Source organism: Herpailurus yagouaroundi, unplaced genomic scaffold (assembly GCF_014898765.1).
Source record: "Herpailurus yagouaroundi ecotype Mexico unplaced genomic scaffold, PumYag 188, whole genome shotgun sequence".
Taxonomy (NCBI): domain Eukaryota; kingdom Metazoa; phylum Chordata; class Mammalia; order Carnivora; family Felidae; genus Herpailurus; species Herpailurus yagouaroundi.
Genome location: NW_024412419.1, coordinates 39,523,293 through 39,594,368, shown reverse-complemented (window position 1 = coordinate 39,594,368; position 71,076 = coordinate 39,523,293). Strand labels below are relative to the sequence as shown.

Sequence of the window (71,076 nt, the reverse complement as noted above, 5' to 3'; positions counted from 1 at the left end):
TGCCCTGGTGTGCATGTAGCAAATATGTCTTGGACAGAGCACAGCTTCATACAAAACAATGAACTACTCCTGATTATCCCAGGAGTCCTGGCTAATCTACATTTAAGACTACATTTTCTCTAATGTGTTCATCCTGCTATTTCTTACCAATTTTAGAAGTTGTCAATTAACCTGTTTCCTCCCCACTCCATGGAGAATTTGACTGCCTCACACTACTATCGCACATTTCCTCTGCAGCCATTTCAGACTAAGAGATAGAAGTTGTGTGTCAGGAAGAAAGCAATCATGCCAGCTCTGGAGCACTCACCATTAACGTAATTTGAGAGATAAATAAACTTTTATTGTGTTTAAAAGAACATAAAACCCCCAAACTGCATTTTGTTTTGTTTTTTCTTTTTCTAATTTCACAAAAAAACATTAACTACTAAGCTCTTTAAAAGGGCTGTGCCTAATTCATCAGTATATCCTTGGGACTGAGCAGAGTACCTGATACATACCAGGAGCTCAAAAAGTGTTTTCTGAATAATACAACAATGGCTATTAGCTAGATTTTTCTGTCATTTGATCCAAATCTCTGCTTACTATCATGAAAACAAAGGAAAACATTTTTAGGTAATGCTATGTAAATGGGTTACTGATTCAATAAGGAGTCAAAAATGTCCTTCATTCTAAAACCAAGTTCATTTAATTTCTTGAAAAGAAGCAAATAAGCTGGAATTGATTTTTGTGGTTTTGTTTTTACTAATCCTGCAGGAATATGATTACTTAAACATTTTTTTTAACTGTCAAAAATACTTGAGAAACCAAAAAACTTTGAGAAACCTCACTGAATGAATTAGAGTGTCCTGGAAAATGTTATGACAACTTCACCATAAATTCTCTATATATGTCCTTTCATAGAAGTCTGGTTATGTGGTATTTCTTTGGGGTTTTGTGAGTGAGTTTAATTTCTCAATTTCCTATTTGTAATCTGACACTTTCTACATATTCTCTGCTTGCCAATATTTAATCCTTACTGACATCTGTTCTTTAGCAAGCCCATACAAAGGAGCTCCTCTCAGTGTTACAGCTATAGGTGAAAATGGTTTAGCAGATGTTCTTCAAATCAGTTTGAATGGTCCTATCAGGATCTTGACAGTGACTAGGATTTTAGTAACTGGAAGCACAATAATTCTTTCATACATTTAAGGTAAATCTCCTAACCAAGTCTTTTAAGGGAAAAAAAAAATGCTGGGTCAGTAACAAGCAACATTTTTCCCCCTCTTGTTTATGTACTGTCTTACCTGGCAATTATTTAAGGCTTTTACAAATATCTCAAGTAAAAATATATGACTTCTACTAGTGTTTTAAATAGTATAATATGCCACATATTTACCATTTGTTAGGTAGCAGTTAACTGAACAGTTAATGAAGGATATTTACCCAAAATAATGTCACAAGAGGTAATTTTTAGGTAGCGAATTATATTTTGTTTTTCATATCCTCATGAATAGTCTCAATCTTAACTCAGAGATTTCATCACTCTTTGAATGCCACCTGACGGCCATTATAGGTTGAGGTTTCGTGTTTTATGAACTGCTCTTCCAGTACACAGCCAGCCCATGGAAATATCAATACCGAACTGTAAAGCCAGTTAACAATTTTAAGGACCTCAGAGTTTGGTTGGTGCGGAGGTCCTCAACCTCGACACTACTGACATTTTGGGTAGGAGAATCCTTTGTTGGGGTGGGTGTGGGGCTGCCCTGTGCATTTTATTTCTATCAAATAGATGCCAGGTAGCACCTGTGCTCACCCCGTCCTTCCTTGCCCAGTGGTGGAAACCAAAAATGTCTGCCAAGTGTCCTCTGGGGTAGGGGTGCAAAATAACCCCTGGCTGAGAACCACTCAATTGGGCTAATCCCATTCCCCCTCCCCACAGATGACAAAACTCAAAACGGAAGTTTGGGACTTCGAAAGTTTGAAAAAAAAGTTTGGGACTTACTCAAGTCATACAACTAGTGGACAAACTAGCACTAGAACCTAGTACTAGTCAAGATTCCTATTCCAGTATTCTCATTATACCAACTTGAAGTCATATAGAAAGGTTACTGCTAGCACTGTGTGAAGTGACATTGTACAAAGTCTTAAGAAATTGCACATATTTAAAGTCATCACACACACGAAAAACAAAAAATGCCATCTTGGCAAAAAACTTGTTTTTCTATGAGAAACTGTTTCCAAATCTTCCTGTGATCTGGCTGAGAGCCAAACTGAATTGTATAAACTATAAACCGTATAAAAATTATAAACTGTATTACAAATTACATAATCTATAAACTGCTCAGGCTTACTTGTTGGTGAGAGGCAGTAAGTCTGGTATGAAAACAATCCAGAGTTTATTTTTGACCTCAGAACAATGATAACTAACCTAGGCTGACTCAAGACGTTAAATCTAGTCTTCCGAAGGTTGCCTTCATTCAGAGATTTACTAGAACATCATTTGGTTGCAATGACTTCCTCATTCCATTTTTAGTGCATGGAATTTATATAAAGTGCTTATAAAAATGTTTTAAGAAACATATACTTTTTTTTTTTACTTTGCCATTCCACCAAAGTGAAATACGTAAAAGATTATGGAATAGCACAGAAAAATAGAATATATCACGAAAAAGGGTAAAAACAAAATTATTTTCATGAGGTTATTATATTGATGCCTCTCCAGAAAAAAGGAATCTAAATTATTCTACAATATTTTGGCTTCCACTGTCTTTTCCCTCTGGGGACAAAAAGCAACATAAGTCAACACCATAAGTACTAAAAATGATGAGACTGAAGATGGTGAAATGTTTTACTGAGACCTGCAACGCGATCAAGCTCCACCATCTAAAATCCTTTCCTAAACTGCCTCACAGTCTTACCTCATAGTTTGGGACAAATAGGGTGTTCACAGGCATATAGTACTTGTAGGAACTTAAACATCTGTTAGATCGAGATGATGAAGAAATAGCTTTTTGTGTTAGGGGAAATGTGTTGGTGAGAACTGTGAAAACTTGGGCAGAAACACTCCTTCCAAACTCCTGCAGGGAGACTTGACCAAATTTTAACTTGGCCTCTAGCAGCTTAAGGCTGAATCCCAGCGATGACCCAGCCCCCTTTGGAGCTCCTGCAAGAAAAACCTCAGGGCTGTCAAAAAGAAATCTGCTGTTTTTAGAGCCAACACCTGATAACAGGTCCCCATCTCTCTTTTTAAGAGTACTTACTGAATTTGGGTTGTGAATCCTTCCTGTCTCTGAGAAGGATGTGTCCCTCCTACAACTCAGGAGTGTCCTTCTCAAAGACCTGAAAGCCATTCCATTGAAGTGTAATCATCGGGAAGGAGACGCCTAGGTCTCCCAGTGGCTGTGGGAGCATAGAATCCTAAGGTCCCTCCCTACTTGCCAGCAGCCAGACACAGCTGGCCTAACAACATCCCCTTTGTAATTCCTCACTTCCTGGACTCTTCTGGAACCCCCACCTCTCCTCCAGTCCCTCATTTTCCCTTTGAAACTCCCAGTCACCTCTGCGCAAATGCAAATGGAGCTCAGCTCTTTCCCCTACGGTCGGGAGTGTCTGGATAAATTCCGTTTTTCACCGCTCTCACTACTGTCCACTTTGCTACCTTTGACACTGATCTGTAGATCCCTGTTGAACTCAGACCACTATCAAAATAGGCCTATAAATCTCAGAAGTTTGCTTTATAGGGTGTTATCCTCAAAAAGCCCCGGAAAACTCTCCAAAGGGACCTCTCAACGCCCTCATCCCTCCGCTCTTCCCCCAGGGCCCCGACAGTTTTAAGCTCCGGAGCTACTTCCTGCGGTGGGCAGAGTCCTAACTCCACTTCGGCCCAAGTGTCTACTTCCCCGGATGTTCAAGTTCACCCCGCCGAGGTTTCCTCGCTTCCACGCCTCAGGCCGTTTCTCTCCTTATCCTCGGAGCTGCCTCATCCATCCTCCTTCCCTTTCCCTGCCACTCCAGTCAAGACTTCTCCCTGGACATCTCTCTGCCCCCTCAATCCTCAGCTTCCTGAGCTTGCTGGGGTGTCCCTCTCCCCTCCACGCTCCACCGGGGGGCCGTGGCGCCCCTTTCCCCGGGCGGCGGGTGGTGAGGAGGGCGGACGGACTCCGGCCCCGACCCGGTCGGCCATGGCGCACGCTAGGGGCGCGCCCAGCCTTCACTGGGCCGCGGAGGGAGCTGAGGGGCTGAAGACCGGGCCGCCCCCGCCGCCGGGGCGGGAACTCACCTTCTCTGAGGCAGGGGCGGGCGTCTACAACTACTGTCCCCCTCCCCGCCAACGCCGCCGGCCGGGGGATAGGCCGGGGTGGAGGTGGCGGAGAGGCAGGGACAGGCGCTGCCGCCACCGCCGCCTCCGCCGCCGAGCAGGCGGGGTGAGAGGAGGAGGCGGAGACCAGGCTTCCTGAGGGGAAGTCTCCGCCACCACCGGCGGCTTACTGGACGGCGCCAACGCCATGGCGGCAGGGCGCGCTACTGCGCTTGCGCGGGTGCCTCCCTTCCAGGGAGGCCCTTTAGCCCCGCCCCCTTTAGCCCGGCCCCTTTCGCTGGGGTTTTTTTGGGGCGGGGTGTGTCTCGGCTCTAACTGTGGCTGTGTCCCCTCCGTCTCGTGTACTTTCCCCGGGGACTTGCCCCTCGTTGTCGGAGGGAAGGGAGAGCGCGTGGGGCCGCTCGCCTGGGGTGAGTGAATCTAAAACCGACTAAGAAAGAAAAAGTCTGGGAACCTCCGGATTCTTCCTCCAAAGTATCTGAGAAATACGTCATCTCCTTTATCTGTTTGTCTTTCCTTTGTTAGGGCCTTTATTGCACAGAGTTAGAGTAAGCAGAAGCCTTGGTCCTGATACGTTGTCATCACTGGTCCGTAAATGACATTTGTCGCCCTCCGTCAATATATGCCTATATGCGCGCACTCACACGCACAGCCAAACTCACCTCATCTCATTCCCCATCTCCCAGAGAAATCACTACCCTCCTTTGTAGTTTCTTTTCATATCTATATCTTTATTCCATACGTATGCGGCCAAAAACAGTTTGGATGATTCTTGAATTTCATAAGATTTGTATCTTTCTCTATGCAGTATTCTGGAACTTGTTTTCACTCAACATTTTGAGGTTCATCCAAGCTGTTGCCTTTAGGTGTTTGTTTCACCGCTGCACAGTATTCCACCCATTTTCCTGTTGAGGGGCATGCCTCCTGGTGCAGGGTGCCAAAGTTTCTCTTGAATGGATTCTCCCTCCCTGTCACACTGCCATTGCCTAATTTCAGGTGCCCATCATCTCCTGGCAAGAGATGCCTAACTTATCCTTCCGACTTCACCAGCCCAGTGTCCTCTCCATACTACTGCCAAAGCCTTCGGTGTAGAAGTCATTTTGGCTCTCCGTTGTCTGTTGGAGAAAGTCAAACAGGAGTACTACTGGGCTTCTGTGCACCCTGATCTCTGTCTTTCTACTGCTCACCTCCCCACCCTGCTTTCACTTTATGATTTAGCAATGTTAAACCTTTACTGATTCCTATAAATACCAAATTACTGCATAACTCAGTTTATTGTATATGCTGCTCCCTCTTCTGGAATGCCTTCTCCCTACTTCCTAATGAACTCCTCCTCCCTTCAGAAGTAAATTCTGTCCTGAATGCAGCATTTCTCATTCCTATTCATTTCTTAATACTTTTGCTACATATGTATGTGTCCCCAAGGAACATGAAATATTGCTTTGCATGATTTAAAACTTTACATAAATGTTATTATACATACTGTTTATTCCCTTGCAACTTTTTTCACTTATTATATTTTGATATTGAGGTATGCTGAGATGTGAGGTTCTAATTCATTTACCTTCACAGCTTTAGAGCATTCTGTTGCATGAAAACACCATGAACTAGCCATTTGACAGACATTGAGCCTGTTGTTCATTTTTGCTTTTATAGACAGTGCTGCTCTAATGTACTTGTGCAGTCTCCCTGTGCATACATATGAGAGTTTCTCTGGGGTTTATACTTATGAGATGCTGCTGCTTTTTAAATAGAGGCTTTGATAATACCCACTTCGAAGGGTATTATGAAAAACATACGACGTAATGTTAATAAAACACAATTTCAGACATTCATACATTTATGTTAGAAAACTTGCAAACGTATATGAAACAGTGGGTCACAAGGGCAATAGTCTGGTGCTAGAATGGTGAACAGAAGTATAATATGTGTGCTCCTGTAGCTCCAAGGTACCCAACTTATTGTAGGTGTCTGTATGTCTGCCATTTCTTTACCTCCACACCTCTGCTTGTGCTGATGTGTCCTTGGGGCTGAAATGGTCTCCTCCAGTTCTGGTTGTCTCACTCCCTTCTTATCTTTGTTGGCTACTTCTCTGAAGCCTTTCCTGACTCCTCAGGCTGCCCTGGATATCCTTTCCCCTCCCTTCCTGTATCTCTCTCACCATCTTTACATGCTCTTCCATAATCCTTTCTAAATGGTCAGTATCTTAAAGACAGGGTCTGCATGTTACTCGTCTTTTATCCAGGCACTGAGCACAGTGCTGATAAACGTGCTGATAACTACACAGGAGTGGACTTAGGAATTCTTGGGAAGAAAGCAATTTGCAGCCAAAGATTTCTTGGAGCCAAAAGAAGAGAGATGGAAGCAAGCATGCTCTTTTGTTAGGAACACAGAGACCGGAGAATTTGAAGGGGTTTTTTGGAGGCTTTTTTTTTTTTTTTTTTAATTTTAGAGAGAGAGGGAGGGAGATAGTGGGGGAGAGGGGCAAAGGGAGAGGGGTAGAGGGAGAGAGAGAATCTTAAGCAGGCTGCACACTCAGCATGGAGCCCAATGTGAGGCTTGATCCCATGACCCTGGAATCATGACCTGAGTCAAAATCAAGAGTCAGATGCTCCACCAACCAAGCCACCCAAGTGCCGCGGGGGTTTGAAGTTTTGCCAATGATGTAGTTATATAGGATATAATGGACTGTTAAGGAGGAGACCTGCCCCTGTCATTCTGGAATGTGAGAGCTAGATGTAGGCAAGAACTTTTTCTTTGAATCTGTCACTCCTAGGGATTATAAAATGAATGAATGAATCAGCCAGTGAATTCACTTGAAGGCAGTGAGCAGCCCCTTGCTTATTTAACATTGCCAGGCTTTAAACTGTTATTAGTTTAAAGCAGGCGTTGGCAAACATTGTCTGTAAAAGGCCAGATCGTAAGTATTTTCAGCTTTGTGGGCCATATGGTCTTTGTTGCAAGTATTCAACTCTGCTGTTACAGTGTGAAAGCAACCATAGAAAATATGTAAACAGAATAGTATAGCTGTTTTTTTTTTTTTAAAGTGGGCTCTGTGCTCAATGTGGAGCTCAAACTCACTACCCCGAGATCAAGAGTCCCATGGTCCACCAATTGAGCCAGACAGGCACCCCTAGAATAGCTGTTCTTTAATAAATTTTATTTATGGTCACTGAAACTTAACTTTCATATAATTTTCATGTATCACAACGTATTCTTTTGACTTTTCCCCCCAACTATTAAGGAAGGTACAAGCCATGCTTAGTTCACAGTTTTAAAAAAAAACTTGTTGACCCCAGGTGGAAATGAACCTTACTTCCAGGTACAAAGGGGGTGAAATCCAGTGATAAAGGACTGTTCTTTTACTAAACAAATCTTGTAGTTCTCTTGATTTACCACTAGATGGCGGTCCCTTGTAGGTGTGTGGCCCAGCCAGTGAGTCTTTCCAATAGAAGGGATGATTGAAGTTTTTCCAAGTATAGTAGATCAGCCACTGCTTTGTTAACGCAGGCATACAAACTGTCCCAGGCTTTCAAAAACCATTCTTCTGGGTTTCATTTATGTCTCCACCTTCACACTTATTTGTACAAATCCCTTCCATTGCAGCATATCAAACTGAAGGGAACGCAATCGCTCTCAAGTCCTCTGAGATTATTTGCTCGAAGGCTCAGGAGGACAATAATTGAATACAGGTTATGGCTGAAGATTTGGGAGCTGCAACTTGCATCTGGGAACAGATATTACCTGAGATACAGATTAATAAGTGGAGCTTATATTGAGACGATACTTGAAGCCCAAGTGTTGATACTTAAAACTCCAAAAGCAGCCCCCATTCTTGGCCTCTTCATGTCACCTTTTTCTATCCTTAAGGTGCCCAACTGGGGACCCAACATAGCCCTGGCTTAGCATCTTCTGCAACAATTTTCTCACACCTTTCTTAGGGTATGGGAGTATTTGGTAGCCATAGTGACGTTCTTGGCATATATGTGTGGCCTGAGGCGCAAGGGAAGTTCAGCCGAAATAGAGGTGCATAGAACCATTGTGGTTATTCCTGTCATCCTCTTGTCTGAAATCTCCCAGCTTAGATCTCTCTTCCAGACTAGGAGTCCCCTGGCTTGAGCTGTCCCATTTGTCTCCCTTTCTCACCACCCTTCTTTGTCCAGACACACGAAAGAAAGAGACTGGATGGCTATTAAAATTGTTAACAATCGGAAAAGTTTCCATCTTCCTGGAGCAGAAAAGGGCTTGACAGAAATATGACTCTGAAGATCCTTGAAGCTCAAGTCTGTGACCCTAGCCACCACACCACACTGTCACATGGTTATGTCCACTCTGCCCCCTAGTTGGATCTTTCAGCAAACATGGAATAAATCTGTTTCTTCCACACCTCGATATACGATGTTGAAGAGAGCTCTTAGGTTCTTCCTGAGTCTTTTCAGCTGAGCATCTCCAGTAGAGCAGTAAGATATCCTTCCAAAACTCTAGATGGATTTTTCCTGGTCATGAAGACAAGCAGTTCTCATGAAGGCCGTTCCACTACCTAGGGGCCATTTTAGAAATGTCACGGGGCAACTCTTGGTTGTGCAGTGGTGCTGGCATGTTGTGCGCAGGACCAGGGTCACAAAGAAGGTTTTGGGTCCCAGCGGAAAACAAAACGGGAGGGGGGCAGATGGGAAAAAACTAGTATAGAGGATTTATGTTGATAAGCAGTATAGCAGGGACATGTACCAGGACATGTCCTTGTCACCAGCCTAATAACGGGAGCCAACATCCCCTGTCCCATTGATCCTGGCCACAGATGCAGGATAGCTTGGGAAGAAAGGAACAGTCATACATTGAAGATTCTTTGCCTGTCCTGCACAGCCTCAAACATACAGATGTACATTTTAGGTATATGAAACTTTGTTTATAATTATCAGAGTCTGGAATTCTGTTTTATATATAATCACAGAATCATTTTTAATATATCCTAAATTTCCCAAGGCAACCTCTTGTTAACTGAAGGATTATGCTTTCTTTCATTCAGAACTTGAGTAAGTAAGAGTCATTCACCATTTCAGAAAATCACGTCACAGACAACCGTGCCCTGTGTGATATTTGTGTCCCCAGAATCAATCTACGTTTTCGGCTCTCGCTCTCACAGCGATTCTACTGGAAGGTACAAACATATGACCGCTGTATCATGTTTTCTAGTGTAGTTGTGCCCAAGCATATGCATAGTGAGTTCATTGACATATTTAATTTAGCATGATTATATATTATTTTATTATAGGCTAACTTTCACTTTATCTCTCCCTTATTAGGTTAGGTAAATGTTTTAGTCCGTACGGGCTATAATAACAAAATACCACAGACTGGGTAGCTTATAAACAATAGAAATTTATGCCTTACAGTTTTGGAAGCTGGAAGTTAGAGATCAGGGCATCAGCATGGTTGGGTGAGGATTCTCTTCTAGATCGTTCACAGTCTTCATATAACAGAAAGACCTAGGGACCTCTCTGGAGCCTCTTCTTCATGAAGGCTCCACATTCATAACTTTTAAGCACCTCCTAAAGGCCATACCTGCTAATACCATTCATTACCTTAGAGGGTGAGGACTTCCATATTTTGAAATTTGGGCTGGGGGCTGAGGAGAGTGAGATACACAAACATTCAGACTACAACATATAGTAATTTATATTTTTTAGGTATAAGAGCTGGTAAATTATGTATGCCATTTCATTTCAGAGTAGCAAAAGGGATGTTATAAAATATTTACTAGAATGAAAAACTATAATATTTTATAGATTTGTTTCCTGGTTTTGCCATAGCAAATTACTTAGTGATTTAACATAAATTTACTATCTTACCATTTGGTGGTCAAAAGCCAGAAACTGGGTTCACTGGGCTTAAATCAAGATGTCACCATGGCTGTTTTCCCTCTGGGCGTCCAAGGGGGTGAAGCTGCTCCCTTGCCTTTGCCAATTTCTAGAGACCACCTGCATTTCTTGTCTCATGACCCATCCCTCCATCTTCAAAGCCAGCAATATAGTATCTTCAAATGTCTCTCTGACTCTGACCCTCTGCCATCGTCCTATAAGGATTCTTGTGATTCCATTGGGCCCTACTGGACAATCCAGGATAATCTCCCCCTCTCAAGATCCTTAACTTAATCACACTTGCAAAGTTTCTTTTGTCGTGTAAGGTAACATATTCCCAGGTCTGGGGAGCAGGGCCTGGACATCTTTGTGGGGGGTGGGCCTTTATTCTATTGACCACACTTTATTTTTTTTTTAATTTTTCAAGGTTTTTTTAAAAATGCTTATTTATTTATTTTGAGAGAGAGAGAGAGAGAGAGAGAGAGAGAGAGGATCCCAAGCAGGCTCCATGCTCAGCATGGAGCCCCACGCGGGGCTTGAACTCATGACCTGAGTTGAAGTCAAGAGTCAGGTGCTTAACTGACTGAGCCACCCAGGTGCCCCCTATTGACCACGCTTTAATATAATACTTGTTCTGATAAGGTCAAGACCCACAGATATAACTAAAGCATTGGGCTTGATGTTCCCTCTCTTTCTGTCTTGGAGCAGCAAGATTTCTTTCTTGACCTTGGCTTGGGCTGACCTGTTCCAGGGGTATAGTGTTTAGAGAACAGTCTACTCCCTTCCTGAGGGGAGCTCCGAGTTGCCAGGCAATGGGGGTCCAGGTATTCATTTGAAGTCAACCTGGATTGAAGAGCTCTTTTTCAATTTTTTTTTTTTTTTTTTTTTTTTTTTTTTTTACCACTGGGAGCATGTGATGTTTATTCTTTGGGGCATCCAGCCTTGTTTTATTTATTTATTATTTATTTATTTATTTATTTATTATTAAAAAAATTATTTTTATTTTATTTCTTTTTATTGAAGTATCATTGACATACAATGTTAGTATTAGTTTCAGGCGTACAACATAGTGATTTGACAACTCTGTACGTTACGCTGTGGTCACAAGTGTCACTACCGTCTGTTACCATACAAGGCTATTACAGACCATTACTATATTCCCTATGCTGTACCTTTCATCCCTGTGACTCATTCATTCCATACTGGAAGACTGTGTCTCCCTCTCCCCTTTTGCCCATGCCCCCACCCCTCTTTCCTCTGGCAGCCACTAGTTTGTATTTGTGAGTTTGTTTCCGCTTTGTTGGTTTTGTTTTTTAGATTCCACATATAAGTGAAATCACCTGGTATTTGTCTTTTCAACCTTGGGAAGAGCTGTCTGGCAATCAAAAAGAGTGGCATTTAGAGGCACCTGGCTGGCTCAGTCTGTAGAGTTTGTGACTCTTGATCTAGGGGTTGTGAGTTCGAGCCCTACGTTGGGTGTAGAGTTTACTTTAAAAAAAAAAAAAAGAAGAGTGGCATTTAGGTCAATGGACACTTTAGAATTTTCCCTCCAATGTCCTTATTCCTGGGAAAGAAGAAAGACAGAGCATGTTGGTGTTCTCCTGGCAACAGACACGGTTTAAGGGAGATTTGATAAAAAGACAGAAATGAGGGTTTTCATTTTCAAGGCCTATCTCCTCTCCTAGCCTGCATCCAGCACCCCTGTATCATCAGGGGGCTCCCAGACCTCTGAGCCCTGCGTGGGGGTGCTGTGGGAGTCCCAGGTAATACTGGAGAAGAGGGATGTCACTTGGAGCCTAAATAGTACTGTTCTGTATGTGCGAAGGGGGTCAGTTGGGCATCTGCTGTATTCTGCAAGCAATCCACCTATGGGGGAGGGGAGAGGGGGACAAGGGGCCCATCTCACTTGAGAAAGTATGAGCCTGACAGCTGAAGGTTCCCAGAGCAGCAAGCATCACCTCTTCTCTTGGACCATTTCAGCTGTCTGCTTGGGATTGACAGAGGCATCTGGCTGCTAAAAATACCCCACTGACCAAGTGTTCCCTATTCCAACTGAAGCTGAGCACAACCGCCATCCAGGACTGAGCTGCTTCTTGCAAAGGAATTTTGCAAAAATTTTCAGGTCCAATTCGAGAGGTGCACCAGCCCGTGGTCATTTCTGCTTTGCCAGCTTTGCTGGTGATGAACGTGACCCTTCTCGGATCACCGTTCTCTTGCCTGCCCCATTCCCACCTCCAGGAAGCGTGGGAGAGGGGGAGGTGAGGGCCCCATTGCTGAGAGGGGGTAGGGAAGGGGAGGTGCTTGTCCATTTATAGGCTTGCTCTTTGGGATGCTGAAGGTGCTGAAATAGCAATGACAGGGGACTTGGCTCCGTGTTAAATATCTGCCGAGCTGCCTGAAAGACTCTGAAATGACAATAGGGAGAATGGAGAACGTGGAGGTCTTCACTTCTGAGGGCAAAGGCAGGGGTCTGAAGGCCACTAAGGAGTTCTGGGCTGCGGATGTCATCTTCGCCGAGCGGGCTTATTCCGCAGTGGTTTTTGACAGGTATGAAATGTGGGGTGTTGCCTTCTTTTCTCTGTTGGTTTGGCCGGTGCCAAACTCTAAAACACTTTGCTCTCAAAATCTTCAGGGAAAGGGATAGAAGCCATTTGATCATTTTTAGCAAAATGGCACTTCTGACAGCTGTTTTCTGGAATAACTTTTTCTGCAAAGAGTCATCACTAATGTGATTTGCTCTGGTCCCTAGGAGGGTTGTAAAGGTGAGCCAGGGCGCTGGGGTACTTTCTCACAATACCATTGAACTTGGCTGAGTGGGTGTGCTGGAGCCCACTGGAGAGGTGGGTGTGGTACTATAGGAAACATCTTTCTTTCTTTTCTTTCTTTCTTTCTTTCTTTCTTTCTTTCTTTCTTTTGTCCGTTCTTTCTTTCTTTTTTTTTTTTTTAAGTTTATTTATTTACTTAGAAGGGGAGAGGCAGAGAGAGAGGGAGAGAAAGGATCCCAAGCAGTCTCCATACTACCAGCACAGAGCCTGATGCAGGGCTCGAACACATGACCTGTGAGATAGACCAGAGCTGAAACCAAGAGTCAGATGCTCAACCGACTGAGCCACCCAGGCGCCCCATAGGAAACATTTTCTTACAAAAGGCTCCATGTTTTTAGCTTCTTGAGTATAATAAATATATTACAGCGTAAAGTAATTGCTGAGACTTTTAAAAAGTAATTGTAAACATTACAATCCATTTACATTTGGAACATTAGAATATCACCATGAAACCGAAATCCCTTTTTACCGTTCCTACTCCCAATCCCAATCTCCTGTCTTTCCTCGGAGGTAATACTTATTATGATTTTAATGTGCTTCCTTCTAGAATGTTCTTGTACCAGTACATACGTATATCTTCATTTATCAAGAATGTAGCACTGTAGTTTGTCTTTTTCTTTTTTTTAATAGAAGCGGTATCATACTTCAGATGTCATTCTAGAACTTGCTGTCTTCACTGAACATGTTTTTGATATCTACCCTCATGGGAACTATAAGTCTACAGATAATTCTTTTAAATCCTCAAAGATCTGTTTCTTTTACCCCCATGTAGATCTATCCGTGTTGATCCATATGCTATGTGGATCACCAATTACAACTGCTGTGGATATTCTACCCAATAAATATATGAAAACTTATTTATCCACTTCCCTAATGAGAGACATTCAGTGGTTTCTAGCTTTTCACAAAAACAAACATTTCTGCAAATAAAATCCTAGACCATGTCCACTTGCACACATGTGTGATTATTCTCAAGGATATATGGCTAGAAGGGGAATTGTTCCACAGTGTGCTGTTTCTATTTTAATAGGCCTCCAAAGTGGCTCTGTTAAATTTACATTCCCATTTCCCCACAACCATGTCTATACTTGACCAAACTTTTAAATTAGTATTAAATCTTTATTTCAAAACAAAACAAAACAAAACCTGCCTAGTGATTAAACTATGACAATGTTCCCTCCACCTAAAGCTGGGTGACCTGCCTGACATTGATGTGATCTGAATCAAGATGGCCTCTGATATCTAGGCTTTGTGGTTGGCTCGCTGTATAGACCATCCTGGGAATGGGCACTGCTTTTCAGAGATAATTCGATTAGCGTTCAGATCTTCGTTTCTCCCTGCCTACCAGGACCCGCAGGGAGACGGCAGTGAATGGAGTATGTGGCTGACTGCCACCTGCGGAATGTGAGGGGGCTGAGGAGACAGTTATACCTCTTCAACAGGAGTCTGTCTGGCTTTATTAATTTACTTGTATGTGTGTCGTGCATGGAGGTGAGCGTGGTAAAGGAGTCAGTCGGGTTCAGAATAAAGACAAAAAAGTTAGAAAACAGAAACTTGGAACACTCATCTTGATGCCGCCACTGAGTCGCCACACTGCCTTGTATAGAATACCTCCATTGGTGCCTCTAGTTCCCTAAAAGCTAATATAGCCAATTAGTGTCCCTTTTAAGAGTGGAGTTGAGTGGGTTTTCCTTCCATTATAAAAAGAAAACTAAGGAAGAAAAAAATCTTTAGTATCTTCACACAAAGATACTAACTCTAAACACTCTTGTCTGTTTCCTTACCATTTATTTTAAAAGGTAGGTTTCATTTGTACTGCACAGCTGGGATCTTCTTACAGAAACTATGATGTTTTACGTTTCATAGTTTAAGTACTTCTGGGTGACTGTACTCTCTTCATAAACATAGTATTTAATGGCTGCGTGTTCTCCTACAACTTTTTTTCTGACTGATGTTTACATGGTTTTCTTGGTATAAATAAGTCATCATTCATTAGAAGTAATAATTACTGGGGCGCCTGGGTGGCGCAGTCGGTTAAGCGTCCGACTTCAGCCAGGTCACGATCTTGCGGTCCGTGAGTTCGAGCCCCGCGTCAGGCTCTGGGCTGATGGCTCAGAGCCTGGAGCCTGTTTCCGATGCTCTGTCTCCCTCTCTCTCTGACCCTCCCCCGTTCATGCTCTGTCTCTCCCTGTCCCAAAAATAAATAAACGTTGAAAACAAAAATTAAAAAAAAAAAAAAAGAAGTAATAATTACAAAACAACTTTAGTGAACATTGCAGATAGAATGCTAGCAAAATGTTATGTTATTATTACAGTAATAAAAATTGGGATGATTGGGGTAAACGATCTTTAAGATGATTGAAAAAAAATCTAAAAGAGATACTTTTAAAAAGTGATTTTTCCCAAGTATGTCACTGCAAACATGAAGGGGCTGCGCTTTGGGTATACCAAAGATAGCTTGGAAAGGCATGGGAGGAAAGCTTTGCCCATCCTGCCCTCCCATTGTGGCCTCCTGGGGAGACTCAGCCACTGTAGATGAGAAACCTGAGGGGGGAGGTAGGACTGAGAGTGACCCACAAAAGAGGCACATTTTAATCATTCTATAGAAGAGATACATCCTAATCCATGTTATTGCAAGCCAGGCTTCCTGCCCTACCCTCCAAACACAAATATGAGGAAAGATTTTATTTTTAGTTGAGCGCAACGTTTAAATGAAAATTCTTTCAAACAACATATGACTTGTGTGTACCTATATATGTTATGAAGCATAACAAGAAATGAACACCCATAAAACCATCATCCTGTTTAGCTAGAGTATGTGATTCTATTGTATCTTCTCTGTCTTCCCCTATCCTGTCCCCAACTTGTCCCAAAGGTAACTAGTAGCCTGAATTTTATGTTATTTATTCCGTTGCCTTTTGAGGAATAGTCTTACCACATGTGTACATATTCTTAAACAATATATAATTTACTTTTTTAAAGTTTATTTATTTTGAGAGAGTGCAAGTACATGAGCAGGGGAGGGACAGAGAGAGGGGGAGAGAGAGAATCCCAAGCAGGCTCCATGCTGTTAGTGCAGAGTCCGACATGGGACTCAAACCCACAGACTGTGAGATCATGACCTGAGCCAAAATCAAGAGTCAGATGCTTAACTGACCGAGCCAAATATTTTAGCATTTAAAAATTCTAAGGAATGTTTAATAACTGCGTAGTATTCCTTTTGACTGTTATATATCAGATTAGCAAGTGCCATCAAACTTGGATGTCAAAGTTGTTTCAGTTTTCCTAATAGATCTCTCTGTACATCTCTGATTATTTATGAAAGATAAACTCCTAGAAGTGTATATTTTGGATTGAAAAGACAGTTTTGAGTCTTTTACTATAGATTTCCAAATCACCCTCCCCCCAAGAGGATTATACTAGTTTTTTCCACGAGGGTTATAGCATTTGCCTCCTTATCCAAGCACTGGCTAACACAGAAAACTAACTTTTACTTTTGTATTTTCCGACTTCACCTATAAAAACTTAGTACTATTTTGTTTTGAATTTTTTGATTAAGGAAGTGAGATTTTTTTAAAAAAATCTGTTTATTGATCATTACATCCTTCTTTTGTGATTTGTCTATTTTCTATTGATGCCCTCATTTTAAAACTTTATTTGTTTATTTGTTTTATTACTCCTCATTTGTTTTATTACTCCTTAATAAAACAAAGCTCATTTGTTTCATTACTCCTTAATGTTCAGAACTTCTAAATTGTTTGAATTCTTATGAATCATTTTGGTTTATTAGCCCTTTTGATTTTAACTCTTTTCTAGTCCTCAGTTACTTTTGACTTTCTTTATTTTTCATGTCTTTTATTTTAAAACCTATTCATTTTTCTATCATATGTGTATATATATTATATATATATAATATATATATTAAAATTATGCCTAAGCTTTAAGTTTCTTTTTTTTAGTTTATTTTTATGTAGTTACTTATTGTCATTGAATTTATTCACTTTCATTGAATTTTATTCACATTCATTTCATTGAATTTATTCACTTTTAGCTTATTTAGTTCATTTTCTGTCAAGGGGAATGAGAAGATAAATGGTTTTAGCCGTAAGACAGACTCAGGCCTTCAGCAAGATTCAGTCCTTATCTTTTTGCTGTTTGGTCTTGAAAGGACCCTTCCAGTTCTCTGAAGTAGAACCTTCATCTTTTCCAAACTATAAAATCAGTTGGTTAGCCCAGTGGACCTACAGACTGAGGTCCATGGGGCGCCATTTATCACACTGAGTACAATTCCATTGCCACCATCACCATCACCGTCTTCAAACAAAACCCACAAACAAATAGATTCATGGCCAATGTGGAATAGAATCAGATTTGACCAGGATAGGAATTTGAAGCATATTTTACAATAACATTGGAGAACTTCTTCTCCTAAAAGCCATCTACAAATAACAAACTGTTGTCTGCAAGACAGAGGGTTCTAAACTTTATTTTTGTACTTGACAGAAGGGTGAGAACCAAGCACCTTGAGCAGAAGTTATTTCTGGTTAAAATGGGATGTGTGGTGGGGAAAGTGCTAGTTAGAGCTCAAGACATTTAAGAATGAAGTAGGCCCTGGACACCTTTACCTTTAGAGGTTCCACCTCACAATATGTCAAAAGGTAGTTTTTGCTTACCACTTCTGAATGGGTTTTTATAACTTTGCTATTACAATTGTTATTAATTTCCATTTTGCATTTTTTTTTGGTTTTAAGAAAATTTGGGGACTATTCGAAGGTGTGATGAATTCCAAACCTTTTCCTGGGTCACCTGTAAGCTTTTAGGCCCTTGACACCGAACCTCTGTTGCCTAATGGGAGACCAGGGCTACCAGTGCTGTCTGGAGATGGGAAGCTATTTCCAAGGTTTTGTAGTTTCTGGTGGCAACCTGGCAGAGATGAGGTCCTTGGGGAGTTGGGCAGTAGAGGGGAATTGGGTCATTTGACCCTGAAGATCTCTTCTAGCGTGAGATTCTATGGGTTTCATGATTTCTTCAGTACATGTGAAGGACTCCGGTGCAGCAACAGAGGGGTGCTGGACTAATATAAAATGGAGCTTATTCTGGTCATTTTTTATTTTAGCATTAAACACAAGACATGGCATGGGAATGGTGCTCATGAGCAGTTCCGGGAACCAAAAATGCTAAAATGTTAAAAATGGTTCCTTTTTAACAGTCCCAGACATTATGAATTTAGAGTGCATCTAGGCTTTGGGTCCATGGATCCTTAGCTAAGGAGAGAACTATATTTGAAAGATCAAAGTTTATGTGGATGTGCATCTGTGCTTTTTATTTCTGGGGAGAAAGTCTATAGCTTTCATCACTTTCAAAATCACTTTCAACCCAAAAGAAGGTTGAGACCCATTGGATATATTCAGTCCTCTCTTATAGATCAGGAAGCTGAGGCTTAGTGAGGAGACAGGCAGGCCATCCCAGGTCATACATGGATGGACAAGCCGTAGGGCAGGACTAAGATTCCTGAGATCTTGTCCATTTATCACTGCCCCCCACCCCAAGTGGGTCCGGCATCGCTGACTTAATTTCTTCTTTCCTTGTCAGTCCAGTTAATAATATTTAGTCTTAATAAAGGAAACGATACTCATGCATCAGTTTCAGAACAATCAAAATCTGGTTCTGGGACCTGAGAATGGTTAGATTCAGAGACTCCTAGGTAAAAAACAGGAATATACATGTGATTACACAGGAGACTTCCTGCCTCCTTCCTATAAGGACCCTTGCAATTGCAGTAGACCCACCGGGATGTTTCAGGATTATCTCCCCTTCTCAAGGTCTTGAACCTTAATTACATCTGTAAAGTCCCTTTTGCCATGTAGTGTAACATATTCACAGGTTCCAGGGATTAGGACCTTGACATTTTGGGGGGAGCTATTCAACCTACCACAACCAATAAGATGAATTTCCTATTAATCCAATTCATCACACACACAAAAAAAAAATGTTAAGAAGGAGGAAGGATAGTGGATTTTTACAAAAATTTCTTTAAGTAAAAACTTGACTGGTTCCTAAGTGATTCTGTATAAGCAGTTGAAAGTGTCTAGGAGATTATGCACACATGTAGGAGTAAACAATGATAAGAACATAAGAAAAAGTAGAGTACTTTAAGAGAAATTAATGCCAGCCAGGCTTTTTTTGAAAATTGGACCAGTTATGAGCTTCAGGTCCACTGGAGACAGCTGGGCTTTTAGCCAGTGTAATTCTATATGGGCTGTGGGAACAGCAGGATTAGTGTGGCATACACAACCAACACACTGTGGCCTTTAATCTGATAACAGCTGGTGGAGGGGGGGGAGCAAATGATGCTATAAATGGAAATCATTTAATAGAAGGATTAGGGAAATTCCTGAACAGTTAGTTCAGAAATGAATGAATCACTGTTTATTGTTCAATTTACAGTGTTAAACATTTACACTCGATGTTGCGGATAACCATAGCAGATTTAAAATTTTTTTTTCAACGTTTTTTATTTATTTTTGGGACAGAGAGAGACAGAGCATGAACGGGCGAGGGGCAGAGAGAGAGGGAGACACAGAATCGGAAACAGGCTCCAGGCTCCGAGCCATCAGCCCAGAGCCCGACGCGGGGCTCGAACTCACGGACCGCGAGATCGTGACCTGGCTGAAGTCGGACGCTCAACCGACCGCGCCACCCAGGCGCCCCATAACCATAGCAGATTTAAAACTATGTCTTTATTTTATTTTAAGTAAGCTCTGTACCCAATGTGGGGCTTGAACTCACAACCCTGAGCTCAAAAGTCACATGCTATACCAACTGAGCCAACCAGGTTCGCAATGTCTTTAGTTTGACACTTTTAGTTGCAGGTGCAAGACGTGGTGACATGTCACATGCCCCGTTACAGGTTGTATTGCTACATTTTATGAAACGCATTTAATCCTTAAATGCAGAAGTTTGCAAATAATTGCTTTTTAAATATAAATGAGATCAAATGCCAGATTGTCCGGACAGTGATTTCATCTTCAGTCATGTGCATCTGAAGATGTGTTTTAAGCATGGGAAATGAGGTGTGGTCACAGCTATAGTGTTGGAAATGCAGACAGGTCTGAGTTGGGAGTGTGAACTTCTTCGTGTGAGTTGTGGCAGAGGAAAGCTCGAGAATTGCTACTTGAATATAGAAGAGATGTTAAAAAATAGGCAATACCTAGATCTGACCTAAGGAAGCAGTATCACCTAACTTCTTTTTTTTTTAGTTTTTTTTTTTAGCGTTTATTTATTTTTGAGACAGAGAGAGACAGAGCATGAATGGGGGAGGGTCAGAGAGAGGGAGACACAGAATCTGAAACAGGCTCCAGGCTCTGAGCTGTCAACACAGAGCCTGATGCGGGACTCGAACTCACAGACCACAAGATCATGACCTGAGCCGAAGTTGGCCGCTTAACCGACTAAGCCACCCAGGCGCCCCTTAACTTCTTAAGCTAAGGTCTGTATAGTGCAAACATGAATCCAGCGATGCCCCTCAGGGGTTGACATGGGCCATTTCAAAACAACATTAAGTAGATGCCATGGGGAAAAGAAAATGAGCCTTCCAACTCTGGGTGGGTGTCTCTTCTCTGCAGGAGCCTTCAGTGGTTCCCCCTTTGCCTGCAGAATAAGGACATACTACTGAGAGTAGCATTCCAGGTCCCCTCGCCTCCGGTCATTGTTCCAGCATCATTTCCCAGTGTGGTGCATCCTATGATCTTGTCAGATAGCTACTCCCGTCTCTCCTGTATGTACCTGTGCCCCTATATGGATGCCTTTGACTCAAGCCAGTGCCTCTCCACGGAAGAACTGACGGTCTCGGAGTACAAACTCGGCCCATCTTTAGAGGGTCAGAACAGTGCCTCCTCCCTTCACATTGATTGCCTTCCCAGATTCCTCGCCTCCCCCACCTCAGTGGGAGTTAGGCTTCCCTCGAACCCTGCAGGAGTTACCTGCACTCCTAGATGGCATGCCTCACCTTGCTTATATGTGTTTATGCCCCAGCTCAGCCTAGGGACCACTCAAAGGCAAGGTTTGTGTCTTGTTTACCTTTAAGGCCCTGTATTACCAAGTTCAACGCACAGCACATAATGGATGCCCAATAAATACTTGTGAAAGGAAAGTAGAGTGGAAGGGACAAGGAAGGAAGGAGAGAGGAATTTAAAATATTGTAAAATCCTCTGGGTACTTGAGGAATGTGGAATGTTCTTTAGGACATCCCCCTTGGTTTTTGAGGGAACAGCTCCTGGCAGGCTGAGAGTCTTTAAGCAGTACAGAAAGCAAGAGCTGTTGGTTCAGTCCTTTCTGGCTGTGTTTTTTAGGCGGCTTGTCCACCTTGCAGGCGCCTTCTCTTGGCATTTATCTGACCAGCAACTGGTTATTTCCATATAAGGAGTTGAGCAGCAGCTGCCCTTCTAGCCCTCTTGATTCTGACAGGTGACACGACCCAGGGCAGGGCTGCAGAGCAAGGAGTGAGTGGGGACCCGCTGGCCAGGGCAAAGAACGCTCAGGGCTGCAGACAGAGCCCAAAAGTGGGCTTTGGGGACTTCCTCTGTCCTCTGTGCTGGGCGCAGTGGCAGACATGAGGAACCCCTATAAGGATCCTCATATCCCCAGGAGGGTAGTAATCACTACTCCTAAGGGTTGTTGTGAAGGTTTAACAAAGGAGAATTGCTTACAACATCTCTTTGAAAATTGCAGGGGGTTGTGTAGGTGGGAGTTAACATCCTCTGTGGGCACTGGGGAAAGAGACTAGGAGGAAAAATGGGACTTCCTGAAGGCTGCCTGGCTAAGCCTGGCTAGAAGAAGCATCTTTCTCCTGCAACCCCAAAAGTGGTTTTAGGACTTCCTGTCTTCTGGATTCTCTCTCTCTCTCTCTCTCTCTCTCTCTCTCTCTCTCTCTCTCATTGGGGTTAGTAAGAATGAGGGGAGGTATTTCTGTCAGAGAATTACCTGCCCCTCCTACAGGGGTTCTCTGCTAGCCTGGAGGTCTTTCTCGCTGGTGGCTGCCTGAGAATTAGTGGATGCTGGAGGACAGCAGGAGCTCTGAGATCACCTGGCCCAACCTCCCCATGTGACAGACGGGCGGGTGGACCCGGCTGTCGTCTACTGAGCACTATCTTGTGCCAGGCTCAGAGCTGGCTAACTTTACATTTAATCTGATAGTGGTGGGATTTGGGAACTTCTTTGTAGTCTTCTTCTTGCTTGAATTTTTAAAAATAGTAAGCATGTTTCATTAAAAAGTAATATTTGTCTAAAAGATATCAAGATCTAGGTATTGTTATGGGGCGCCTGGGTGGCTCTGTCAGTTAAGCATCTGACTTTGGCTCAGGTCATGATCTCACGGTTCATGGTTTGGAGCCCCAAGTAGGGGTCTGTGCTGACAGCTCAGAGTCTGGAACCTGCTTTGGATTCTGTTCTCCCTCTCTCTCTGCCCCTCCCCCATGCATGCTCTGTCTCTGTCTCTCAAAAATGAATAAATGTTAAAAATTTTTTTAAAAAGGCATCAAGACCTAGGTATTATTATTCCCATTTTCACGTATGGAAATGAAGGCCCAGAGAGGTTAGGGTACTTGCTTGAGGTAGATACTGGAATCCGGAGTTGAACCCAGCTCTGACCGGTTCCAGGTGTGACCTTCCGTAAATACCCATCCCACCACTATTAAAGGAGATGGAGACCAGAGAGATGGGCTTTTCTTTTTTTTAATTAAGCTTCCCGTTTCTGCCTGCCTGACACTTCCTTGCACACCCCACCAGAAGGAGCAGGTTTTCTCTCATCTCTACATTCTTGCTACTCAAAGTCACAGCTCAGCATCACCTAGGAGCTTGTTAGAAATGCAGAATCCTGGGCCCCACTCCAGACCTACTGAATTGGAGCCTGAATTTTGACAAGATCTCTAGTGATGTGTGTGCACACAGAAGTTCGAGAAACCCAGCTCTGCTTCAAACCTACCCCCCTCGTCCTTCCTGGTTCCAGCCTCATGGCTAAGCTTTACTGGCAGGTGAGGTAATGGAGAGAAAGGTCAGCCTCATCCTAAGGAGATCTAAGTTAGGAGATAACTCCCGATCCTTTTTCACTAGCCTTTAAAACTTGCCTCCAGGCCCTAGCAAAATTGTAGGATGGGTTATAAAACAGGTGTGTAAGCCTTTGGAAATAGTTTGCATAGTTGGGTGGCTAACATTTGGAACCCACTATGAGTTCACTGGAAGAAAAAGAATCATTCAAAATTGACCACATTTTCTTTTTATGAAAAGTAATTAAAAGTTTATTATAGAAAAGTGTAAAGACTCTGATGAGACAAGATGATGTGAAATGTTGAACTGATGAATTGAATTGATGGTAGCTGAATTGATTCAAGGACTGATAATTGATTGTATAGTGACTGGAGAGGTCTCTCTATCATCCAGTCTGGGGTGAAGTCTTTACACTGTTAGACTGCATTTGTGAGAAATGCAGAATCCTGGGCCCCACTCCAGACCTACTGAATTGGAACCTGAATTTTAACAAGATCTCTGGTGATGTGTGTACACACGGAAGTTTGAGAAACCCAGCTCTGCTTCAAACCTACCCTCATCGTCCTTCTAGTCTCCAGCCTTCTCCTTGTCAAAATGGTTGTTAGTGACTTGGGACATGTGAGGGGCTTTCCACTAGAATTTCTTATGGACATATTATAGCTATAGTTCATGGCAGATTGATTATTCTATAATCAGGCTCCATTAAGAAGTGTGTTAGGTCAGTTTATGGGGGCCTGGATGCAGGCTCCAGGACAGATGTATTGTCCCTCTATGAGCCAGACTAAGAAAATTTGAGCCTCACAGGCAGTGTGGACGAAGGGAAGGGCAATGCCAGAGGTCCAACCATGGGGCAGACAGTAAGGGGGCATTGTCTGCACAGAATTTAAAAACAGTAACAGAACTGACTTTTAAAAACCTGACTAAAAGATTCTGTTTTTATTATCACCATGCACCAGTAATTCTAAACAATGTCAGGGATAAAATACTCTTCCTTGGGAAAAAAGAAAAACTGTGTTTATCTAAGTTCTAAACAATTGCCGTTGCATAAACTTCAAACTGGCACATTTTAAAATCACATAACCCTTAATAAACATTGTATTCTGCCTGGGAGCTAATCCAGGAGACTCTCAGTTGGCCCCTAACACATGTTCCCAAACACTACATGTTTGTCGCAAGAACAATTTCTTAAGGTTCACAATTGCTTGAGCTTATGAAGGCCACAGCTCATGTCTCCAACCCCTATGCTATTATCTCTTCCTGAAGTTTAAGTGTATTAGAAATAAGCAGACCCCAGGGGTGCCTAGGTGGCTCAGTTGGTTAAGCATCTGACTTCATCTCAGGTTATAATCTCATGGCTCATAGGTTCAAGCCCTACATCAGGCTCTGCGCTGACAGCTCGGAGCCGGGAGCCTGCTTCGGATTCTGTGTGTCTGCCTCCCGCCCCCACTCATGCTCTGTCCCTCTCTCTCTCTCTCTCTCTCAAAAATAAATATTAATTTTTTTTTAATTTTAAAAAAGAAAGAAATAAGTGGAGCTCATAAAGATAAAGCAGAAGAACTTTTGTCATTCTAGGTGACCACCTGGAGTTTGTGGTCCTTTTTAAAATGTGAAACAGTGAAATGGTGCGAGAACTGCAATGCGTAATATTTGGTAGGTGTAAATTCCAGTTTCAACATGAAAGATGTATACGAATGTGAATATATGTGTACAAATAAAAATATGAGGATATAATGCTTGAATGTTCTAAAAATATCAGTTTGGGTATAAAATGTTAGGGCAATCCAGTGCGGGTTTGTTCCCTGATGGACATCCCTAGGGCAGATAGGCATGGAGTTCCAAGTGACAAGTCACAAATGGCAGCCTGCATGATCACACTTGCTTCTTAACTCTCCCCTCTCCAGACCATTTCCCTTTCTTTCCTGCCTTGGGTTTGTATTCCTGGTCTGAGTCCTGATACCCCAGACGCGAGAATCTGCTCCTCCTTCCCCATCCCAAACCAAGAGATGCTCTCAGCCTTGGAGATGACTCATGGCTTAGCATACTGTTATAAGTGATGAAAGACTGAAAGCTCAAAATGATTTTGACCGTTTGGAATACCATAAAGGTGAAGACCCCACTTCAGGTTAAAAAATTCAATGTCATGAGGAAATTTGGGGGAATGTGGATAGGTTCACTGTCTTGGTCATGTTGATGGTTTCACAAGTATATGCACATGTCAGAGTCTACCAAATTAAAGATTTTGGATATGTATGTCAGTCATACTTCAAGCTATTTAAAAAAGGTAGCATCGGGGCGCCTGGGTGGTGCAGTCGGTTAAGCGTCCGACTTCAGCCAGGTCACGATCTCGCGGTCCGTGAGTTCGAGCCCCGCGTCAGGCTCTGGGCTGATGGCTCGGAGCCTGGAGCCTGTTTCCAATTCTGTGTCTCCCTCTCTCTCTGCCCCTCCCCCGTTCATGCTCTGTCTCTCTCTGTCCCAAAAATAAATTAAAAAAAAAAAAAAAGGTAGCATCATATGGACAAATGGAGGGAAGCTCTGATTTGGCTGTGTGCCTTTGAGAAAACCTGGGACGTACCAGTGACTAGATTTTTAATTTTATCTCAAATATCTGAGTTTTTTGCAGGAAAGCATTTATAGCACCACACCTGGATACCGTACTCTGTTCTTGGCCCTGTAATTATAAAACTCTGTGACCCAGTATCCACCCTTGAGTGGCCAGGAGACAGGATTTGGAGCCTCACTGGGATCCAAATTACTTGGGTTCTTCAGCAATTCAGTCTCTGCTGAAGAACTTCACATTTCTGCCAGAGAATGCCATCTTGACTTGAGGCAGATACGAGAAATTCATAGCTCCCTATTTCTAGGGGTTTGAAGATTCCACTAAATGGTCAGGGTCCTGCATGAGCCTATCTGCTCTGTTCTGCTGGAGCACTCATGACAAATGACCTTCTCAAGCAGGGAATACCCTCTGTGGTATAGCTACGATGGGCTGCAGATTCTGTGCAAATATAGCATATTCTAAATATGCTAGTGTAATTCTACTCTTCCTCTCCCATTGGAAAAGCTTAAGGGATTGCATGGGAGTGAGGAAGACATTAGTAGGGGGATAACTTTGAACCTGCTCTAAACTTATAACCACTAACCTTCCATGCCCATGAGTATTTCATGATTAGTAACAAGTTATAAGCAACATACCTCACAGCAGATGGGGACACAGCAGTGTGTTGAGTTGGCCACCCAGTGGCTGAAAACTGGACTCCAGGAAGCCCAGGACCTAGCTTACAGCAATAGCCTGAGCAGTGCCCTCAGTTTGGCTCTCTACCTCTCTCCATTTCTTGATGCCCTCCTGGGGCCACAGGGCCTGACCTTTGGTCTCCTTGAGCCCAGCGCCCTAGCATTGGTCACTGAATCTTGCTTGATTGCCCTGCTGCACCCACTTTCCTTTGGCTACAGGGACCCACTGTGGGCGCATCAGAGACTGGAATAGGACTGTTGAAGGAGCTGGGAGTGAGAGGGAGAATGAAAGGGAGTCACAGCAGCGGTCTTCAGATTCTTGCATCACTGACCTACCTAGGCCTGTTCCACTGGACAAGGATCCAGAGAGCCGAATTCGATGATAGGAGTATGTTTCTCAGGAAGGCAAATTCAGGCTGAACTCAAGGAGGAAATCTGCAACAATTAGGACTGGCCAACAATGGATTAACTGTTCTTGGAAACAGTGTACTCTATTTCACTATGGGAACTTAAAAAGTGCAAGGTCAAGGATGGACACAGGGATTTCTGTGTTTGTATGTTCTATTGAAGGTTCTTTCTTCAGGCCCCAGCCTTCTGTGATTCCAAAAGCTCCTGTTTTCCTATACTTTTGAGATGCCTCTTTAGACCGTAAACTCTAGTCTGAGTTCACATACCCATTTTTTCCCAGGGAGCTCAGCGTTTCTGCGCATACTGCTGAGCTTGTTTTCATCATTTTTCTGCTTCAGTGGCCAGGGTTTCTTTTCTCCACATTGCAGAGATATTGAGATATTGTGCATCACGCCAGATTTCACTCACTCTTGGTATTAGGTTTCCATCATACTAGCCTGTGCTGTTTTCTGCCTGAAAGACGGCTCTAACCTGGGAGACACGAAGCTCTCTCTTGGGAACACTGGGGGGTGGGAAATACGGGGTAAGGAACCTCATCTGCCTATTCATCTCTCCCTCTCCCACTGAGTGGGCAGGCATGACCTTCCATGTCACTTCCACTCTCTCTCTCTGAGTCAGGAGAATACAGCGGGTAACCTCCGTGACATCAGTAACCTTGTAATTGTTACTCTTGCAAAACACACGGAACTGTGACATACATCAGAATGCGCAGACCCCATTTTGCAAAAAATACATCATGTTTCACGTCCCATCATATTGTAGGTAGTTATGAGTTTTATTCTTCAAGGGAAAGGGGCATTGCCTTTCAAGAACAAGAGGGTCATGTCACACAGAGTGCTATGGTACCAGTGACCTGTGGCTTTTGGCGAGGGAACCATGAGGAATTTCCACCTAGTCCTTTGGCCTGGAAGACTTCCTGGGCTCCTCAAGTGTCTGTTCCAGTGTGTTCCAGGAACACCCCATGGGGCCGCTATCATAGCTTTCTCATGCAGGTTATGTATTCCCAGTGCCTACCGCATATGGGTCTAAATCTACACTTGCAGAATTAAATTGAAAGGCTTATATGCAGCGTGCAGTAGTTTCCCCACATTGGGGTCCAATGTCCAGTGCAGTCCCTGTTTGCTGTGCCACCCCCAATCACTTGTTTCTCCCTTCATTCCCAGCCTTGTTAACTTTGTGTGCCATACCTGCTTCAAGAGGCAGGAGAAGCTTCATCGCTGTGGACAGTGCAAGTTCGCCCACTATTGTGACCGCACCTGCCAGAAGGATGCTTGGCTGAACCACAAGAACGAGTGTTCGGCCATCAAGAGATATGGGAAGGTGCCCAATGAGAACATCAGGTCAGAGCTGGGCCCCGGGGCTAGTGTTTGTGATTCCCAAGTGTCAGGTGGGGAAGGCGTTAGTGACAAGCATTCCCAGGCCCAACGAAGCCAGGCTGAGTGCAGATCAGGGTAGAGCCTCAGAGAGACTGGATAGGGGCATCTCTGTGCACTCCCTTTAGGTGTGGGAGCCCATCTAGAACTGGGTGTCTGTGGCCATGGTTTTAGTCCACAACCCGTCTAGACTTGACTGCAGACCTGTTCTCAATGGCTCCCTAGTGTTTAACTTAAAAAAAAAATTTTTTTTTTGATCTGCCAATGTTTAAAAAAATTGGAAAATTCCACATTAAAAAAGTTAGGATTTCTGGTTTCTCTTGAAAGAAAAAAATCTGAAGATTTGGCAAAATGAGCTAGAGCTCAACAGCAGCTGAGCTATTTAATTCCAGCAGAATTAAACACACAAAAAAGCAGAGCTTTTTTTTTTAAAGGTTTTATTTAAATTCTAATTAGTTAATATACAGTGTAATATTATTTTCAGGTGTACAATGTAGTGATTCAACATTCCCATACATCACCTGGCACTCATCACAAGTGCGCCCCTTGATCCCATCACCTATTTCATGCACCCACCACTCTGGTAGCCATCACTTTGTTCTCTGTGGTTATATAGCAGCATATCTGCAATAGTCAAATTACAGAAACAGCTCAAGTGTCCATCGACTGATCGATGGACGAGGAAGATGTGGTATATATACACAATGGAATATTACTCAGCCCTCAAGAAGTGAAATCTTGCCATTTCCAATAAAATGGATGGAGCTAGAGAGGATTATGCTAAGTGGAATAAGTCAGATTTCACTCATGTGGAATTTAAGAAACAAAACAAATGAACAAAGGGAAAAAACAGACAGGTAAACCAAGATAAAATGCAGAGCTTTTCAAGTAACCATAGACCACTAGTCCCTTGGCTTGTGCACACAGCCCTCTGCACTCATTATACGCGAAAGACATTCACAACAGTTAGTGGCATCCCCAGGGCGGCTGCGGCCAGGAATCTCAGGGCCAACACCACAAGATAGGGCTGCAGGTCAGTGCTTGGGAGGTGGTGTTGGAGAGCAGAGGAGATGGGGAAGGTGAAGTTGGGACCATTTTCAGTGGGTAGGGTGGGAAGTTCAAGTACAGAATGGAATCATCATATCCTAGTAATTTTTAGGAAACTACAAAATGAAATGGCTCAGTCAGCCTCCCCATCCCCGTAGTTCCACCTGTTGAAATCCTGCTTCTTTAAAAACAATGTTCTTTTGCAATTTTATTTTATTTTCATGTTTTAAAAATTTCAGCTTTATTGAGGTACAATTGGCATATAAGATCATAAGATATTTAAGGTGTACATAATGATGATTTGATGTGTGTATACAATGTGAAAGGACACCTCCCATCTAGTTAATTAACATACCTATCACCTGACATATTTATCCTTTTTTTCCCCAAGTGAGAACCTTTATGTTCTACTCTCTCAGCAGATTATAATTATACAGTACAGTGTTGTCAACTGTAGTCACTATGTTTTACATTAGATCCTCAGACCTTATTTATCTCCTAGCTGAAAGTTTGTGCTTTAACTAGCCTCTCCCTGTTTCCCCCACTACCCAGACCCTGGAAACCACTTTCCTCTGTTTCTATGAGTTTGACTTTTTTCTTTTCTTTTTTAAGATGCCATACATAACTGATACCATGCAGTTTTTGTCTGTGTCTGGTTTGTTTCACTTAGCATAATGCCCTCAAAGTCCATCCATGCTGTCTTAAATGGAAGGATTTCCTCCTTTCTCATGACTGAATAGTATTCCATTTTATACATATATATATACTGTATATATATTATATACACATGTATATTATATATATTTATATTATATAATCATATATTTACATATTATATATACAGTATATATATGTGTATATATATATCTACACACACACACACACACACACACACACACACACCACATTTTCTTTATCCATTCATCCATTGATGGACACTTAGGGACCATTTCCCTAATATTTAGAGGCAACAGACACCCTACTGGAGCCTTATTTTCTCCAGTGCTGTCCTGAGCTCCATGTGGGGATACCTCAGTTCCCAGGCACCTGGGATTGCCAGCAGGGCATCTTTTCAGAAATAACTCTGTGACCCAAACGAGAGGAGAAACGGGCCTGTTATTTGCCAAGGAGGTCCCTCAGGGACAAGATCTGCCTTAGGCCCCCACCCCCTTGCAGGTGCTTGGCCAGCATGCATTCAATGAGTAGCCGAGAGTTGCCAAAATGCCCTCAGTCATAGGCTTCATCTAGTGGGCAAAGGCTACCAAATAGATAACCTTCACTGTCCTCAAGATGAACTTCACCCTTCTGTCTCACACTCCATACCCTGTGCTCTCCAGGGCTCCCTCCTATCCCACCTTGCCTCCCCTCCTCCTTCAGAGCCCTCTGCTTCATCCAGGCCAGCCCCCTCCCCTCCCTGCTTCCTGCATATGCCAAGCCTGTAGCTGCCTCCGAGCCTTTTCTTATACTGTTTCCCCACCCAGATTGTCTTTCCCACCTCTTTCTTTAATCACTAAGACTACAGATAAGTTCACACACATGTAGACATCTGTTACACCACTTTGTCTTCCAAATATTATGTCAGGGGATACGTATTATCATCTTTTACTGGCCCTTAGATAGGTCCAGGGAATTGCCCAAGGTCACATAGTAAGTGGAAATGGATTTGAACCCAGGTTGTTAGACTCCTTCTCTAGTGCTCATCTCAGTTAGCCATATTATCAGGAGAGACCCAGGATGCCATACCTCGGTGTCCCCAGATGCCTTTTTCATGGTCTCATAAACCCCACATGACCTGGCTCCTGCCCACCTCTCCATCTTTATTTGTTCTCCACTCCCTACTCACTATGCTCCACCCACCTTGGACTTCCTGCTGTTTCTCCATCATTCCAAGCCCATTCCTTCTTCAAGGTCTATGTACTCACTGCTCCTTCCCATCTGCACAGAGCCAGCTCCTAGTCATTCCATTTTCAGCTTGAGTATCATCCTCAGTATCACCTCCGCTAATCACCTTGGCATCCCTTCCCCCAGTCACCCTCTACTATGTTTTTATTCTACCCTAGTGTATTCTTTGCGTTGCACTTAATGCTAGTTTAAATTATTATTTTTTAAACTAAGGTCTCCCCACTATAAAAGGGATAGTGAGGGATGGGCATTGAGGAGAGCACCTGTTGGGATGAGCACTGGGTGTTGTATGGAAACCAATTTGACAGTAAATTTCATATTAAAAAAATTAATAAAAGAATAAAATAAAATAAAGGCTCCATGATAAAAAGAAATTCCATATATGTAGGTCAGCCCTGTGCCTGACATGCATTAGGCACTCAGTAAGTGTTTGTTGAATGAATGACTGTGCTGGGGCATCCCTAACCCTGCCCCTCTCCACAGGCTGGCGGCCCGCATCATGTGGCGGGTGGAGAGAGAGGGCACTGGGCTCACAGAGGGCTGCCTGGTGGCTGTGGATGACCTGCAGAACCACGTGGAGCACTTCGGGGAGGAGGAGCAAAAGGAGCTGCGGGTGGACGTGGACACTTTCTTACAGTACTGGCCGCCCCAGAGCCAGCAGTTCAGCATGCAGTACATCTCACACATCTTTGGCGTGGTATGATCCCCCATAAGGTGGCGGGGGTGGGAGGTGGCAGCTGGGATTGGTCAACCAAGAAGTATTCAGAGGCTACCAGGCTGGAGCGGGGGAGGGGAGGCCGAGAGAAGGACCAGAGGGGACAGAGGCCCAAAGTGAAGAACTTTCATCCCATTTCTGTTGTTCTGGCCTTGCTTGCCAGAAAGTCATTCCCACCCTATCAGAAGCAGGCATCCCACACACAAACTGTTGGTTATCCCTGCATGGTAGATTTAGATAGGAATTGACCTTCTTATTTATCTGTGCTTTCTACTTTCTCTGGTTTATACTGAGAGCAAAGACCCAATCACCATCCTTTGTTGCCCAAGTCACTCTGGAAATGAGATCCTTCCTTTTCCCAGGTATGGTAGGCAGGATAATGGAGAGCCTGGAGTCGTGTGTTATGGACATTAGGGAGACAAGAGGAAGGACTTTTGGAGAGAGCTGCCTTGGAGCAGCAAAACCAGAGCTCTTGTAGCCATAAGAGGCCAAAGCATGGGGGTAGGACCTTCATGGATCAGCAGGTTCAGGCCTTGGGTTCTGGGGGTAGATGTCTTCCAACTGGTGGGTCTTCCTTCTGTGGTGCTGATGAGTGGGCTAAGGGGGGAGGTTACTGTAATAACAACAATAGCATGATCATACTCTACATCTCCTGTCCTCACCATGTGCCAGAACTTCTGTGATAGAGCGCTCTAGAGAAACAGAACCAATAGCGCGTACGCGTGTGTGTGTGTGTGTGTGGAGAGAGAGGGAGAGAGGGAGGCAGGGAGGGAGGAAGAAGAGATTTATTTTAATAAATTGGCTCTTGTGATAGTGGAGACTTAGTAAATACAAAACTTGCTGGTAAGCTGGCAGGCAGGGGGCCTGAGAAGAGTTGCAGTTCAAGTCCACAGGCAGTCTGCTAGCAGAATCCTTTCTTGTTTGGGGGAGGTCAGTCTTTGTTCAGTTATAGACTTCAAAAAGGAAAAGAACCATATCATCTTGTCAATAGGTGCAGAAAAAGTATTTGACAAAATACAGCATCCTTTCTTAATAAAAACCCTCAAAGAAATTGGGATAGGAGTAACATACCTTAACCTCATAAAAGCCATATATGAAAAGCCCGCAACTAAAATCATCCTCAATGGGGAAAAACTGAGAGCTTTGCCCCTGAGATCAGACAGGGATGTCCACTCTCACCACTGTTGTTTAACATAGTGTTGGAAGTCCTAGCCTCAACAATCAGACAACAAAGTGAAATAAAAGGCATCCAGATTGGCAAAGAAGAAGTCAAACTTTCACTTTTTGCAGATGACATGATATTCTACATGGAAAACCTGAAAGACTCCACCAAAAACTGCTAGAATTGATGCATGAATTCAGCAAAGTTGCAGGATACAAAATCAATGTACAGAAATCGGTTACATTTCTATACATCAATAATGAAGCAACAGAAAGAGAAATCAAGAAATCGATCCCATTTACAATTGCACTGAGAACCATAAAATACCTAGGAGTAAACCTAACCAAAGATGTAAAAGATCTGTCTGCTGAAAACTATAGAAAACTTATGAAGGAAATTGAAGAAGATACTAAGAAATGGAAAAACATTCCGTGCTCATGGATTGGAAGAATAAATATTGTTAAAATGTCAATACTACCCAAAGCAGTCTACACATTCAATGCAATCCCAATCAAAATTGCACTGGCATTCTTCTCAAAGCTAGAACAAACAATCCTAAAATTTGTATGGAACCACAAAAGGCCCTGAATAGCCAAAGTAATGTTAAAAAAAAAAAACCAAACTCAAAGCATGGGGCATCACAATCCTGGACTTTAGCCTCTATTAGAAAGCTGTAATCATCAAGACAGTATGGTATTGGCATAAAAACAGATAATACAGACCAATGGGATAGAATAGAGAACCCAGAACTGGACCCAAATATATGGCCAACTAATCTTTGACAAAGCAGGAAAGAATATCCAATGGAAAAACGTCTCTTTAGCTAATGGCGCTGAGAGAACTGGACAGCAACATGCAGAAGAATGAAACTGGACCACTTTCTTACACCATTCACAAAAATAAACTCAAAATGGATGAAAGACCTAAAGGTGAGACAGGAAACCATCTCCTCCTAGAGGAGAAAACAAACAACAACTTCTTTGACCTCAGCCACAGCAACTTCTTCCTCGACACATCTCCAAAGGCAAGGGGAATAAAAGCAAAAATGAATGATTGGGAACTCATCAAGACAAAAACTTCTGCACAGTGAAGGAACCAATCAACAAAACTAAAAGGGAACCGACAGAATGGGAGAAGATATTTGCATATGACATATTGGATAAAGGGTTAGTATCCAAATTCTATAAAGAGCTTACTAAACTCAACACACGAAAAACAAATAATCCAGTGAAGAAATGGGCAGAAGACATGAATAGACGCTTTTCCAAAGAAGACATCCAGATGGCCAACAGACACATGAAAATATGCTCAACATCACTCATCATCAGGGAAATACTTCACACCAGTCAGAGTGGCTAAAATTAACAACTCAAGAAACAACAGGTGCTGGTGAGATTGTGGAGAAACGGGAACCCTCTTGCACTGTTGGTGGGAATGCAAACTGGTGCAGCCGCTCTGGAAAACAGTGTAGAGGTACCTCAAAAAATTAAAAATAGATCTACCCTATGACCCAGCAACAGCACTACTAGGAATTTATCCAAAGGATACAGGAGTGCTGTTTAATAGGGGCACATGCACCCCAATGTTTATAGCAGCACTTTCAACAATAGCCAAATCATGGAAAGAGCCCAAATGTCCATCAACTTATGAATGGATAAAGAAGATGTGGTTTTGGGGCACCTGGGTGGTTCAGTCGGTTAAGCGTCCAACTTTGGCTCAGGTCATGATCTCATGGTTCGTGAGTTCGAGCCCCATGTTGGGCTCTGGGCTGACAGCTCAGAGCCTGGAGCCTGCTTCAGATTCTGTGTCTCCCTCTGCCTGCCCCTCTGCTGCTTGCACTCTGTCTCTCACATTGTCTCAAAAATAAATAAACATTAAAAAATATTTTTTAAAAAGCTGTGGTTTATATATACAATGGAATACTACTTGGCAATGAGAAAGAATGAAATCTGGCCATTTGCAGCAATGTGGATGGAACTGGAGGGTATTATGCTAAGTGAAATAAGTCAGAGAAAGACAGATATCGTATGTTTTTACTCATATGTGGAACTTGAGAAACTTAATAGCAGACTATGGGGGAAGTGAAGGGGAAAAATAGTTTTAAACAGAGAGGGAGGTAAACCCATGAGAGACTCTTAAATACAGAAACAAACTGAGGATTGATGGGGCAGTTGGGGAGAGGGTAAAATGGGTGATGGGCACTGAGGAGGGCACTTGTTGGGATGAGCACTGGGTGTTGTATGTAAACGATGAATCATGGGAATCTACCCCCGAAACCAAGAGCACACTGTATACAATGTATGTTAGCTAACTTGACCATAAATTATATTTTTTAAAAATGTAAAAAAAAATACGGGCTTCAGCTGATGGCATGAGGCCCACCTATACATTATTATGCAGGCTAGTTTGCTTCACTCAGAGTCTACTGATTGATTGATTGATTGATTGATTGATTTTAACTTTTTAATGTTTATTTATTTTTGAGAGAGAGAGAAAGAGAGAGAGAGCTAGCAGGGGAGGGGCAGAGAGAGATGAGACACAGAATCCAAAGCAGGCTCCAGGCTCTGAACTGTCAACACAGAGTCTGATGTGGGGCTCGAACTCACGAGCTGTGAGATCATGACCTGAGACGAAGACGAAGTTGGACACTTAACTGACTGAGCCACCCAGGCACCCCTAGTCTACCAATTTAAATGTTATATACAGAATACTGTTTAACTAAATATCTGGGTACTACAGCCCAGATTAACCATAAAATTAACCATCATAGCTTTCCATATATTTATTTTATGCAATCTTTAAATACAAGCTGAAATCATTGCTTTTAGCACTCCAATTTTATAGAATAGGAAGCCTAGGCTTGGAGAGGCTATGTTATCTCCAAAGCCCACATAGTGATAATGGGCTGGTATCCAAGAAAGGACTAGAAGCAGTCTGGCAGGTGATTCTAGATTTTTTACTCTTAGCAGTTATGCTCTATAGCCTTGGGGTGAATGGGTGTCACAGACCGATCCTGGGTATCACTAAAGTGGTCCAGGGACTAGATTCACAGGACCACATAATCACCAAAGTGCAGAGCTGAAAGAACTCTTAGAGATCATCTAGTCCAACCTACAGATGGGAAAACTGAGGCTCAGGGAAGAAGGAAATTTGCCCGAGGTAACAGCTTGTTAGTGGTACTGACAGGCTTGACTTCATGTATTTGCTGAATGACTGACGAGATTGAATGGAGAAAGGGACATTCCTGCAATATCTATGACACATAGCCACGTGAGTGCATGCATGCATATGCATGAGCACAGTGTAGCACATGTTTACATACGTATTTATGCAGATAGCAGACGTTTGTGTGCAGTGGTTAATATATTCTAGGTTGTATTTATTCTTATGCATTTTTTTGGAAAAGGTATTTGGAATCTGTTTCTATAAAGAATAAGTGATTTTGGGGGAAAGGAAATCAATAGAGTGCCACATAACTAGTAACCAACTTGATTTGTCTTGCATTCAAAGATATATGTTAAGTGTTGCACTCAACAGATTTTAAAATTGTGAACAGGAGTAAAAAATATACATCCACCAGACCCAAAACAATCAAAAAGAGATGTCAATTTTATGAGCAGCTATAGGAGTTGAGGGTGGGTAGGCAAAGGAAGCAGGGGAGGCACACAGCCCTCTGTATCTACACACACACACACACACACACACACACACACACACACATGCGCATGTGCATGCACACACATACACAGAGTAAGGCAGAGCAGGTCATGGAGAAAAACCAAAATAGATACTGGGGAAAACTCATGTGAGACCCAGAAACAGGAAAAGAGGGAGACTTCTCAGAACCAACGTTTCCGTCTTTGGCCTTTTTAGAATGCAGCTACCAAAAGCTTCCAAGGTGGCTTTGTTTTTTGGCAAGTACAGTACTCTTCCAGGGTGCTCACCTTGAGGGTCCTTTGAAGTCACCTAGAGAACGAGAGATTAATTGTTTTGTTGCAGACTCTCTAAGCATCTCCAGGATTAGACTGAGTCTTCTATTTTCTTGAACTTTGAACAGACAAGATGGTGTTCTGTCCTTGGTCTATGTCTGTTAATTGACTCTTTTATCTTTTCCTCTGAGTAGATTAGCTGCAATGGCTTCACACTCAGTGACCAGAGAGGCCTGCAGGCAGTGGGTGTGGGCATCTTCCCCAACCTGGGCTTGGTGAACCATGACTGTTGGCCCAACTGCACCGTTATATTTAACAATGGCAAGTGAGTATGTCTTTAACTGGGGATGGTATCATGGGGATGTGGACCCTATTGTGTTTTCTCTACTTGACCTAAACCAAACTGTGGAACCTGAACTAGCATGGATTTTGACTGGGCAGCAAATAGAAATTTTGTTCTAGGGGCACTTGGCTGGCTCAATTGGATGAGCAAGCGACTCTTGATCTTGGGGTCATTAGTTCAAGCCCCACATTGGGTATAAAGATAACAAAAAAAATTTTTTTTTAAAAATAAAAAACATTTCATTCTAGAATAATTGTGGATAAGAGAAAGGTAATGAGAAAGCAAAGGATTCCACATGGGTAATAACTGAGTCTTTGCATGTTTCTTGAAGCTGCCTAGGTGTGTTAGGTAATTTATTTATTTTGAGAGGGAGAGAGAGAGAGAGAGAGAGAATCCCAAGTAGACTCCATGCTGTCAGCATGGATGTGGGGCTCTGTCCCACGAACCATGAAATCATGACCTGAGCTGAAATATAGAGTCAGATACTTAGCTGACTGAGCCATCCGGGCGCTCCAAACCTTTACTGTTTTAAAGCTCAAAGCCTGGGATTATCTATCAGGCAGTCATTGCAGAACAACATCAACTGAGAAGGTGCTTGGCAGAAGCATATATTAGTCAAGGTCCCAGCAGAAATCAGAAGGTACATTCAGTGTTTACCCAAAGATTATTTAATAACAGGAAAATTTACAGAAGTAGGGGTAAAGTTTAAGAAACTAACAAGGAATGGTGAGGTGTGCAGGGTCTAGCAATAGTATGAAATCCTTACCACCTCCAGACCTGGAGGGGCAGGTGGAGGAAATACTGTTCCTGCATCTGGTGAGAGCTGTAGCATGGGAGAGTTCCGTTTCTCCACTCCCCACCCAGTGGCTTGGCTGTACTGGTAGAGAAAACTGGCACTGCTGGAACCATGGCCAGGCAGAGAGGGAGCCAGGAGAATTAAATACCCCAGCCTCCCTCTCCTCCCATCTTCTGATCCCCTCCCACTGGCCAAACTCCAACCAGAAGCCAGAGAGCAAAGGACTCTGGTGATGAGGCTCCCAGAGGTCATCCCCCCTCACCCCCAACTCCCAAGGCACAGATCAGGGGACAGAAGGACAAAGAATGGATCTTGGGATGGGCATAAATGGAGAAGTCAGCAAACAGAATGAGAGCCTGGCTGTCCATGACTCAGGGCTGGGGGAATTTGGAGGACGAAGCCTAAGCAATATTACTTATTTTGCTCTTAGAGATGAGACAAGATTTTATGACAGGTGTAAGTCAACTCTGAGCCATCAACAATGAGCTGCTTTGCCCCCAAACTTCCTGGAAACCAGAGACAATGGTTTCTGGTTCTCAGTCAAGAATCAAGCCTAAACCCCAATATAGCAAGGACTCTGCTTTCCCTTTTCCTTCCTATTTCTGGAAACAAAGGCCTGCATGACACCAGGCTCTAAGCAAGTGAGAAAGTTACTCAAGACAGAGAAGTTTATTTGGGACCCAGATCATTTTTCCCCGGAATTTGCATTTCCCTTGCTAAGCCTTTTGGGGTCATTGACGTGGACCTCATAGAATACTCCTCAGAGGGGCTGTTGTCCCAGGTTAGCCTGCTTGGCTGAGGATCAAATTCAGCCATATATGGGGCTGGTCTTTTGGGACACCACTCCCCTAAGCAGTGTTGACCCAGGGCTCCCCTTGTCACTACATGTAACAGCTGTAGGAGCCCAGGAACCCTTTCTTCAGACCAAATCTGATGTCTGCTCTGGCTTCTTTGCATCCACTAATTTTGAGCAGCCATATTTACCTGGTTTCTTGGCTGTTGTGCAAAAGAAGGTGATTTTGCAGTCATAGTCTAGCTGCCTGCCATAGTGGAAAGAACCCAATTCTAACCCAATGGAATTTTACATACTACCTATGTGACCGAACCAACCTCCATTTGCAGTTCACACAGTCCCCAAGATAGACATCAAAGAGGCCACGATGCTTGTGAGTGAGATAACAGCACCCATACAGGGTTTAGCACCTATTATTAAATGCACTGTCTCATGGTAGTCCCATTACCAGGTTGCAGTTGAGGACGGTGAGCCCAGGAAAGGGAAATAACTTGTCCAGAGCTGAGGACCTTTGAACCCAGAACTTCTCATTCTAAATCCAGTGCACTTTCCACTATAGCAGTCTGCTTCTTGTCAAGTGAGCCCCCACTGGAAGGGGCTGGGATAAAGGTGGTGGTGATGGCCAAAGCTTTCATTGCATAAGCTGGAATGCTGTGCTCCCTTGCTAGCTGTACTGGACCAGCCGATGGTAATGACTTCCATTCGGGTGTCTGTTTTGTCTTTCAGTCATGAGGCAGTGAAATCCATGTTTCACACCCAGATGAGGTGGGTCAGTCCTTGCAAGCATCCCTGCCCCTCTGACCCATCTCCCTCACTTGCCTGGTTTGCTGGGGCCGCCCCCTCCCGAGACTCCGAAGCTGCTCTCTGGCTGTAATATCCTTCCACAGCCCAGAGTCTGATCTTTGCTGAATGCTATATTTTAAATGCATATATATTAATCGTTTTGTTCCTCACCCACCCACTCCCCACCGTGCCTTTGCTTCTTTTCTTTCCTGTCTTTCACTCCTTGCTTCTCTCACTACCCCAATCCCAAAGCATGCCAGTCCCTTCTAGTCCACATCACCTTAGCAAAACCCACGCTGTCCGTCGAAGTCCTGCTTATGTAAAATGAGGATACTGATATTACTGACGTACTAAAGGGACTGTGTTTATGTATAACCCCCAATTTCTCACCCAGACTGTCTTCTGAATATAGTACCCGTAGCTGCAATCTTTTTGATAAATATTTATTTACGCTGTTTGTTCAATGTTTCTGGCCAACTATGAATTAGTGGTTTAGGTAAGATTTTGCTTTGACTTTTCTTAGTGACAAATAAATGGCCCCAGGTGGATCTATTTCTCAGGCTGGGTTTGAAAGTACTTGAAATGCTCTTTAGATTAAGAACAAAACTCTGCATGGGAGTTTGGGCTCTGGGAAGGCAGGGGTAGGAGTGGTTGCTGCATTGGAGTATGTGTTGGTCTGCATTACATGTGACTTTGGATGATTCCCATCATCCCTTGGGCGTTTGGTCCCACATCTGTAGAGCAAAGGTCAAGATGAGCACATCTCTAGGGACCTTCCTAATTTTAAGTCTCTGGGGCTCTGCACTGCATTTCTAGTCTCTCCAAGAAATAAATACGTTAAATAAGTTGCCTGTGTGTGCCTCAGTTAGCTGAACTCCAGAATTGCAGGCATTAAAGATGGAAAAGGGAGAACGGACTGATGGTTGCTATTCATCCCCTGACCCCGAATCCCAAGTAAGGTGACATGGGGCATGCATATTTTCATATTTGAGGGACACTAAGTTCATTTGGTTTTGAAAATTCTCTACATAATTGAGATAATTTGAGATACTCTGAGACCTTGCGAGAACTGACTGAGCTGTGATAGGAAGAAAGGCTATTGGGAATCCTCACTCAGTTGGCATTGAATCACTGTTGAATGGGAATATGTCACAATGGAGCCGTGTGGGGTTGGTGGGGGCAGAATTACTTACCTTACCAGGACCAGATGCCAGAGATCCACACTCAACACTGGCCCAGGAGTTGTTCGCATGGAACGATTTAGAACATTGGCAGAGCTCTGAAGTCAAAGGCTTTGGTGCATTTCTTTCCCTGTGCATGGCAGACCTGGGAGGCAGACTGAGGACACTCTAGGGAGAGGATTATATTGAGGTGAAGTGTGAATGGCACTCGATTTTTCGTCTTGACTGTTGCCAAAGTGCTGTGGGACCTCATGGGGGGAGTTCCTTCCCCTCTCTGGGTGGCGGTGCCCTCCCTTGTGAAATGGGGACGTTGATCCCCTGCAGCTGAGACTATTAGGATTCTAAGCTGGGCTGTGAGGAGAATCATACAACTCACCTCTCCGTCTTGCCTTTCACCATGGCAGGACAGCTGCTGCCAAAAATTGGGGTGGGGGAGAAAAGAAAGGGGTCCCATGGGCACATGAACAGGCACTGAGACTTTGCCAGGCTCCCTCTGAATTGTTTGTATATATTATCACGTTTATTTGGCATGTCAGGGTACCCCGATTTGGGAGAAGGCTTTTTTACCTTAAGTGGTCACCTAAGATACTTGGACATGCCTGTCACTTCCAGTCAGTGGTTACTCACCTGGTTGCCACCTCAGAGTGTGTGGAAGGGGCTGCCGGTCACATGGTGTCTGACTCAGCCTCTCTGGGAGGTAGCGGAAATAAACACAGACCTGTCTGCAGATGTTCTCCCCAGCCCTCTGCGTCCTGCCACCCACTCTCTGGGTGATGGCTTCCCACTGGGCAGTGAGAAGATCCTGGGGGGACACAAGAGCACAGCTAGGCAGCCAGCTTGCGGGGCTCCCCGGTTGTTCTCTGTAGCTCCTGGCCTTGTGGTGGAGGGTGCATGATTGAGAGGCCCACGAGCTGCTCTGCTTGTTTGGCTTAGCTGGATGTCAGCTCTGCAGTGAGTGGGCTTTTGTCCTCAGCACCTTCTGTATCTGTTACCTGGTAAGGTGGTAGTGCTGTAGGTAATGAGAGGGTCAGGTCTAGGCTGGAAGGGGATTGAAATGCCATCTGCTGTTGCTACCTACCTTCAACCAAAACCCGCGTGGGGGCCCCCCCCCCGGTAAATACAAAATGAACAATGCAGCAGGCTAACAGAGCCAGCCTTTGTTTATTTGTCATCAGTGATCTCCAGGCCTGTCTCTTTCCATAACGTAGACCAGAACCAGTGGACTGAGGGGTAGGTGAGGGAGGGCTTAATGTTGAACCCAGAACAGGCCACAATTGTGGGTAACTGAATGTACGTACTTTCAAAAGAGTAGTCTCTAAACTAAGCAGAGGCAACTGTTGAGTCTTCTCCTATTTGGAATGTTTACCTTATTATTTCTCCCTTCCTTTGTTGCAGGCATCCAGTAGCTAAATGTACAGGGATAATTGCAGGCGAGGAAGCTACATATGGCTTTGTGACTGTGCCCAGCCCTCTCCTGGGAATCCATTTAATTGGATTTCAGAGCAATTAACTGAATGGAGCAGATTTGATTGTTATAATGTGTAGAGCAGAATTATCCAGAAAATTGTCCTTTGGGTCCTTTGGGGGTGGGGGTGGGATTGGGAGTTTTCTTGGAGTGCTAGTGGGAGTTATCTTTAAGACTCAACTCCCTGAGACCTTGGAGAGCAGAGACCCCACTCTGAGAGCCCTGTATTTGATTTACTCTTTCCTCTACCTTGTCCAGAATTGAGCTCCGGGCCCTGGGCAAGATCTCAGAAGGAGAGGAGCTGACCGTATCCTATATCGACTTCCTTAACGTCAGTGAGGAGCGCAAGAGGCAGCTGAAGAAGCAGTACTATTTTGACTGCACGTGTGAGCACTGCCAAAAAAAGCTGAAGGATGACCTCTTTCTGGGGGTGAAAGATGACCCGAAGGTACTTGTAGTCCTGCTCCTGGGGTGTCTGCGACCATCTTCTCTGGGAGCCAGCAAGGGTGGATTTCACAGCTCATCCGTGCAGAGAACCAGCCTGTGACTATTAGAAAGGTGCTGTGGGGTGGTGGACAGGACATAGAGGAAAGGTCCCAGCTAGCGTCCTGGGGCCACCGCTTGCCAGGTGTTTGCGTTGGTGAAGTTGCTCAGTGTTCTCATCTGTAAAATAGGAATGATGGCACCCACCAGAAGGGGTTACTGTGGGGACTGAACAAAGTGATAAATGTAAAGGGAGTGGCATACAGAGTGGACACTGAGTAAATTTTAGTTCTTCTCTGTGCCCTTTTGCTGGTTAAGTAATGCTGAGAGTTTCATATATTGAGACCAGATGGGCAAAGAGATCATTTGCCTGGTTATCACAAAGGTATTCCTAGTCCCATGGAAATGGGCAATGTAGAGATTGGGTAATGTGCTTAAATCCTGAATTGCTTGCTGCCTGGTTGCTGGTGAGACCACCAAGCAGCTAAAGGATTCCTGAGGGGGATTTCAGGAGCTTGGCTGAGCTGGGAGAGAGCCCAGCAATGGTATAAACAAAAGGCTAAAACTGGACTCCTCTTGTTCCATTTTCCCCCATGGAAAAGTGCACAGGTGGAGGGTCAGGTGGGGGTCTTCTCCCTGCTGAGGGGCTCAGCCAAAGGGGTTCAGCAGTTTTATGGACCTGAGATGGGGAGAGGGTGGAAGAAGCTGTGGGGGAAGGGCTAAGGGTAGAAAAGTACTGGGTACCAAGTTGGAGTGGGGGAGAGAATCTTCAAGGTTCCCTCCTCCTCCTCCTCTGGAAGGAGGCCTCCAGAGGTCAAGACCTCAGATAAAGAGACCTAGGAATGAAGGCTCCTGGCTAGGAATACAACCACGAAATATGTGGCTCTTGGTTCTCCTCTCTTTACTTGAGATATGCTGCTACCAGCTGGTGACGATATGCCCACGTCTTCCAGTGTGGAATTGCAGAGTTGGCGTTTCTCTTGATATAAAAGATTGATGATTTCTGCTTGAACCTACCTGGATTCAAAGCAAAAGCTTTCTATTGTTTTTATGTAAAATTTGGTTTCTCTATGAAAATAAACAAAATAAAAGTAACCCAAACCAAAATTAGTCAACCAAAAAAATTCATCAGAAAAAAATTGAGTTTAACCTATTTTTATTTTTTTAAATGCTTATTTATTTTGAGAGAGAGAGAGAGAGAGAGCAGGGGAGAGGCAGAGAGAAAGGGAGAGAGAGAATCCCAAGCAGGCTCTGCACTGTCAGCGAGTGTAGGGCTCGATCTCACAAGTCATGAGATCATGACCTGAGCCAAAATCAAGAGTCGGACGCTTAAGCAACTGAGCCACCCAAGTGCCCCAAATATTGAGTATAATTTTTTAAAAAGCAGTGCATCCTAAGGCAAATTCAAGGCCATTATAATGTAGTAGAAAGAATACTGGAAAATGAGCCAGGAGGCCAGTGTTAAGAGTTCGGGCTATGACACTGAATATTTCTGAGTGTGGGCAAGCATCTTCCTTTTGAGCCAGTGTCCTCATCTGTAAAAAGGGAGTTGCACTGTTAGCAGTTTTTTCAAGCTTATCCTATCTATGTGGTTGTCAAAGGTGCTTTTCTTTAAATGCGTTTATAATGTGTTGTCTCAGCCTGATAAGCCCTATCCAGTAATCCAGGCTTTGTGACTCCTCCTCAAACTTTTGATTCACATCAGAATCCCTCCTGACTCCTTAATATATGTATGTGTTAACTCGTTAATATATGTGTGTATGTTAACCTGGATAAAAGTCAAAACCAAATATTTACAAAATGCAAAAATAACACCAAAATGTTTAACATCCCCCTCAACTATACTTTGGGCCCTCCTTGTTTGGATTGCTTAGGTTTTTCTTTTTCTGTCTCCTCAGTTCTCACCCTTGGTTTTCACGATAGGAATATGCCAGTTTTTCAACGTTGGGGAACCAGTATCCCTCTCTCCCTCTTCTCTTCTACTTCTGGCTCCTCCCACTCCAGTTGGTCCTTCCCTTCTGATGATTCCTCCCCATCTTCTGACTTCTCCCCTTCCTCCTAGTCTTCCTCCTCCTCTTCCTCTGGCTCCTCTTCCACTGACGTTTCCCTCTGCTCCAGCTCCTTACTCTTGTCCTCCTGGTTTTCTATTTCTTTTGTATTTCTGGGGAGGAGAGTCTCTCTCTGCAGGGTTCCTAAAATCCTATCTGCAGATCCTGCTTTCCTGCCTTTACTCTGAAAAGTGGAGCCAAATGGAACAGCCCTATTTCCTTTCTCAGAATAGCTTTATCACATGTTGCACATGCAATTAACAACCTACTAGCCAGGTTGTTTTGAGAATCTTGGCAGCTGCCTCCTTGAGCAAATTTGATTCACTTCCAAAGCTTGAAGTAACACTCTTCCTTACAACATCAAATTGAACAAGACTTTTATTAATACCTGACCACTTGGTATTCTCCAGCTCTACCCTGATTTCTCCAGAAGATTCACTATGAGTTTTGAGTTTTAAAGATGATGGAACTTACTATAGATTACAGATTAGTGCTCATAAACTAGAAGTGCTTCAATGAGCCATTATTTGAGCAACAAGCAATGGATGAAAGGAAAAATCTAGGTTTGACAGATTGGTGGTACACCTCTGGACTACCAGTTACAGAACTCTGCCCAACCAGATGAGACATAGACCCCCTCTTACTTATGTGCTTGATTCAAATGAGTTTAGGAAAGCAGATATGCACTTAAATGACCTGTCTGGAACCAAGACACGATCCGAGTTAACAGAAGGCGAAGAAGTACTCTGGGGCTAGAGGGTAGCCAGAAGCCAGAAATCTGAGCCACATCAAAGATCAAGACAGGGGCGCCCGGGTGGCGCAGTCGGTTAAGCGTCCGACTTCAGCCGGGTCACGATCTCGCGGTCCGTGAGTTCCAGCCCCGCGTCGGGCTCTGGGCTGATGGCTCAGAGCCTGGAGCCTGTTTCCAATTCTGTGTCTCCCTCTCTCTCTGCCCCTCCCCCGTTCATGCTCTGTCTCTCTCTGTCCCAAAAATAAAATAAAAACGTGGAAAAAAAAATTAAAAAAAAAAAAAAAAAGATCAAGACAAAGGTTGGGTCAGGAGTGAGGCCTGTGAGCAGAAATCACAGCACTGGTGGATGCAACACTTGTTAGCGTCAGGCCACGCAAGACCCCAGAGATGCAGAAGGATTCCAGGGAGGCCAGATGCAGAAGGAAATGAGGGTAGTCATAACCGTAGTGTTAGTTAACTAACACTTTAGTTAGTTAAGAACTCTGCGGAAGCCGAAGTGCAGTGCGTAGAAGAATAAATACAAAGGCCATTCCTTAGAAGATCCTGACCCTGAAGCAAGCTGTCCTGGCCAGGGCCTCTCATACTGCAAGGTGGATACTCAGTATAGAACTGGCTCAGGACAGCTGGGAGACCAAGGGAAGATCCTGATCTCCATCTGTTAAGGGACTGTATTTTTATGGGAACAGATGCCCATCCTCTTGTTACTTTTTGGTGGTTTGGTGAAGGTCATGATCTCACAAAACAACGTAAGCAGCAAATCGAAATGGAGCCATTGGACCCAATTCCTTACAGTGAAAAAATTGGAAAACTGGTTGAATAAATTATTCTGGCTTTATATAGTGGAAAAGTCTGTAATTATTAAGCGTGGTGCTGTATTTTTATATTGACATGGGAAAATATCCATAACCTACTGAGTGAAAGAAACAGACTATAGACGGAAATCTGATACTATTCCAATTAGAAGAAATATTTGGTGCTGTTGGCATATACACACACGCATGTGCACATGTACAGGCGGTTCAGCCGGGATATACTGCTAAGGCCGTATAAATGTATGGCTGCTTATGGTCAGTGCCTTTCCTGTACCAGTTGTTAAATATTTTAAATATTATTCCTGTATATATGCATTGGAAAGTGTTCCTCAAAATGCTATGTTCATCTTTGGGTGGATTCCAAGGATTTCTGTTTTTTCTCCATCCTTTTTTCACGTGTTTTAGTTTAGTTTTTTTTTTTTTTTTTTTTTTTTACAACTTCTATATATCATTTTTATGGTCGGAATAAATAAAGTTTTTTTTCACTTTGGAAAAAAGTTTTATCAGATTTGTGTAGGCAAAAAAAAAAAAAAAAAAAGGAAAAGAAAAAAATTCTTATTTTTGTATTCCGGAAAAGAGTTTCTGATATGGATGAGCCCAGCAAGTAAACTTTTTCTTTGGACACTGAGAAGTTTGGCACTTCTTATTCAAAATTATGATGCCCTCGTGGGCTTTTAATTATGGTGCCTCCTTGCCTGAAATATCAAACCTTGGTTTTTGAAAAATAAGATCACTGGACCATGTAGGCAAATGCGGTAAACCTGATGAGTCTAGATTTCACAGAGACAGCTGACAGATTCTCTCATGATATAATTTGGTCAAGACAAAGAAATATGAACTGGGTGCAAAGATACTTTGGAAGGGTTTGAATGCCCACAACCACAAGTCCCTTCTATAATGAGCTCAATGGCAAACTGGAGCACGGTTTTTTGGTTAAGCCGTAAGCTTCTGTCCTCAGTCCTGTGCCAGTCAGTATTTAAATCCATGACTTGTGTGAAGACTAAAATGCGAGGGCATTACCTGTAGAACACGTGGTTGACTTGAAGTAAAGACAAATAATGGAAGATATTTTGGGTGATAGAATGAGAATGTCAGATTCTGCACTGGGGTTCCAAAACCCAGGCATGAGCACCAGGTGAGGAACAATTGTCTGGCAGCAAGGTGCTGGGGCTTGGTCAGTCGAAAATGCATGTGAGTCAGAAGCATGATGAGGGAGCTGGAAAAGCTATAGGGATCTTGAGCAGCATTTATGGAAATGAAGCATTCAGAATGAGGAAAGCGTTAATCTTGTCCTACATTGAATGTCAAAGATGGCAGCTATTCAAAGATGCAATGGGTTGCTTCGTGAGGGGGTCTCTAACTCAATGTTCCTTTTTTCCCAGCCCTCTCAGGAAGCGGTAAAGGAAATGATACAGTTGTCCAAGGATACACTGGAAAAAATTGACAAGGCTCGCTCTGAGGGTTTATACCATGAGGTAAGAATTCATTTTTATAGGGATGGGGTGGGGAAGAGGGCAGAAAGATTCTGTAGTATGGGAGGGACATGGGGAGGGGTGGAGATGAGGAGGCTACCCAGCAGGTTGTTTTTCTGGAGGATAGCCCTTGGTTTGCACCATGACTCTTCTTGCCCTTAAGCCTTTAGCATCTCTTGGGGATATGTTCTCAGTGATTGCTCAACCGACTGAAACTGGGTCTGAGGAGAGCACAGGCAGCCTGGCAAATGTCCCTGGGGGGTCTGTGATATCTCAGGTTGGCGTCAGAGGTGGAGAAATGGAAATGGCAGTGGGTCGCCTGCTTTTTCCTAATTGAATGCATGTCCTGGCTACAGTTTCCAGTCTCTACCAACTGAGCATTCAGCCCTGGCTCTCGAAGCAGCAGGAATTGTCAACTGGATGTACACTAGAATCGTGGAAAACTCCTGATGCTCAGGCTCCGACCCAGGACATTTTCACCCAAATCTCTTCGGGAGTAAAACCCAGATGTCAGGATTTTTAAAACTCTCAAGTGATTCCAATGTGCACCCAAAATGGAGACCCACTGCCACACACTGACCTGCAGAGTACTTGCATCAGATTTACCTGGGCAGCTTGTTGGAAATGCAGATTCCCGTGTCTCGCCCCCTAAGATATGATTTGTCAAATCTGCAACAGAACACAGCGACTGTGAATCAGTGTCTTTCCCCCAGGCTCTTTCAACAACCCAGGCATGTAGCTGGGTTTGGAAGCCAGCAAGGCATGGCAGTGAGAGATGAATTTGTTTTCATTTCCACCTGCTTCTCCTTTATTTTCATCCTCTTCATTTACTCATTCATTGCACATTTGTGAGCCCTTACTGGTGGGGTGACCAACGCGAGAACTCTCCCAGGAGTTCTCATGGGTGGGGAGACAGGCACGCCAGCAGGGTGTTACTGTACAATGTGGAAAACCTATGTCAGAGGCACGACGTAGGAGCTGAAGCAATCAGGAGGGCTCCGCTGGTTCCAATCTTCTGACTTCTCATTTCTCCCCTTCCATTCAAACCTAACAGGACCAGGTGTAGACCTGGACACTGGCCCCGTGGGGTTAAGAGGATTGTCTTCAGGATGGATTGATGGTCAGTCCACAGTTGGTCACACCCCCCACCCATGGGACTCTGGGAGAGTCTCAGAGCAAAATTAGTTTCTGCTCATTTGAGATGGAAGGAATTGTGTGACATTTCTCCCATGACAGCGGCAAGTGAAGGGGGAACAATGAACAACTAAAATCTAGAGGCCATCTGACTTTGTAGGATGCAACCCAAGCCCATGTGGACACAGGAATCAGTCAGAAAAGCCTGACTCCAAGCTCACTGGGGTCAGGCCCATCTTATTCCTTACCAGAACCAAGGTGACATCCCCCTGGTGGGTCTCCCAGCCTCCTGGGAGCCTCCCTTTCTGCCAGCTCATCTTGTATGCTTCCATCGGGGAATGATTGTCCAAACTCTCTGTGCATAAGGACCACCCAGGAGCTTATATACCCTACAGTTGCCAGGGTCCGTCCCCCAGATATTTGCTTTCAATTGGTCTGGGGTAGGGTCCAGACACTGCTGTTTTTAAAAATGTCTCCAGGTAATTCCAGAGCCCAACCAGGGTGGAGAGTCCCAGGAATGGTGGTTCAGATAAAGCCCGGCTGCTTAGTTTGAATTCTTGCTCCATGTTTTACCACCTGCGTGACTTCGGCAAAGCACTTAACCCTTTTTGTGCTTCAGTTTCCTCCTCTGGTAAAACGGGAATGTTAGTAGTACCTATCTCATTGCATTATTGTAAGAGTCAATCAATCAATCAATCAGTCAATCTCTCTCTCTCTCTCTCTGTCTTTCATAACTCTCTGCTACCTACTGATTATGAAAACTCATTTTTGTCATATGTCAGCCATATCTCCCACTGTCACCCTTTCCATCCCTGCATCGTAGCCAAATAGGGCCATTTTGCTATTCAGATCACAGACTGGTGCTCCTGCACCTCTGTCAGCCATTTCCTCGGCCTTAAAAGAATGAATGTCTAGTGTCATCGTGGTGCCCCCATGTGTGAGCTAAGTGCATGCTGCAATGCCGTGGTCACGGACAGGTCCTGTGTCTCCTCCAGGTTGTGAAATTGTGCCGGGAGTGCCTGCAGAAGCAGGAGCCGGTGTTTGCCGACACCAACCTCTACACGCTGCGGATGCTGAGCACTGTTTCGGAGGTCCTCTCCTACCTCCAGGCCTTTGAGGAGGCCTCGCACTACGCCAGGAGGATGGTGGATGGCTATATGTAGGTAACAATGCTGGGTCTCAGAAAGTCTCCTGGAAAAGTGTCTATTCCAGGGATGGCAAAGATGGCACCCATATTGCTGTCTCTCCCTCCTGCACCCATGGGAGGCATCAGTAATCGACCATGGTCCTCTTTATCTTTAAGTTTATTTATCTTATTTTGAGAGAGAGAGAGAGAAAGAGAGAGAGAGAGAGAGAGAGAGAGAGAAAGCATGTGTGTTCGCATGAATTGGGGAGGGGCAGAGAGAGAGAGAGAGAGAGAGAGAGAGAGAGAGGGAGAGAGAATCCCAAGCAGGCTCTGCACTGTCAGAGCAGAGCTTGATGCGGGGCTCGAACTTACAAACTGTGAGATTATGACCTGAACCGAGATCAAGAGTTGGCTGCTTAACTGACTGAGCCACCCAGGTAGCCCAGTCCTTTTTATCTTTACAACTGAGTCTTTTTACCATGGTGCTCTGAGTGGTCCTGACCGAATGATCAGAGTTAGTACCTGAGATGATACCTATAGGTCATCCCTGGTCTTTCCCAAATCCTCTAGCACATCTACCACTTGGGTGGCCCCTTCTGCGTTTGGTTTTCTTACGGCTAAGTTCAGCTTGCTTTTAAGTGCTTCAAAAGGATTTCCCCCTGGCAGTCAGCACAGGCAACCCTGTGACCTTTCTTTTATTAAAGAAAAAGAAAAGGTGTTAGCCATCCTTGCTTATAAATTAGAAAATGCACAGTTCCTGCCTTCCCTCTGCCAATGTCTTTCTCTTGCCTTCCATGTCCACATTGGCATGTGAATTTGTATCTTTGACCAAATGAGTATGTTGGCACAAGAAGGTACATTTTTTTTGGAGAGAATGTTCCTCATAAACAAAAGCCAGGAAGACTGTACAATATGCTAAAAGGAAGCTCTGTTAGGACCGTGCCAAGGAGGTGAGAATACAGTTCTGTCCCAGAAAGGACATTCAAGTTATTTTTATCCCCCTGAACGTCTACTTTGCAGGGAGAAGGCTGGGGTGCTCCTGAGAGCTCCCAGCCTCCTGTCCTCTAGTTCAGAGTCCAATCCTGACTCCATTTCCCCATGAGGACTTGCCTTGGTGACCCAGGTCAGAGTCTCAGCTCTCACAGCCTCACCATTCGGTGTGTTTGGTCACTGCCCACCTTCTCTGTGGCTCAGGCCCTGCCCAATGGGCTGTAGATGCCTCATGGTGCTGATGGGAGAGCAGATGGACTGAATCAATGAGGGTACATGGTGAGCTGTCAAATACCGTGCACCTCTCAGGAAGGTTGGGATGATTTGTACAATTATTTGCTATGCCCCCACAGGAAGCTCTACCACCCCAACAATGCCCAGCTGGGCATGGCCGTGATGCGGGCAGGGCTGACCAACTGGCATGCTGGGAACATTGAGGTGGGGCACGGGATGATCTGCAAAGCCTATGCCATTCTCCTGGTGACACATGGACCCTCCCACCCAATCACCAAGGACTTAGAGGCAAGTAGCATCTCAGAGATGGGCGTCCTTGTCTGGTCTGAGCTCTCTAAGGATGGGAGCTGCAGACCCCAGAGTTCTGGACTCTGCATTTGGGGAGTCCCATAGATTGCCTGCTGGAGCAGAAGGAAATTCAGAACTGCTTTAGTTCACCACCCCCCTTGTTTTACATCCGAGCAAACTGAGGCCCCGGGAAGGGGATTAACCTGTCTCTGGTCACATAGTGAGTGGATGGCAAAGCTGAGGTTTGAACCCTGAGATGCTCCAAGCGTGGACTGGGAAAGCCTCACCAGCAGTATGTGTGCGGCCAGGTACATTAGAATTTGTGCCGCATAGAGCAGAGCTGGGGAGCATAGGCCCTGGAATCAGGCTGCTGAGACTGAACTCCAGCTGTACCACTTTCTAGCTGTGTGAGTGCAAACGTGGAATGTGTGGGCCCCAGTCTCCTCATCAGTAAAATGGAGAGAAAGGATAGGGTTGTGATAAGGGTTCAGTGAGTTAATGTGTAAAAAGCACTCAGAACAGTGCCTAGCAAATGGCCTGGTCTTAATAGCTGGGGTTTTCTTTGTGTTTGGAAGAGCTGGTTTATTTGAGGGTGGCAGGGTTCAAAGGACGGTCCTCATTCAGTATGGTACAGGGAAAGAGGACAGACTTCAGTGTCATAAAATGTCTGAGAAAACTAACTTTACGTATAGTATATTAAGTTTGCCAAAGGCTCTGCCTTCTTCACTGCTGTATCCTTAGTGCCTCAGTGATGCCTGGCCCTTGGTAAATGTTTCTTGCATGGAAATATGGGAGCATAGAGGCTTTTCTATGCATCACATACTGTGATCTTCTTGTTCCATTGTGACGTATGAAGGAATCTCACCCACTTTATGTGTGAGGAAACTGAGGTCTGAAAGGAGGTGTCATTTGCCTAAGGTCCCACAGTGTTAGTTGGGACCTATGTGCAGGATCCAGGGTTCAAACCCAATCCCCACTTGTCAGTTCCTGTGAACAAGCATTCTCTGCTGTGAACAATCCCTCAAGGTACTTTCTTAGGGGTCTGCCTCCCTCTCCCTAGCAAACCGAGCCCACTCCCAGGACTTCAAGCCCCCAGAGGATGTGTGTGTGTGTGTGTGTGTGTGTGTGTGTGTGTGTGTGTATCTGTGTGTCCTCTGAGTGGGAACAGCTGAATCTCAGTGTCTGGGAGTCATTTACCCCATTGTCTGCCCTTTCCAAAAGGGCGAAGGTAGGTCAGAGGCCAATATGTCCTGGTGACCTGTCATCACCGTTTATCGTGTATTTATGTCCCACAGGCCATGCGGATGCAGACGGAGATGGAGCTGCGCATGTTCCGCCAGAACGAGTTCATGTACCACAAGATGCGTGAGGCCGCCCTGAACAACCAGCCCATGCAGGTCATGGCAGAGCCCAGCAGTGAGCCAGCCCCGGCTCTGTTCCATAAGAAGCAATGAGGACCGGTCTGGTGGGGGAGGGGCACCGTGGCTGGGGACCTGGGGAGACGTTCTGGAGGTGGTAGGTTTCTGGGAAGACCCTTGATGAGGAAGTCGGGGTCATGTTCACGCTTGTTGCTGTGGGTGTATATTGCTCTGTGTTCCTAAGTTCATTTTGGTTCATTTAAACTCAGTTCGATTCAGTTGAACTCTACCCCAGCCCAGCCTAGCCTCGCCCAATTTATCCTGTAAATATTTATTGGGTGGTAGACCCAAGGGATAAAGAGGCTTCAAATGTAGCTGGGCAGCCAAAATGTAAACAATTAAAGCACAGTATAATAATAAATGCAATGGTAAACTATATGGGGGGGGGTGCAGTGGAGGGCATGTGGCTGGTGTGTGTGTGTGTGTGTGTGTGTGTGTGTGCATGTGTGTGTGCGTGTGAGTGCGCACATGCATTCATTGGGAGGAGTGTCATGGAGGAGATGATATTTGAGCTGAGAGGGTGGCAGGTGCCAGGAGTCTCAGGTGACTGCGGACCCACCTGTGCAGGTATCTCAGGGACTGCTGGTCTTACTCATGGTCTGGAATACTCAGGTCTTGTCCGACTAGGATGGATGATGTCTAGTTTCCTCAGATTAGTGTGGGATTATAAAGAAGGGGTGATGTTTGGGCCATTTGAGTTCTACTCAGAGAACCAAAACCTCTTAGTAAATATGAGAATGAGATGAATGTGCAGAAATAGGTGGGGCTTTGCCCAAACCACTCAAAGCCTCAGTTTAAAGTCTGGATTCCAAGTATTATTCTGAAACTATTTCTAAAACACACAGAGGGAGTGTCTCCCCCCACCCATCCTCACTGTCAAGCCTTGATTCCCTGTGATGTGGGTGCTACTTGAACAATATCTGAGATTTTATTGGCCACTGGTCAACCAGGATTGAAGTCTTAGCAGGGTGAAGCTGAAGGAGAAGCTTGGAAACACACATACCTGATGGTCATGGGTTCAGCAGAATTGGTTTGGGGAGGTTTTATTTGGTTACATGTAGGGCTTAGGCGTCATCATAGGCCCCGAGCAAATTTCTATTCCTAGTAAGGAATAATTATGATTTCTCTTGCTTAATTTCTCTCACTGCCCATCCCCTGAGGCCTCTGCAAGTCTCACCAGGGGGAAAGTCTAATCCGGACTCTGCACGCCTAGGTTAGGATCTCCTTGGGGACGTGACTGACTTGTCATCATTTCCTGGGAGGTTGCTGTGGTTTCCACCCAAGAGTTAGGGTCTTGGGATCAGCCAAATCTAGTTGTCCCATTACCTTCTGGGGTCCTAAACTTCTCACCAATGTTTTGGGGGAATCCTGGAGCAAAGCTATCCGTTTGGGGAGTGTCACCAATCTTCTATACCACCTGGGGCCACCCTTGACCCCAGAGCTCTAACCATCTGGAAGCAATGCCACCAGGCCCCATATTTGTCATCTCTGCCTAAAGTGTTGGTTCCTCTGTTCCTACTTTTTCATCCTCAAAACCACCCACTGCCTCCCTCTTAACCTTTCCAGTGGCTCTGCAAATATGCCAAAAAACTGTCCAAAAGCTCTGTGAATGTGCTATGTCTTTGCACAGTATTCATGTCTGGCATTTGGCTCTTCTTCAAGGATACCCCCTTCTCTAGAAGCTTTCACAGGAAGATTGGCCATTCTTCCAAGCCTTCATACCAACAGACCTACAGATGGCACCAGCATTCTTCCAGGGGCCCAACTGCACATTGAAATAATCACTTTTCTGCCTCCTATAAAACCTGCCCCCCACCCACTACCCTTCTCTGTCACTGTCGTCTGCCATTCCGCCGGTCATGCTCCCATATTCATGGTCTTATTTTCCATCCCCTCTGCCTCAAATGTGGTGTCTTCAATGTCCCCTCACAAAAATCATCTAATCCTCTTGCTTCACAGATTCTTTATTTACTCAATTACAGATATCTTTCCAGTTTTTCCATTAGCACCCTCTCCTGACCATAGTTTCTCCATTTTTATTTTATTTTATTTTTAAGTAAACTCTACACGCAGTGTGGGGCTTGAACTCACAACTCTGAGCTCAAGAGTCACATGCTCTACTGACTGAGCCATCCAGGCACCTCAATTTCTCCATTTTTGATGTTTAACTTTCTGGTCATTGCTTCCTACCTTTTCGCCTCTCTTTTTTCTCCACCCCAGATTACTATATGACATGTATACTGGAGTGTTTCACCCTGCTACTTTCTTTGCCTCCTTCCAGATAAGCTTCTGCCCGTTGTCCCTTTCTGCCTGGCAGAGTCTCAACCCTGGATTAATTTGGCTGTCTTGTTTTCTGTCTGCTGCTCCTGGAGATGCTAAGAACAGTCAGGGAGAACAGTGGCTCTCTGAAAACATGCACTTCTACAGACTCCTTGCCAACCTCAGCTGGCCTTTGGGCGCAGCCCAGAAGTATTTCATGTGCCCTTCATTGGCTGTCTTTCCCTTTTGCCCAGTAGCTATTTGAGGCCTTCGCTCTTGTCCTTGAGTCCTCTGCTTTCAGCAGAACCTCATCTCCTGCTTCATGGAGAAATAGAGGCCAGAAGATGGGACTCCCTCAATCCTCTTCCCACATTCATGCACGTCTTGTCTGTGCTTGACCTTCTTTTCCTCCTTCTCACACTCGTGGAACGGGAGCCCCTCTCCTCCCACAAAGCTAACTCTCCACCTGTGCTGTGGACTTCTTCCCCTCTGATGTCCTCAGGGCCTTGCTTCACCTTTCATTCCCTCACCACCATGGATCCTTGACATTCTTCTGTCCACTGCCTTGTTCAATGCCATCAACAAACGTGCTGAGGGCTCTTTGATCATAATCTTCACAGCCGAGTATTTTTTTTAATGTTTATTTATTTTGAGAGAGAGCGTGCAAGCAAGGGAGGGGCAGAGACAGAGGGAGAGAGAGAGAATCCCAAGCAGGTTCCATGCTCAGTGCAGACAGAGCCCAACATGGGGCTCAATCTCACGATCATATCATGACCTGAGCAGAAATCAAGAGTCAGACACTTAACTCAGGAGCCCACTGAGTACTTTTTTTAAAGGACTTATCTCTCAGGGCACATGTGTGTCTCAGTCAGTTAAGTGCCCTACCCTTGATTTTGACTCAGGTCATGATCTCATGGTTTGTGAGATCGAGCCCCGCATCAGGCTCTATGCTGACAGCGTGGAGCCTGCTTGGGATTCTCTCTCTTCCTCTCTCTCTGCCCCTGCTCCCACTTGCATGCTCTCTCTCTCTCAAAATAAATAAGTAACCATTAAAAAAAATAAAAGACTTGTCTCTCATAGTTCTTCTCTGCCTTTCTTGACTTCTCATTTGTTCCTGAACCCACTGCAGGCTGGCTTCCTGAACTCCACTGAAATGGCTCATACCAAGGTCGACTCTGGTGGGCGGGTACCTTAGTCTGTATATTATTTGGCCTCTTTGCACAGTTGACACTCCCAGCCCTTGATATCTGGATACCACTTCTTGTGATGATCCTCTGGTGTGGTTTCTCTTCTTCCCCGACCCCATTTCTCTACCTGCCCCGGAAACATTGGCGTTATTTCCTGGGATCGGGTTTGTTCCTTCTGGTCATTCTTGGTCCGTGCTCATCTTGCTTTGCGCACTCCCTGCATGAGCCCAGCCAGGCCTTTTGTTTAATCACCACCTTGAGGCTGATAGTGTTAAATCTGTATTCCCAGACCTTGCTCTTGAGCTCCAGCCCCACATACCCCCTCAAATGTTGTCCATGCACACCACCCTCGTCACATCCAAAACGAAACTCTTTCTCTTTCCTTTCTCCCCTCCCCCACATCTGCCCCTCACTGACTTCTGCTCTAGCTGCTTGCTTCCACTGCATCCTAGACTCCAGTCAATCCCAGTCACTCATGGGTCTCTGAGTGACCCATGTTCTCCTGGGCCTCTCTTTGAATTTTGAAACATTCTATCTAAAATATCTGAAACCTGCCAACTCCTATTCATCTTTCAACATCCGGTTAGGAAATCACCCCTTCTGTGAAGCCTTCCCTGAGTGCCTTGGATTCTGCTGGCTGCCTATCTCAGTCTCTCACATCACCCTCGAATCCCCCACCATCGCACTGTCCTCGTGACTAATAATTGTCTTTTTCCTTGTCTGCCTCCTCCATCAGATTGTGAGCTCCTGGAGACGCAGGAGCTGTGTCCCTTTCTTTGTCTTTCAATCCCCAGAACCTGGCACAGGTCCTGGGACTAGGTGCTCAGTTAATATGTGTTGAATGAATGAATAAGTGAATGACTTTGCTCATCTCAGAGCAGAAGAGACAAGTAACACTGCATATTTTTGAGTTTTTATGTTATAGCGGTCAACAAAGGCCATTAAATCGTCCATATTTCCAAGCAAATATGTGTGGCTTCTTTCTTTCTGATAGCCTGTTTAGAGCTGCACTCTCTGATAGAACTTTCTGTAATGATGAAAATATACCATATCTGTGTTGTGCAGTACCGTAGCCCCTAGCCCCTACACCTTTCAAGCTCTAGCAATGTGTCTAGTATGAGTGAGGAGTTGAATTTTAAATTTTATTTAATTTCAACTAATTTCAGTTTTAAAAGCCAACGTGGTTACTGGCTGCTGTATTACACAATGCAGTTTTAGGGAATAGTGTGGTTTTTAAGATTATGGATGCAGAGACAAGTGACGTTCCTTTCTCAGCTCTCCTAATGTTAGCATGACCTTGGACTGGTGATTTCACCCATGCCTCAGTTTCCTCATTTCTACCTACCACACAGAGTTGATGTGAGAATTAAACTTTTGAAATGTGAAAGCTCTCTGAATGGTGCCTGGCTCATCCTAAGTGCTTCGTGGGCACTCCAGCCATGGTGCTGTCCAGGGTCCCTTCCCCTAAGAGGAAAGTGAAGGTCGAGGGTAGATGCAAGCAGCAGTATGTGGGAACCAGCTCTTCCCGGCCTGTGAGAGCAGACTGTGCACATCTCTTCCAAACTCTGCATTCATCAACATCACGTCGATAGCTTGGTATTGGCCATGGTGGGAATATTTATACCGGGGCAATTGGCTTAACTTTAAAAGAACACATTCATTTGTAGTGTTGTCAGTCTATAAAAACGCGGTCCGCTATATACGAGTAGAGAACGAGTAGTTAAAAACGCCATTAAAGAAATCTTTCCTGGGGCACCTGGGTGGCTCCGTTGGTTAAGCGTCAGACTTCGTTCAGCTCAGATCGTGATCTTAGGACTTGTGGGTTCAAGCCCCATGTCGGACTCCATGCTGACAGCTCAGAGCCTGGAGTCTGCTTCAGATTCTCTGTCTCCCTCCCTCTCTCTCTGCCCCTCCCCTGCCCATGCCCTGTCTCTCTCTCTCTCAAAAATAGATAAACATTAAAAAAGAAAAAAAAAGAATGCAGGAGGGAATCAGCATAGTTGGGGCATGTAGCAGAGAGAAGAGGAACATATGTGAGGGCAGTCAGAGGTGCAAGCTCTTGGACTGAGGGGTGCACAGTGCTGATGATAACATCCAGTGCGTGAGGGTTAACAGCACCTCTGGAAGCTGCCTTGCCCACTCCCTGCCCAGCACTACATACAAATCCCCCAATCTCACGTTGCCCAGGAGTACCTCATCAGTCTCAGAGAAGCACAACACGCAGCCTGACCACGGGCCACCACATGGGTTCAATAACTCAGAGTATGGCTATGCAACAGTTTATCTAGCCCTTTCTTACTCGTGGGCATTTTTATATATGTGTTCAAACACTTCTCTAGGAAGACATACAAGAGTGGCATTGCTAGGTGTTAGGGAACTTAGAAAATATTAGTAGATACCGTTACACAATTTACATCTCTACCAGTGATGGGAGAGCCATTCTTGACTCATATCCTTGCAAACGCTCCTTATTATCAATCTTTTCACTTTTTACTAATTTGATTTGTAATATGGTATCTCCTCTTAAAACCCTCCTCCCTGATTACTTTGAGACTAAGCATGTTTCACCCTGTGAATTGCCCATTAATGTGCTCACCCCACCTTCCCATTGACTTGTTGGGCTTCTTACTGATTTGGAAGAGGTTTTTATATTGTGTCAACCTCTGTTATGTAAGTCACAAATAATTTCTCCCACGTGGTTGCTTGTTTTGGAAACTGTGTCTATAGTCTCTTTTCATACAAACCTTTGTAATATGGATTAATCTTTTTCTTCATGGTTTTTGCACCTATACGTCAATATATACTGATTTATCTACTATGTCTATTTTTAATGTTTCACATTTATTCATTTAGCTCTTTAGTTCGTCTAGAACTTATTTTTGTGAATGGCATATTGTAGTGTGCTTTAGGGTTTTTTATTTTTCTTGTATCTCCTACCTCTGAATTCTTACTGAAGCTCTGAAGCTCTTTCCTTAAGTGTGCCTCAGTTCCCCAAATTATGGGCTCCCTCTTTTTCTTTTTTTTTTTTTTTTTAATTTTTTTTTCAACGTTTTTATTTATTTTTGGGACAGAGAGAGACAGAGCATGAACAGGGGAGGGGCAGACAGAGAGGGAGACACAGAATCGGAAACAGGCTCCAGGCTCTGAGCCATCAGCCCAGAGCCTGACGCGGGGCTCGAACTCACGGACCGCGAGATCGTGACCTGGCTGAAGTCGGATGCTTAACCGACTGCGCCACCCAGGTGCCCCTGGCTCCCTCTTTTTCTAAGACCCCACTCCACATATGTCAAATACTGTAGTGCAAGGCAGGAAGAATTTCATCCAATAAACTGGTGTAGATAAAATGCCAGAGGGAGGGAAAGAGTACTTTCAGCTGTGCAATTCAGGAAGTCTTCTTGAAGGAGGCGGCACTTAAATTGATAGGGCAATGAGAGATTGTTTAGCTTGACTGGAATGTATATTATAGGAAAGGGTTGAAGCTAGATAAGGCAGGGCAGGCTATAATCAAGCAAGGGTCAGCAACCTACAGTCCATGGGTCAGATCCAGCTGCCACTTGTTTCTATATGGTGTGCAAGCTAAGAACGGTATTCTGTGTTTAAATGGTTGAGAAAAAAATCAAGAGAAGAATGCTGTTTTATGTCACATGGAAATGATATGAGATTAAAATTTTTTTAATGTTTATTTTTGAGAGAGAGACAGAGAGACAGAGAGTCAGAGTGAGAGAGAGAGACAGAGAGAGACAGAGTAGGGGAGGGCCAGAGAGAGAGGGAAACACAGAATCTGAAGCAGCTCCAGGCTCTGAGCTGTCAGCACAGAGCCTGATGCGGGGCTTGAACTCATGAACCGCGAAATCATGACCTGAGCTGAAGTCGGACACTTAACTGACTGAGCCACCCAGGCACCCGGAAATGATATGAAATTTAAATGTCAGTGTCCATAAAGTTTTGTTGGAACACAGCCATGCCCATTTGTTGGTGTATTGCCTGGGCCTGTTTTGTGCTATAAGAGCAGAACTGGGCAGCTGTGACGGGGACTGGATGGCCCATAATGCCATTCATATTTACTCTCTGGCTTTTTATAGAAAAGGTTTCCTGCCTCCTGATATAGAGACATGAATGCAGGTTGAGGAGTTTGACTCATGTGAGAGGCAATGAATTAGGAGGCTTTATGATCAGTGCTATTTTTATGGAAGAGGACTATTAGTAGGGTGGAGATTTGTAGCTGAGAGAGAGAGAGGTGGGGAGATGCCATAGGGCCTGTGCAACCATCCACATAACAAGTTACGGGGTTTCAACTCCGGAAGTGGGAAGAGAGGAGGTGGGAAATGTGACAGGTTCATTCATATTTAAGGCAACTTTGTTGAAAGTGCTCTGTGCGCTGGTGCCATTCTGGGGCTGAAAGACATGATGAAGGTAGACGTGTCTGGGCTTGGCAGTTCTTTGGATGTGGGGAATGAGCACCGTATCAGCTTGCTAGGGGTGCCATTTCAAAGTACCCCGGACTGCGCAGCATAAACAACAGAAGTGTATTATCTCACAGTTCTGGAGGCCAGAAGTCTGAGATCATGGTGAAGACAGGGTCATGCTCCCTCTGAAGGAGGTAGGGAAGGATCTGTTCCAGGTCTCTCTCCTAGATTCTGGTACATCCTTGGCTTGTGGCTGCATAACTCCGATCTCCGTGTGGCATACTCCTCGCGTGGATGTCTCTGTCTGCAAATGTCTCCCTTTCATAAGGACACCAGCCATAATGGATTAGGGGTCCCCCTTACTCCAGCATGACTTCCTTTTAACTTAACCAATTATATTTGCAATGTCTGTATTTCAAAATAAGGTCACAATCTGCCGTCCTGGGGGTTAGGACTTCAACATGTGAATTTTAGGGGGGGCGGGGTACAACTCAACCTATAACGGCTACCGGAGCCTGATACAAAGTGCTGTTCAGAGAAATCTTTTTTCCACATTCTGCCTTTGCCCATAGCACAGAGGGAATGTCCACCTGGCCTTTCTCTGTCCACTTCTGGTGCCTCCTGCTAATCTCCTCCATCAGCCCTTCTCCCGGAGAGTGAATTGTTCATTTGGTGGGTCAGAGCCTGGTCTTTTGGTTCATGTCCCTTGGTGGGCGGGGACACCGTGACCACACTGACAGGCATAGCTCCCCTTTGCCTGTGCAGCATTCCTGTTCTCTGTCCCCACAGGCAGCCAGCACACCCTCTTACTCCAGCTTCTTGCCTGTCTGGATGACCAGGAACGTCATTCCAGGGCTGCCATACACATCCAGCCACATCTTGGGTTCCCTGTAGGGTCACTTGAGTGGGCAGCCTAGGGTCCGCTTTCAGGGTGAGAATCACCCTTCAGACTTGACCCAGCAGGATGGAACCTGCAGATGATCAAGGTTTACAAAGATATAGGTGGTCAATGCACACTGATACTCAGCACCATCAATGACAGGCTATCGAGAAGAAAAGACTTTTTTTTTTTAAAACAAAGTTCACTTTATTACATTAATTTTACACAGTAAAAGAATATGAAATGCAGATTTGTCTAAATTCTCTTGCTGATTCTCTTAAAGACAATGTTATTCAGTGTCATGGTCTGAAAGTCAAAAAAAAAAAAAAGAAAAAATCACAAAATGTTCATCTGATGTGGAGTTGCAAAAGGTAATTAAGGCTACAAAATCATCCCAAATATGCTAGCATGAGAAACAACCTGAAGTTTTCTATAGGACCAGAGGAAGGGTTGGCAGTCTTTTCTAAAATCCCATGCCAGATCTTGGTCACTTCACTTCCTCATGTGGAGAGTTGTCCTGCCTTTTAGTGAATTCCTTTCTATATCAATGGCAGTTAGGGCAAGACCATCCAAATGGGTCCAGTCCAGTCCAATTTCTCAGTTTCACTGAGTGCCTGCTACGTACCAAACACATGTTGAGGACCAAGAGCACATGTGCATGGAAACACACGTAAGCACGTAGCCTGGAACATAGTAAGTATTGCAAAATTTTCCTCCCAAAGAGCTATGAAGCATATAAAAGCATTGCACCATCGGATTAACCAGTTTTTGAATTTTTGAGGGATGTTCTTTTCTCCCACACGACCCCACCACCACTGCCCCCCACTGGTTCTCTTGAACAGGTCTGTGACAATGACACAGGGTAATGTCATCAGGGTTACAAAGGAGCCCCTTAGCTTCAGCAGCAATGGAATAGAATGGAAAGAACTAGGTTTGAACCATGGTTCTATAGCTCATTAGCTGGGTGACCTTGGACGGGTCAGCCTGTCTATTAAATCCCTCAGCCTGCCTCCCTCGCAGCAGAGGGAAAGATTAGGGGAGCTATCAAATGCATATCAAAGTACAAAAAAAGCCTATCAAAGGACTTTGGCCAGAACTGAGTCTAGGCTCATCTCCCTTCCTCCTTCTGGCACCTTCCTGATGTGCTGTGAATGTGTCCAACAGGGGTGGGACCACATGTTTCCTGGCTGACTCTCACACCCTCCCTAGTTGAGGGATTTTTCCCACTTGAACAGGGGTGCAACAGACTCCCTGGGTAGTGTTCTGCTTTTTGTTACTCCCCAAAGCAAAGAAGAGCCACGGGAATATAACTGCAGGAGAAACACTGTAGTATTCACCCCCAAATCAGGGATAGGACATGGTCGACAGTCAGGCACCAAGGAGGATTGCACAACTGGTGTGTGCCGTTCTGATAAGCTGCCACGAAGCTGCTATGAATATGATTCTCCTCGTAAATGCCTGTGAGCAAGTCTTGTGGCCACATCCCAGTGGCGACTGAGAAAGGTGGGCCACGCACGAACCGTGGCTCGTCCTACCAAGCACCTCTTGTTCCCCCATCCCATTTGGGTATGGGTGGAAGAAAGGAGACAGCAATGAGGAGAGAAGGAAGAACGGGGGGTTGACCCCGACCTAAAAAGTGGGGACGGAAGGGCAGGCTGAAGGAACTCAGGAGAGGTAGAGAAGCACCAGCTGGGGCCCACCTCCAACACATGGGGGGTCTTGGGTGAATTAAAAAAGGACGCCCCTTCCTCAATATACTATACTTCTATCTGCTGGGAAACTATCCAAATACACGGCACTAGTTTTGTCAGAACAAGACGGTTAACTGACATGCACTTCAAGATGGTAATAAGAATACAAGTCTAGGGGCGCCTGGGTGGCGCAGTCGGTTAAGCGTCCGACTTCAGCCAGGTCACGATCTCGCGGTCCGTGAGTTCGAGCCCCGCGTCAGGCTCTGGGCTGATGGCTCAGAGCCTGGAGCCTGTTTCCGATTCTGTGTCTCCCTCTCTCTCTGCCCCTCCCCCGTTCATGCTCTGTCTCTCTCTGTCCCAAAAATAAATAAACATTGAAAAAAAAAATTAAAAAAAAAAAAAAGAATACAAGTCTACACCATCTATAATGGGAGTGGCTCCCTGTAGGGTTGTGCAGGGTACAGCTGTGGAGGACGGCCCTGTGTGACAGGCCCCGATCAGAGGAACCCTAGTTCTGCCATTCCCTGGCTATGTGTTGCCTCAGTTTCCCCACTTAGAGAACCTAGGGTTGTTGGGTAGATAGAATGTGTGTAAAGTGCCGAACATAACGGGTCCTCACTAAGTGGTAGCAGAGACTGACAACAGGAAAGGTGATAGAGCTCTTCCCCACTCTACCTCTCCCCTCCCCTCAAGCACTGGGAACCATAAGCTCAGAGGGCCAACTTACGTTGGTGATTATGTCGCCATTGAGTTCAGTCACAGACTTGATGCCTTTGAAAGTTGTCACCAGCTTATTGTCACCTTCCATCTGAACCACTGCCTGCAGGAGACAGAAGAAATGACCTGTGAGGAACGTCTCGCTAATGAGGCTGGCTCCTCCCCTGCAGGGGTCTCTGCTTACGGCAACCTCAGCCTAGCATACCCCCTTGTTCTCCAGCTCTAAAGATGGGAGGTTCATTTAAAAGCTAAAGAAGGGGCGCCTGGGTGGCTCAGTTGGTTAAGCGTCCAACTTTGCCTCAGGTCATGATCTCCCGTGGGTTCAAGCCCTGCATTGGGCTCTGTGCTGACAGCTTGCGGAGCCTGGAGCCTGCTTCAGATTCTGTGTCTCTGTCTGTCTCTCTCTCTGCCCCTCCCCTGCTCACACTCTGTCTCTTTCTGTCTCTCAAAAATAAATAAAAATTAGAAAAAAATTTAAAACCTAAAGAAAATGTCAGGGCTCCTTTTGTCAAACTTCCATTTTTAAAAATTTTTTTTAATGTTTTTAATTTTATTTTTGAGAGAGACAGAGACAGATTGCGAGCTGAGGAGGGGCAGAGAGAGGGGGAGACACAGAATCCGAAACAGGCTCCAGGCTCCGAGCTGTCAGCACAGAGCCTGACACGGGGCTCGAACCCACGAACCGTGAGATCATGACCTGAGCTGAAGTCGACCTCTTAACCGAAGGAGCCACCCAGGGGCCCCAAAAACTTTTGATTTTTGATATGTGAACTAAAAATGAGCATAGGACACCGAAGTGGTGTCAACTACAAGCACTAAAATAAAATCAGTAAAATCTTAATTGTCCAAGCTGATGGAAAGAGGTAGTAGCAAAATTCCAACTACTGGCCAGTTGGGAAAACATGTATTTAGCTTTGGTATGTATTCCTTCTGGCACGTTTATGTTTTCTATCGTGGTCTCTGTTTCAAGCCTTATGCGCCCAGGAAGAAGCAACAGAAACCCAGCAAGTAACAGAAGACCCTGGCCAAAGTGAGAAATTTGCCTCCAGGATAGATAATTAGAAAAAGACACTGTGGTAAAACCTGTAAGGGCTTGCCCCTTACTATGGGCCTCTCAAGACAATTTCCTGTTACAGATTTCCTGAGCTGTGATGTTATATCTGGAGAAGCGGAAATAAGAGGCCATCAGAAGAGGTAAAAAGGCCAGCATGCTGAGGCCGATGCATAAAGTTGTCTGGAGGGGAAGGGTAAAGATGGCTGCTCTGTGGCGTTGGCTGTGCTGGGGTGTGTGGACTTTCCCAGGGAGGAAGAGAGGTCTCTAGTGAGGAGCCTCCTGCCCCCTGGATTTCTCTGCCATCTCCTTCTGACCACTCCCATAGTCTACACCTAGCTCTTACTGCACACCCTGAGCCACAGCCCAGCGGAATGATGGTGCCCTGCCCACTGCCTTCAGTCAGGGAAGGGTGTCTGTGCCCATTTTACAGATGAGGTAGCTGAGGCCAGGGGCTCGGACTCAGTCTGAGGGTCTTGGTATTCTGGTATTCTTGATATTGCCAGCCCCTCCTCCAGGAAGTCTCTCCCCATGACCAGCAGCTCTAGGCTCAGCAAGGCCAGTTTCCTTTGGGCTCAGGGATGACATCACAGCTTTGCTTAGGGTTTTTTGCTGACTCCTGCTTGTCTGGGCCTGGGAGAACTTGTGACTGGTCCCCCCATATCCCCCACATGGGAGAGCTCGGGTTCTTGGGTCAGAGCACCCATACAGTCACAGGAAAACAGGAAGGGTTTCCTTAGAGTTTCTTCCCTAGAGCTATCTTGTCTTTCTGCCTCCCAGCCCAGAAGTGGGTTCGGAGATAAGGTATCCATGGTGGGGACTGTGAGGTGAGACCCTGGTGGGATGAAGCCCTGCGGCCAGGTTCCAAGGAAAGTTCCAGAACCAGAAGGTGGCTCGAGGGGGCACCTCCTACCTTGACCTTCTCCCCAGTCATGGTCTCCAGCTCACACTCCTCCCCCAAAGTGAACTCATTTTGGATCACTTTGGACCCCGTGGTGATGGTGAGTTTGAAGTGCTTCCCGTTCTGCACGATCTCCGACACCCCCTTGATGTCCTTCCCCTTCTGGATGAGTTCGTCAGGCAGACCTGGTGGAAACCATGTGAGGTTCAGAGATGAGCAGAGGTGGGGATTGCCAGGCGACGGTCACAGAGAAACTTTGTGGCGCGGGGCAGGGGGGGAGGCGCTGTGCCCCCCCAGAGACCGCAGGCACGAACCAAGTCCTGTGAGCAACATGGGCTGACCTCTGAAGGGAAAGGTTGGTGGTCTGACCTGGCAGTCTGCTGTTTTGCCAGGAGGGTTGTAAAGAGGACACTCCTGGATCCCGCAGAACCTGTCCTCTGGTGAGCACCCTGGTTCTCGCTCGCTCTCCCTCCTCACGCCAGACTTTGCTCTCTGAGTGTCAGCGTGCCATTCACACCCAGACTGACCGCACGGTTCGTTTTCTGAGCCAGTTTCTCTATACTGTTAAACAAATTGAGGTCCACGTGCAGTGTCAGTGGGGGTGGAGTGTCCTATGGCCCAGGTAAAGGATTCGAAAGAGAGATGATATGACACCCTACAGGAGAAGAGCCTAGCCCTTGCCTATCCCTGAGGGTCCTCCTCTCCTGCCTTCCGTCTTCCCCACCCTGTCCCTCCTGGGCACCCTTCTTTGGCACATCGACCCTTTATTCAGAGGGTTCCCGCTACCTGGAGCACATTCCCCTCTCCCTGTCCCCTAGGGGACATTCGCTCATCTTCCAAGGCCCAGCCTAGGCTCACCTTCACCACCACCAAGCCTTCCATCCATGCCCTCCCGCGAGCACCTCATCCTTCTGCACATGACTCTGGGAGTCACAGGGGATTAGAGTTGGGTCTCTGGAACCAGCCTCTACTTCAAATCCCAAGGCAGACACTCCTGCCTGTGTGAACTTGGTCAGGATCACTTAACCTTCTTAGGCCTCAGTTGTCTTGACTGTGACATGGGAAAAATACTAGTACCCAACTTAGAGATTTGTGGTGAGGATTTATTACATGTGAAGGGCCTAGCATGGTGCCTGGCAGTGAGTCAGTGCTCAGTACACATCAGGGGATACTTTATTGCATCTATCTCGTCTCTTTGTCTGTCTGTAAACTGTGACTTGGAAATGTGGCTCATTGTTATCTGTCTCCCTGGTATCCATCCAACACGGCATATGATTGGAGTCGAATCGATGTTAGAAGAATGAATGAATGAATGAATGAGCAGGCTCACACAGTGAGGTACCAGCAGAGATTGCTTCGGTCCAGATCAGCCCCTAGCTCGGTGCTTTCCACTTGCCTATGAAGTAGCCTCGTCCAGTGAGTGATACTAGCACAAGCCACAGATATCTGCAGAGGATGCACCACATGGCCTCTGGCCTGTGCAGAGCCTGAAACTTTCCTCCCATCCCAGCATCGAGACTCTGATTCGCTACCCCTGGCAGGGCCAGACCCTTATCGCCATGACCCCCAGCCTTGGCGTCCCGCCCAGCACTTACCGACTGCCTTCATGAAGGCCTCAAAGTTTTCCTGGCTCTGTAGTTGGTACTTGCCGGAGAAGTTCATGGTGGCGATGAGGCTCCCTCCACAGCTGATTTGCAGCTCTGTGGGCTGCGATGTCCAGTGTGGGCTGATTTATAGGGGGCTCCTTCCGCTTCGAATGTTGGCCATAGGTCAGCAGCTGTCGACTCCTTTATGGCCAGGTTCAAACATTAACTGCTAGGAGCAATGGTCAACGATAAAAAAACCAGGATGGGCACAGCAGTGGTTTGCTCTAATTCAGCAAACATTAGTGGAGGTCAGCCAGGTGCAAAGCCCTAAGTCCCTGCGACTTTAATGTGCTAATCCTCCATGAAATGTAAATTTGTGTGTATATGTATGCTTACATATATGTACACACATATATGTTCCTGCATGCACAGGTATGTGTGCATATGTGTGTGTGTGCATATACATGCGCGTGTGTTGAGATGTAGATACACAGAAAAATACTGAAGAACCCCTTTAAACTCAGAACTTCACCTTATTGGGCGTCTGGGTGGCTCAGTCATTAAGCATCTGACTTTGGTTCAGGTCACGATCTCAGGGTTCGTGAGCTTGAGTCTCACCTCTGGCCTCACTTCTCTTTGTCCCTCTCTCCACCCTCACTCACTTGTGCCCCCTCTCTCTCTAATAATACTAAAAAAGGAACAAAAAACCTTCATCTTATTTACATAACTTTATGATCTCTTCCATTTTTATCATTACACAAACTTAATTTTTACAAAGTTGTCATAAACTCCTAGAGCTATTTTGTATTCTGGTAATCCTCTTGATAATTGTAAGATCTGCATAATCCACATCAGTCTTCGTTTAAAGATGTCAAAGTACTACGTACTGAAGGGCAGATGGGAACCATTGAAATGGGGTGTATGGAAATTGAGATGCACTTTATTAGGCAGAGACGAGGTAGGAGAAAGAAAGCAGGTAGTACGTGCTGGGCTGTACATATTGACAGCTGAAGGTGTCGGGGCGCCCATGCCCGGGTTTGCTTTCCCGATGAGACTCTGCCCATCCTTCACCTCCACCTGTTCACCTCCTCTATAAACCATCTGGGCTCCTGGAGCACTTCACAAATACCTATCATCCAAATCCTACTGGGATTATTTCTCTATGTATTCTTTTTCATTTCTTCCTTGGTATTCCCAATACCCGGCACATAGCAAGCGTCCAATTCATGATGAGTCAGCAAATGAAAACCATCAAAGGATAATAAGGCCATGGATCTTCTTGTTAAAGGAAAATAAGAAACATGGAGTAGTCGGGTTGGCCCATTATCCCCTCAAATCACTGAAACCCTGGGGCTGGGCAGCCAGGATCAGGGTGTGTGTGTGTGTGTGTGTGTGTGTGTGTGTGTGTCTAACCGGGCATGTATGCCTAGATGAATCTCCAGTGTGAGAGGAGGTGAACAGGGCTGGCAACATGTGACCCCAGACCCCAGGGCCAGCCACTGTCTTCCCATCCCTGCCCATTCTTTCTCCTTCTCCTGCACCAGGAGAATCTACTCTGCCATTCCAGCCTGCACCAGGGAGATCACAGCCAGAGTCCTCTGTTTCCTGGAAGTGCTCTCCCCTGCCAGGAGATCCTGTCTGTTCTCATCTGCAGCACAATCCCCCGGAAGCCTACATGCTCACTTACCCACCTGCCAACTCTGGGCTCCTGGGGGTCTGCTCTGGAGACCCAGCAGCCCTCAGGTTCTGGTTGTAGATGAGTCAGGGGACAGGTGAGTGGATGAAGGTTCGTGCCAAGGACACAGGAAGACAAACCTAAGGAGGAGCACGGCACTCATGCAAGTGCGTCAGCCCGCAGTAGAGGCGCACTCTGTTATTTCCAACTCCCTCACACATCCTCTCCCAAACCTCCAGAATCTGAGACATGGTGATCCGGCAAAGTACCTGAGAAGTCCTCTCATCCACCCATGTGCTCAATGTCAAAGTCCTCCTCCCTTCTGTGGAGAGATCACTCCCTTCTGAGTGGCATGTGCAGAGGGCACTGGTTGCCTGCCATCATGTGGATCCTAACACCAGTCAACCTTTCCCTCCAGCTCAGAGAGGTGCTCACCTCTGCCCTCTCTGCTCAGTCCTCCTCCTCTGACAGTGCCCAGGACACAAAGTGCTTTCCAGGCCACAGGTCAGGATGGTCCCTGGCGAACACTAAGCAGGCTTGTATGTCCAGAACTCACAGGCATTTTTAGCTACCTCAAATGCCCTTGCACCTAGCTGGCAGTGAGAGAGTGGCTCACAGGATGATGGGCACATCCTCTCATCTTGTTCTGAACCTTGATTATGTACCTTTATATATGTCTTATTGTATTGAGGGTGCCCATAGTAGACCCTAATCTCCTCCGTGTGGGACAATGATTTTTTATTTTATATATGTATATGTAAGGAAGTCAAAAATCCAGTGTCTTGAGAATTAGCATCAGAATTCCTCTCTGATATGAACTGTGTGTGTGTGTGTGTGTGTGTGTGTGTGTGTGTGTGAATGGCTAAAGAAGCTGCTTGGGAGAGAGTGAGTGAAACCTACGGTCTGTGGTCAACCAGGGCTAAGATAGTGATGGGGAAGGACTTCTGGGTTGTGCAGGACCCAGGGAGAGGCTTCTTTCTCCACCTGGACATCAGGGAAAGGAAAGAACAGTGCAGCAGGCAAAAAGGAGGGGGAACCACTGAGTGGGTATGGGGTGATGGGTCACAAAGACACCCCCAGTGACAGTGAGGCACTAAGGGCTTCCAGCAAAGCTAATGTTGAATTTGAAGCTGCTTATTGGCCACAAAATGAATCTCTATCCATTTTTTTAAATTCTCTCTCCAGCTATCTCAAATGCTTCAGTAAATTATAATTCATAAATCAATACATGTGCAAATAGAAAATGATGAAGGGCTGAGCTTCATTTCCAGATTGATGTGCTGGAGTTGAAACAGTATAGAACTTCCTCAACTTACGATGGTGTCACATTCCAACAAACCCATTGTGAGCTAAAAATGTGTCTAATCCACCTGACCTGCTTAGCCCAGCCCACCTCACATGTACTTGGGATACTTACATTAGCCTACAGCTGGGCAAAATCATCTAACACAAAGCCTATTATATGATATAGTATTGAATATCTCATGTATTTTATTGACTACTGTACTGAAAGTGAAAAACAGAAAAGTTTGCCTGGGTACAGAATGGCTGTTAGTGTATGGATTGTTTTACTCTTGTGATCCCATGACTGATGGAGCCAAGGCTCTTTGTTGCAGCCCAGCATCACAAGAGACGATCGTACAGCATATCACCAGCCTGGGAAAGCATCAAAAGTCACAAAGTACGGGTTCTATTGAATCAGTATCACTTTCACACCATTGTAAACTCAAAAACTCCCAAGATGAACATAGGTCAGGGACTGTCTGTATCAGAGAGTAGAGTGTCTATGGGAGTACAGTCCCTCCAAGGATCCCC

At 45.0% G+C, this 71,076-nt stretch overlaps 2 protein-coding genes across 4 annotated transcripts; one reads left to right on the top strand and one right to left on the bottom strand.

Annotated features, from left to right (window-relative positions):
* The first annotated feature begins 12,499 nt into the window (after nt 1-12,499).
* Nucleotides 12,500-55,235, top strand: SMYD1 (SET and MYND domain containing 1). Of its 3 annotated transcripts, none has more exons than XM_040496822.1 (10): nt 12,500-12,702; nt 27,827-28,003; nt 31,469-31,682; nt 36,986-37,116; nt 39,450-39,488; nt 42,411-42,600; nt 47,629-47,721; nt 49,848-50,011; nt 51,322-51,490; nt 52,786-55,235. In XM_040496822.1, the coding sequence occupies exons 1-10, from the start codon at nt 12,566-12,568 to the stop codon at nt 52,942-52,944; spliced, it is 1,473 nt and encodes a 490-aa protein (XP_040352756.1). In that variant the 5' UTR covers nt 12,500-12,565; the 3' UTR covers nt 52,945-55,235. The 3 variants fall into 3 exon arrangements, with proteins under 3 accessions (XP_040352756.1, XP_040352757.1, XP_040352759.1); XM_040496825.1 differs by lacking the exon at nt 12,500-12,702 and adding an exon at nt 27,385-27,425; XM_040496823.1 differs by lacking the exon at nt 39,450-39,488.
* Nucleotides 55,236-61,822: 6,587 nt separating this feature from the next.
* FABP1 (fatty acid binding protein 1) lies at nt 61,823-67,785 on the bottom strand. The gene is made up of 4 exons (XM_040496821.1): nt 67,596-67,785; nt 66,013-66,185; nt 64,059-64,151; nt 61,823-61,946 (listed from the first exon to the last, which is right to left on the bottom strand). Exons 1-4 carry the CDS (start codon nt 67,660-67,662, stop codon nt 61,896-61,898), a joined length of 384 nt encoding a protein of 127 aa, XP_040352755.1. The 5' UTR covers nt 67,663-67,785; the 3' UTR covers nt 61,823-61,895.
* Between the last annotated feature and the right edge of the window lie 3,291 nt (nt 67,786-71,076).

Excerpts from the sequence above, each read along its gene's own strand:
- SMYD1 (XM_040496822.1), top strand. The coding sequence starts at position 12,566 with ATGACAATAGGGAGAATGGAGAACGTGGAGGTCTTCACTTCTGAGGGC. Across the intron at positions 39,489-42,410 it reads ATGTTTCACACCCAGATGAG|AATTGAGCTCCGGGCCCTGG; the intron begins GTGGGTCAGTCC and ends TACCTTGTCCAG. Across the intron at positions 47,722-49,847 it reads CTGAGGGTTTATACCATGAG|GTTGTGAAATTGTGCCGGGA; the intron begins GTAAGAATTCAT and ends TGTCTCCTCCAG.
- FABP1 (XM_040496821.1), bottom strand. The coding sequence starts at position 67,662 with ATGAACTTCTCCGGCAAGTACCAACTACAGAGCCAGGAAAACTTTGAG. Across the intron at positions 66,186-67,595 it reads GGCCTTCATGAAGGCAGTCG|GTCTGCCTGACGAACTCATC; the intron begins GTAAGTGCTGGG and ends GGTTTCCACCAG. Across the intron at positions 61,947-64,058 it reads ATGGCGACATAATCACCAAC|ACCATGACACTGAATAACAT; the intron begins GTAAGTTGGCCC and ends TTTGACTTTCAG.